Here is a 69,472-nt window from a genome sequence, read left to right on the forward strand (position 1 = left end):
GATGGCACAGCCATCGCGATTGCGCGGGCCCCTACCAGAAATTCGTTGCGCCGCCCTTGGGGGCAAAAAACGGTGAAAGCTAACGTACGAAATCAGAGGGCAGCACACGGTGCGATCGCGCGACCCTGCCCGTGAGCAATCTCCCAACTCATCTCTGATCGTGCGACCCTTCCCGTGAAAAATCTTCCAATTCATCTCTGTTCCCAATAGCTGTCATGGAAGGCATTTCCAAATGCATCCAATGCAGTCCAAAACGACTAGACCAGTAAAAGGTGATACTCGAAAAGGAGTCTTCTGATTGGCTGGCAAGCGAAAAGTAAAGCGTTTCATGAGATAGCGCCCTAAAGACCGTGGTCGATTCGCAATATGAACACACGATGTCTCATTGAATGCGCAGGTCAGCGCAGGTGCCGTTATCAACTTGTCTTGAATATTAGTGGTTGAAGTCAGCTGACAGAAGCAGTCAAGAAGCACAGTAGAATATTTCCCTATGCCGCGGAAAAGGATTTATAATTGAATATATCAGATATTTTTCTTTATAATATCATATACAGTGTCAATTTCTTAAATTATTTGCGAAATTGACTTCGCACCAGCACAATCAGGTACCTGACTACTGATTTTAATCATGTGATCAGTCTGGGCGTATCTATGTATCACTTGATGGATTTTTATTTAGCGGGAAATATTTAATAACTCTTCCAGGATAAGTTGTATGTTTTATTCAAGTAGCACTCGCTGAAGGACGGTGTAAGAAACAATATACAGGATGAAAATCTGTGGCCCTAAATATGCCCTCTGCGGATTGGTACTCTCCGTTTGGGGAATCATCCAACTTGTAAATATACTTATATATTGTTACGGTTCATTTTAGTTAACGAATATACCTGTACTTTGTTTCGTAGCATAATCTGGTATGCTTAAGTATTAATTGTGTATCGTAATCTTACAGCTCTTTATGGGAGTGTTCTTTTATGTAAGAAGCGTTGCTCTGGTAGAGGATCTACCGTTAGAAGGCAAAGTCTTCGAAACCAAAGACGAGTTTTACACGGAAGCTGACAGAGGGTACACACAAAATGCTTACAACTGTTGGATTGCTGCGTGCATATACGTTTTAACATTCCTGTTCTCTGGACACCAGTTTTACGTAAATTCTCGATCTTCGCTTAGTGTTTAATAGTATTATTTGTAGCAATGATAAGTTGGTGTTTACCTTCAATGATGTACAGTTAACATTCGAAGGTTCTAACAAGTTTCATAATTTCTTTTTACATTTCATTTTGTTGAGTATTTAAAAATTGTATACAACAGATCTTGTAACGGTACTCAATAAAATATTAATTGGTTTACTTCGGTTCAAATAGTGATGAAATAGTGGTAACGGGAAATGTTGAATTCACTTCAGAAATCATTGCTTAAAATAGTTTTGAGGAAATCTATCTTTTTTGGTTGTATGAAATAAATTTTGAAGTTAATACAAAACTGATCTGGCATTACTCGCGACCATAACGTTAATGGAGTTAAGAATAATATAAACACATTTTGTTGTGAAATAAATTGTTTGAATCATATCCCATTACAGTATTATTCCCCGATTTACCCATGTATGAATTCGTTATAATAAATGCCACGAATCTAAGAATTCTAATTCCATTTAATTAAATTTAATCATTTTTAATTATATGGATAGGAAGGAAATAATGACTCTTACAGTTCACCATTTTTATAATAAATTACAACAGTACATAATAAGGTGCACGATACATATCTTTCCAGTTTAACTTCAAAAAATATTCTATGAAATGAGTTACGACTTCTCGAATGCTTGTAGAAAGTATTGTATAAATTACATTTATTTTGAGAATAAATACGAGCTGATTCACTATAAATATTTATGTGTACAAACACTTTGTATATAGAATACATAAACATTCTTCTATATATGTCAAATTGCATGGGAAAATGGATTAAAACTAGTGTATGTAATATGTATTAATATTTCAAAATATTACTTTTGAAGATAACCCAGGCAAACATTTCAATGAATTTTAGAAAATCAGATACTTTTATAAAAGTTCCACATGTTCAAAATACCATCTAGTAGAGAAACAAGTACTTGGCATTTGATACTTCAGATGTGTATATGTATTGTGAGTCAGATGAATGATTTCTACATATATTATAATAATCTCTCTTCATTGCAATGAAAATGGTAGGTTTCAAAATATTGAACGTGTCTTCAATTGTTTATGGTATGTAAAATAAAGGTTCCAAAGATAAATATTTTTTAAAGTATACACGCCAACTTTCTGCCAAAGTCATACTGCACACATTACATAGAAATCCGTTATTGAGAAAATAGTTATCACAGATAGTTAGATCTATAAACTTGGTTGTGAAATCGCAATAAAGAGTGAAACACAACAATTGAGGTAATTACTTGATTAGTTGAATATAAAGAGGCATTTAAGCTTCATCAATTGGATCGACCCATGTGGCTTCCTTCTTATAGTCGGAAAATATAATCCTTCGTTAGTTTTTAATTAATACTAACTGAACGACATATAAATAATTTTCATTGCAATTTCACTGTGAAATTGAATAACAAATAAAAGCAATAAAGTGTGTACGGTAACCGCCACCCAATAAAAATAAATTCCTTATTCCTTACAACAAACTAAGTTAAACTATGTGATGTGTATATGTAGTGGTACTTGAAGATGGTATAAATTACCTAACTAAGATTCCACTATCTCATCATCTGGCGGAATTTGTCCAGTTCAAATATACTTTCTGACAATCTGCAACATAAATACATACACAATGACAATATAATTTATTCAATTACTATAATTATAATATTCTATGTTGATAAAAATTATCTCACCTTCCAAAAGCGTTGATAAGGGCTACTATTTCAGTTCTCTCCAAAAAGAATTGCCTCTTTGAAAAATGATTTAGCGAAGGTACCCACTTATCGAACTTTCCTGAGAACAAGATGTTCAGTGCTGTACCTAATCCTTGAATTTGTAATTTTCCCCATAATTTGCATTTATCACACCCTACACAGTCCATGATACGGGATATATTTCTGAAGTGTTGTCTAAATTCCTCTTTCAATAATTGTGCTTGCACTCCACCATTGAACATAACACTTTCATTGAAGTGGTCAGGAAATGATCTGAAATGCACGCATTGGAATTATAAACATAAATTCATAAAATATTGAAGAACCCTGGTATACATTAATAAAACGTTAAAAATATTATAAACATAATAGCTCATAATACTTACTTAATAACTTGTAGGATATCTTTAATTGCCAGTCTTGTATCTTCATCGTCACTTTCGTTACCAGTATAATATTCCTCTCTTTCTAAATATGGAGCAGCCTTGGCAAGAGCGCGCAATTCAAGCAAGTAAACGAAGTACAAATTTTTTAACCAGTTAGGTCCTTCACCTCCAGTTGCCTCAGGTGCAAATCGTTTTTGTAATTCTTTCAAATTAGGACCCCATTGAGCACTATCGCATACTAAATCAAGGCCGTCTTTTGATGACAGTAAATATTTCGAACATAAATGTATGTTGATGCTAGCGTGTAAGCCAGATATGACTCTATAAAATACTCTCTTCTCTAAGCACATTCCTGGAAAATAACCACGTGACTTATAACATATAATAATTAATGTTTAGCATTCATTTGAAAAGAATCTTACCGTTTACTTTTGATGACTGAATAAAATTATTTGGAGAATTTTCTGGTCTAAAATTACATATTGCAATTAGAAAAAGCATGTACAAGTCATATACTGTTTCAGATAGAACAAAGCAGAATTACCTGAAACAGTTTTCCATATATATACTTCTCCATATCCTATGGGCACTATGTCCTTTATAGCCTGTATATCTTTCAGGGTTAAGTAATAGGTCCACATATTCTCCCTCACTTGATTCCTGTACACAAAAATTATCCTGAGCATTGTCGTGCTGTTGCCAGAGTTCAAATCCTTTGTAATTCTCAGAACTGAAAATAACAATTACTTTATATTTAATGACAGGAACACATGGTAGGAATTGTACATAACGTCATATTGTTAATGTCAACTAATGATCTAACTTCCATCAAAGCCATAGATGATCACCTAATTGTGGTATTCAAGTAACCGAGCTCTATATTATGATCGTGAGCCGTTTGCTCGCAGGATGTTAATTGCGCTGCCATGTTGTATTTATCCGCAGGGCTTTCGTTAAAGTGGCTGTGCCCTGAAACATCTCCTTTCAGTCCTGGAGGAATGTCATCCTGTAAATAATAACAATCGATATTAATATTTAATATTATCGTTCAAGTACATCCATGAAACATTGAAGTTTATCTTAATATACTATTATCAATCCTTATTTGAGCTATTCTATATTTAAAAAGTGATATTAATTTACATCGTCACAAGGTTGTATATGGCAATATCTGATTGCGCATTTACTGTCATCTGCCCAAAACGGACACTCTTGCTTAAGATTAACCTTGTAAAATCTGAAGTAATCTTTGACTAGGAGGCTCTGAAGCCTAGGATAGATCCTCATGTTATTGAAATAGTCCACTGTGTCGACATTACAACTGCAATCGTCGATAGATCCTTTGAGCTGTAATCAAACAATTTACAAAGCGTTATAAAATGATTTTTCCTAGGCAAGACACGTTGACATGATACAGCTGTGACTTTGAAACAATATGTCGAGGGTGACTAATTTTACAATCTAGATATAGATCTAAAATAAAGTACTTTATCTAATTTATTGTTTTTGTAATACATACCTTACAAAAGCACTGGTCATTTCCTTCGGTATTTACATTAAAGTAGTTACCATTTACTAGGGAAGAAAAGAGCAACATCGGCAGGACCATGCTGCATGACATTATACCACAGTGTTTCATTATTGACATGAGGAAACCACTGACACTGTCCCTTCTGCATTAATTGGTCGCTGATAAGACTGTCAGGCAACGATTCTCGAACTGTCAACTGTCAGCCTCATTGGGAAGCACTACGTGCTACACGCAGTCATTAAAAAATAATCGCAATAACCGAACGGTACCATCACGACTTTATCGCAGACGATAATAGCAGATAAGCCGTCACTGCCCACGTAAACCAGGGGCCTCTGTTAATCGAAAACTCCAATTTGACGATAACGTCATTAATCCGCCCAACATACGGAAAACGCGTGGCTCGTTTCAGCTCGTTGTTAGTAGAATGTAGTAAAGAGTGCCCATGCTCTATGTTTCGCAGCTAACGACAAATTCCTAATGTCTGTTATCGCCTAACGGCTTTCTATCAAAACTATTCCACAATTATTATAGACATGCTCCTTGTGGCATAACAGGTTCCGACATTACCCACTGACGAATCACTCATGATACAATGTCGTGTTTAAAATTCTCTTTCAAATGCATTTGGCTCGAAACTCTACCAAGTTTTTTTATCGAAGTTATCTATTCATCCATTTATTTCTTACCGGTATTTACCGATTCAAGAAATGCGACAAAAGATATAGGACAAACATATAGGAAATGAAAAGGGTGATTTTATATATCCGAAAGTATACGTGATAAACATTTTCTTGTAATACTTAACTAGATAAGATCTAATACACTCGTATTGTGTCTGTCGATTTCATTACAGTCTTTATTATAGTCCTAAAATTTAAAGATAGAACTACAGTTATCGTAGAGACCGTAAAACACTAATAAATTGAATTCATTTAACAATGTAGAAATACGATGAAGGAACTGTATGTACATACATGTCAGTGACGTCACATTCTTGAGATGCCGCATAAGTAATTGGGTTTAATCAGAGATGGCACTTCATCCTTTGTCCCGCTGCTGAAATGAATCGGGTATGTATATATGTATGAGCTACCTATAAATTCCACGTGAATACTTTGTGCCGAGTATGTCCTTCTATGGATATCCATATCCTTGGGTCCGGCAAATAACAAGATAACCTCAAATACATAAAAAGTTCGAAAGTTCCAATCCTATAATAAAGATAATTGATGAAGGTTGAGACAAAGTTAAGTTTATAGCATAAAACTTGAAACAAGAAATATGAGACTTTACGCAACATTGCTCTCCCGTATGGGTGAACTTTCCAAAAAGTATTCTAATTTACCGGATAGTTACATAAAACGCGTCACTGAACAGGTACGTTGATGTTTTACCAAAATTGTTATTCCAATTAAAAGTCAACATAACATCCGCGAAGTTGTAACTTATACAATTGTGATGCAGGTCTATTGGAGAACTCCAAAAGGGCCACAGTATCTTCCCCGTACGATAGAAAAGACAGACTTCCGTTTTACAACAAACCGTCCATGGACCCAAGAATTCCGTCAACAAAACAAACAGCATGAGCGACGCAAGTTTGTTCACGTCGAACCTTTGAAGGATTGGAACTTTTTCCGTGGTGATCGGGTAACCTTATCATATTGATGCATAATACTGAGTCATGCAACTATTTTATTAAATACCGCTTCAAATTATAGGTTGAGGTATTAGTAGGACATGACAAAGGAAAGCAGGGAATTGTCAAAATGATCTTTCAGGAGAGGAACTGGGTAATAGTGGAAGGTCTTAATACAGTTCTGAAACGTGTAGGGAAAATCAAAGAATTTCCAGGAATGCTAGTTAAATTTGAAACGCCATTATTAGTTACAACTGGGGTTAAACTGGTGGATCCAAGTGACCTGTAAGTATTAAAGCTTTTTGTAAATTTGAATACTTTAGAAAGATTGTATAATTTTATTTAACCTTGAATGATTTTAGGCAAGCAACTGACATCGAATGGAAATATGATAATGCAGGAGTACGAGTACGAGTATCTACTCGAACTGGTAGAATAATACCAATACCAATAATGAATCAAGAAACGATAGATTACAAGACTCCTCGGCTTTACAAACTCAATGATAAGGATACACACCCCAAAGAAATTACAAAAATTACATTTAAGGTATATGGCCCAAAAACTAAATGTTACTTATAAATTATTTGCGATAATAATTCATATACTTAAATAATCTGGTCAATTATGTAATGTTCTCTTAATTTATCATAATCATAGTAATCACTTGTTTGACACATTTCAGCCCAGTTTAAAAACTTTTGAAATGGACTTAATGGACAAGATGGGAATAAAAGAAGAGCGTCACAGGAAACCAACTTATTGGTATTAGAATTTTTTAATACAAATTAGTTATAGTTAAAAAGAATACTTTCTGGTCACGCATTCATGGATAATTTTATAATTTAAGTACTTACATGAAGAAATAAAAATTGACAATGCACATACAATATCTTTATGGTAGTTTTCATTTAATCAATTAATTGTTTATATAGATGAATGAAAGTTAGGATACTTCTAATTTATTTAGATAGAAATGAAGGAATAAAATCAGCATAATTTTGAAAGTATAACATTTGTTTGTCCAGTATATAATGATTATGAGCATTCAATAGATACAGATAGCAATGAACGATTAACCGGAAAGGAATGTCCTATAAATAAAATGATAGCACATACGATCCTTCGAGATTATAATTACGCATTCTACTCAGCATTTCGATACTCGATGTTTGGATTGGGTAATATTTCCAACTTGCATGGGTGTCGGTTATCTGAAACGGTCGTCCGATTTGCGATGTGATGACCACCCTAGCGATCAATTATTCAATACAACTTAATGGGACACTAAATAATAAATTACAGCAGAAAATAGCATACACCGTATTAGTTTGCTCAAGTACTAATAAATTACTTAAAGAATGATTTAATCCGTATACTGTAAACAAGTCGACGATAAAAAATAACTCAGTAAATTATTTTCCTATTATTCTTCTAGCTGCGTTTGAACAAAATCTAAGGAACATCTTTCATGGTAGCAGTCGAGTATCGCTAATTCAATTTCGCCGAAGTGTCGGCAGTGTCCTGAAGATATAAATTTTATTCTTGTAACTCTATCCATTCCTTTCGCAAATACACGCGTCTACTCCTTTCAACCACACTCGAATGACAATAGCCGTGGTGGAGAAAAAAGGCGCTGCTAATGCAACCACTGAAGCTATTTAAGGTAGCCGCTGCTTCCTTAACATCGATTCGCACGCTCAACATTAATATTTATCGTACACGATAGTCCTTACTTAACAACGTATTAAACATTGCTCGTACAATCTCCATATCGAAAATTATTAGTTCCTACTAGGCACTTTTATCGCGCAATTTTTATTTCTTATCGGCGCGAGTGTTGATATGCCACAGTTTGGTAGAAATGCTGATCAAAAGACCTTATCATAGATCCTGCTGGTAAGTGAATTGTTTGACTGACTTTGTTTAATTTGTTAAGAAATCTTTTCACTAAGTAGTTATTCAGATCGCGGCAGTGCCACTCGTTAAGCTAGGTCGAAAATATTAAACCGAGTGCAGGAGAGATACAGCGGCAGCGATTACGTTAGCCTTACCCTTTATCTCTCCTGTGGTCTATATTATGTCTAAAGAACGGACTTGATCTGTAAATAAATATTCGGTATCTTATAGTTTACACAACAGACTCCGTCCGGTCACTGCGAGAGGTGCAAATCAGTAGTTTGACTCGCGTCGGCTCGTCCACGTTGAAATTCCGATGCTCTCTGCAGTCGTTTACCTGGGCTGCAAGTGATTAATCAGAGTTGCGTTAACGTGTTTTATCGTGTCTATCATACTGCATTAACGGGAAACAATACCAAGGGGAATTTATTCCAAGACAAAACAGGGAAAGGGCGGAGGAGCTAATATCGCTTGAACTAAGTTTTCAGATTTCCGCGATTAAAATCCGCAAGGCCTTATCCGCGTGTCACGCTATCGGTAAGCAGAGTATAAGACTTTTGTAAAAATTCCGAAAAAGTACTATGCTCAGTTTATCGCTTACGTGTCACGAAATAACCATCAAGGATGTACTACAGTTCGCCGGGGTCTTCTCCTTAGAGTTTGACGATCCCCATATTCTAGCATAACAGCCGTGTTATGTACCGGGCATTATGCTAGAAATATGCGAAGTCGTCAATGCATCTTACAGCGATTAGTGTAACTTTCGCCTCGCTCCTAGATAACTTTCTAAAAAGTAACTCCCCATGGTGTCATGGTCAGTTTTTCTTTAAAAAGAACGTGCATTTCTGCAGATCGACGCGAGAAAGACGACATCGTTGAGACACGCCGTGGCCGCCATTACTCCGAATATTAAGTAATTTATCCTGCATGTGTTGAAGCGATAAAATTGCTTTTATTTTCAACAGCTTTACAACTTTGAATCCGGTAAGGACCTTAGGCGGTAGTTCGACGTTTCTAGAGCAATCTGCTCCGTTCGATACTATTCTCTGTTATGTTCTATTCTCTACGTGAAAATCTACTCTTTTTGTTAACGCAAGAACACAATTCTCTCCAGTGATTCGTCGAGGGTTTTGGGTAGGAAATAATCAGTTTTCTAGGAAAATGCATGAATTAATCTGGCTTTCTTAGTTAATTGGGGAAATCATGAGATGTTTTCTGATCGAAGGTTTCGGGGCAGTTCGTGGATTCATTGTGGATAAAGATAAGGATAAGTAAGGGCAGGGAGCTAGTTTTGGGGCGAGTTTCTTAGGAATATGCTTAGGCTCTAGATATGTAGACTTATCTAAGTATTAATATTATAATAATGATCTAATAGTCGAGTTTAGACGCGTCATCCAACACATGTCTACAGATCTTTCGTCTGAGCAGTCGATAGTCATAGAGCGAGGTCGTTGATTCCCAATTTAAAAGGGTCTCCAGTGATAAGGTGGAGCATTCGAGCGCGTTATCAGCTGCGCGGGAGCCTATCGCGTGACCCAGCACTTCGCATGTAACACGGCTACAATTCCGCAGCAAGTCTGCAAAATGTGAATTGCGAGTTGACGAGTCTTTGCGACGATTCGAAAGAGTCTAATAATCGTTTTGAAAATGGAGGTGGCGGTGGTGGGTGCTGGAATTATAGGAGTGACGACGGCTCTCGCGGTTAAGGAAGCTTTTCCGCAAATTGACGTAACAATTTTTGCGGACGTTTTTACCCCAGGTACAACGGGCGACGGCAGTGCAGGACTTTGGGGTCCTTACATCCTTAAGGACACGTCGGAAGAGGACATTTTGTAAGAGTTAATATTTTGGTTTATCTAGGATTACGCTACGACCGATTAGACTAGATCAGACCAGACCACATCTTGACTGAAAGAAACATATTATTAGACGTGAAAATGATCGAAGTGACGACAGTTTCCACGGTGAAGAATTTTTCCCTGATCCGACGCGGAGTAAATTTTTATTTTAAATAATAGACGTTGGTCAGGGAGGACCCATGAGTGGCTGCAGACATTTTGGACATCGAAGTTCGCGTCGGAAGCTGGAGTCTGTCTAATCCCTGTGACAAGACTCACCAGCAGTGTCAAGAAATATCCAGAGCCAAAATGGGCCTCGAACGTTTACGGCATTCAAGAACTGACTTCTGAACAACTGCGGGAATTAAATGAGGAGCATAAAGCACGTTACACGTGAGAATACCTTTGCTTCAAAGGTTGATAAGTACTAGCTCTATAAAAATCGCTTTCTTTATCTACTCCCATATTAGCGGCGGTTGGCAGTTCCTAACATTCACTTGCGAGCCGGCAAAGATGCTGCCCTGGCTATTAAAAAAGTTCAAATCATTGGGAGGTAAGGTGGTGAAAAGGAAAGTAGAACACTTGGATGAACTATTCCTTGAAGGATATCGGATAGTAATAAATTGCAGCGGCCTTGGGGCTCAAAAACTCGCAAATGATTCCAGCGTCGTTCCTGTCAGAGGACAGATCATTAAAGTAAATTACCAGCTCGTTCATGACATCTAAGTTACCTACTAAAGCGAGATTTCCATAGAAAATGTATTCACTTTGTATGAACCTTTTCTTAGGTCGATGCTCCATGGATGTTTCACACTTACATCGTCGACGACGACGATGGAAATTACATAATTCCAAAGTATGACTTATTCTTACATTTCGATGCAATTTTTGTTCCAAGTGTCTGTAAAGCGTTATACTTTGTATGGTTTTATGGTACTCATAAAACATGTTCCTTTTTTAACATAGCATCGACTTCGTAATTCTGGGTGGCACTCATCAGGAAGGAGATTACGACACGAAAGTTCGTGAAACCGATTCGCGGTTTATCTACGAAGGGTGCTGCCGAATGGAACGCTCATTACGGGTGATTATGGCAAATTGTACCGATTAGACTTTTACTTAAACATAGTTCTTTATTAATTATAGAAAAGCAAAGTTCTGACGCAATGGGTAGGTCTCAGGCCTGGAAGACAGCAAGTACGTTTAGAAGTTGAAAACCCACGGATTGTGAATGGCCTAAAATGTGTGGTAATGAGACATAAATTTCGAGACATGAATCATAAGAGAAGTTTTTATCGTTTAAATGTAATTCCGTTTCCTGACTTTAATCGGCAGATTGTACACAATTACGGGCACGGGGGAAGTGGAGTGACTTTGAGTTGGGGATGCGCCTTGGACGTCGTCGAGATCGTAAGGAAAATACAGAATAATGTATTCAACTCGAAGTTGTAATCAATCGGTCGGTAATAAATCCTTATGTCAATTGCATTTCCAATATAATCGGGTACTGTATCTTTAAAGAGGCTATTTTGCGAACCGGGACTTACTCTGCGCTTCCATTTGCCACATTATTTATCAGACCATTATCCGTTTTCTAAGTAACTAACCCTAAGACAGTGCACGTCGGAAAAGTGGCATTGTCCGCTGCCCCGCGTAATAACTTTCAAGGACCGTAATGGATTCGTGCATATAATTAGTCGTAACGAGGCAAGAGTCGGAGATCAAAATGTCCCCCTGTACTAGGCACCTGGGTCTATTCTAATGCTTGCTCCTTGACCCTCCGCATTCCGTGTAATTACTTAACACGGTCGATAAAATCTAATTATAAACCGCACATTTCCGAATTGCATCCCGAAGAGTTAGTAGTACTTAGACAAGGGTCGCCGGAGTTGAAACCCTGGAGGGTGGCACATTTTCGGACCTGCGAGAGACCCGGAAGAAGAAGAACGCGTCATACTTAGAACCCCAATCAAGCCTACGAAAACAATCATCTCCCAGGTAATTAAGGTATATCCTGAAAATGTTCATTCGCATCGCGTAATATCGAGGTGCCAAATTCAAAGCCTTCCTTTTCCAGCACCTGATCAGAGACGTCGATGCCGAAATGACAATTGAAGCGAGGCCCGCGCTCGGACCGAAAACCGGATAAATTATTTCTGAAGTAAGGAACCGCAAGACATTAATGACCCGCAATTTCGCAGGAGTTTTCGGGTGTTGTGACAAATTAAAGTCATCGATGACCGATTCGCCGGGCCTCGTTCGAGGACTCCATCCGAGTTGATCTCCGAGAGGAGGAGATGCGCCGACGAGGTTGACAACGACGAAAAGCAGGTCCCTTTTCCGGCAAGTGTCGAAAACCCCAAGGATAATGCCAAGCGATCATGAACGTCACCGGAGGTAACAAACGTCCTCTGATAGTCCTGCGCAAACTCTACAAGGACGATCGGCCGAGGGAGGAACTTTTAGGCAGCGGAGACAGCAGTGAGTCGGACATCGCGATCGAGCAACGATCGACCAAGCCCGTCATTCCCGAGTATAGAAACCAGGTCGTGTCCGAAACCCCCTCGGACGTGGTTCGAGAGGCCGAGAAAAGTCAAGGCGATCCTGGAAAAAATGATCCCCCCATCGCGGACCCAGCGACGACAATCTGCGCCGGCGAGGATAAAGGTAGTTCCTTAATTCTTTTGGAGCGGCAGATTTTTTTACGGATCTCCGATCGTACCGATCGAAATTTTTCAGTCCTCCAGATTTACGGCTCCCAAGTGTTCTTAAAATTTTCAGGTGTTCCACAGGTGGAGGCGGATTCGAATTTCGGCGGGCCAAGGAGGAAGAAGCGAAGGTAGAGCTCTTTGCGCGAAGAAGTTGCCAACTGGTTGGGAACGGTGACCGACCATGACCGCAAATAAGAAATCTCGTCGCTCCTCTCTCGTTCCTCTACTAAAGTCGGTTCAATTCGTTTACAGTCGGTTGTTTCTTGACAGACTTTTAACAATCTGTACGATCAACTGTAAGTACGAGGTGGTTAGAAGAGTGGCCGCGCGTTACGGCATGAGGGAGGTCACCGAAGACAGTAGCTGGAACCTCTATTGGACCGACCTGAGCATCAGCGTCGAGAGGGCGAAGGAGATGAAGAGGTTCCAGAAGATCAACCACTTCCCCGGGATGACCGAAATATGCAGGAAGGACTTGCTCGCGAGGAACTTGAATCGTATGCTCAAGATGTTCCCAAAGGATTACAATTTCTTCCCGAAAACCTGGTGTCTTCCCGCGGAGTAAGTCTTTGGCGGAAACTCTTTCCAGCTTCTGAAGTGGATGTGAAAATAACGTCTGAAGAATCAATCGTTTACGACATTTTTCTGCAAATTGGGTGTACCAAATAGTGTCAAACTTTATGGATACAAGTATAGAGGCTATAAAGAAGATCCTGTTCCCTATGAAATTTCAATTTTTTTTAATTTCTTTAGACTTTTTAATATTTTTTACGAAAATCGAAATTTCATGGGTGTCATGACCTACCTTATAGCCTCCATATTCACGTCGTAAAACGTTTCGTAAACGAAAAGTTGCACAAACGAGATCTCTTTGAAACCACTTTCGCGTCACGTTATTACCGAAATTTCAATTTTTTCCCCCAGCCATGGAGACGCGATTGCTTATGCAAAATTGAAACGCTCGAAAACGTTCATCATTAAACCAGACACGGGCTGCCAAGGTCGAGGGATATACTTGACAAAGCATTTGAAAGATGTCAAACCCTACGACCGCATGATCTGTCAAGTTTACGTCTCCAGAGTGCGTGTCGATTCCAAATACAGCGATAATTAATAGAATTAAGCCTCAGCTTTTGATTTCATTGTCCACAGCCTTACTTAATCGACGGCTTCAAGTTCGATCTTCGGGTATATACCCTGATAACGTCATGCGACCCCCTAAGGATCTTCGTGTACAACGATGGCCTCGCAAGGTAATCATTCCGCGTTTATACCGTAACCGTATCGTTACTTTCCGAAGATAGCCCTCGATAAATCAATTCTCTTCAGATTCGCGACCAGTAGATACAAGGAACCCACGGGGCACAATACATCGAACGTGTTCATGCACTTGACCAATTACGCCGTGAACAAGCACAGTCGAATGTACGTGGTGGACGACGAAGCGGGGAGCAAACGGTAGGTTTACAATTTATTTACAATAAATTAAATTAAATCCGAGTAGAAAGATAACGCTATGGTAATTCACTGTCCAGGAAAATATCCACCCTGAACAAGTGGCTGAAAATGAAGGACGTGAACGTGGAGGCCCTATGGACGAGGATCGACGAGATCATCATAAAGACGATCCTGGCGGCTTATCCGATCCTGAAGCACAGTTATCACACATGTTTTGCGACACACGACATGACATACGCATGTTTCGAGCTCCTGGGGTTCGACATTCTCCTCGACTGGAAGTTAAAGCCGTACCTTTTGGAGGTGCATTCTGTACTAATTATCGGGGAAAAAAGCGCATTATCGGATAGACAATCGGCGACCGGGCGAGTACTTGGCGCGTATTAATTAGCATATTCGACGAATACCAGGTTAACCACTCGCCGAGTTTTCACACGGACGCGCAGATAGACAAGGACGTGAAGGAAGCTCTCCTGATGGATACCTTCGAGATATTGAACTTGCAACAGTGCGACAAGAAGAAGATTATAGAGGAGGACAGAAAACGGGTCAGAGAGAGACTGCTGCAGGGAATCGCTCCGAAGGACCCCGGGTAAGGAAAATGGTTTGCCGATACCCGTTCTTAAATCGACCGCTCGATAACGATCCTCCTAAGGGGACCTCCGATTCGATGGTCGAGTTCAATGTTGCAATGATTCCGGACAGCTCCAATGAAAGCAACGGCGAGAGGCCGGAGTCGGACCCGATACAGATGCAGCACAAGTGGGAGGACGAGCACATGGGTAACTTCAGGAAAGTCTACCCGGGACCGAACAGTTACAAGTTCAATGTCTTCTTCAAGCAGAACTGCACCTCCATGTTCCAAGAGACGGCCGCGTCGAGGGCTCGGGAAGAAGCGGCGAAAATCCAGCGAGAAGGGGCCGAGGTGAGAATTGTCACCTCACCTGGGAGCCACCCGGCTCTAAGTTGACTTTAAAAAGGTCGCTGTCGCCCTAAAGAAGAAATTTAAAGGATTCATTTTAAAAATTTCTAAAAATTCTACGTTAACTTTACTTCACTTTACTTAATGGTTGGTGGCTAATGGTTGAAATAACCACTTTTTGTTATTTATTTATGTAGAACCCTATTCTTCCCTCTTGAAATAGTGTTAATTGTTTAATCTTGTAGCACGCGAGTTAAGTACAGTTTGGCCGGCCACGAGTAATGGATTGTTGTGACACTTGTAGAGACGATGCCGTTTTCACAGAGTGGAGACCTAACTCCGGGTGAAAATTTTCAGGATACGAAAAGATCCAGTCAGGAATTCATGTTTCAGTCGAAGCAGCGGGAGCAGGAGGCCAAGAAGATCCTGGGGAAGTGGAGCGATCAGAGGGCGCGTCCTGAGAGTCCTGGTCCCGCGAAGAAGCAGAACTCCGCCGTTTCCAGCCACTCGGGGAACAAGGTTGCGACAGCCCCGAGGAGGAGCTTGCAGTCGGCTCCTGTTGCCTTCACCCCCGTGGTCCCGAAGTCCTCGAAGGTTCACCGACCTCGCTGATCAGTTCGACCTTAGCTTAAGACCGGGAAACTCGATCGGCCCTGCCGATTGGCTCGACTTTTACTTAAGACCGCGAAGCTCCATCGACCTCGTCCAGAAATTCGCCACAAATCACGTCAGGTCGACGAGAGCTTCCCTTTCCGTTGTCTATCTCTCGCTGCTTCCAGCTACACGCGCCAAGGTCCCATCTCTGGGGCCAAATAGTCACTCGGAATTGACGTTTATTGGCAGATGAAAATGGACCCGGTGAGCGTGGACAACCTTCCTCGCTCTTTCTCCCCCGAGATGATATGCGAGGCCGAAGAGAGGGAACGCATTGCCGCGCTGGCCCAGAGAGACCTGCTGGTCAGAAGTTACGGCCTTCTCGAGCAGGTCTACCTGGCCATGAAGAGGAACGGCACCCTAAGGTCCGCCGACGAGAAGAAGTACGGACTCTACGGTAAAGTCGGCTACGTCGACGAGCTTTCACGAGCGGTGATCGGTGCGAATCGAAACCTGGCCGCTCTCTCTGAGAACCAGCGGACTCTTCGGCAAGGTTTTCGGCAAGGTCTTCAGCAAGGTCTTCAGCAAGGTCTTCGGCAATCCGCGGCCACCCACGTCACGGCCAAGTACGACTCCCTGGTAAATGGTCACTCCACCCTGAAGACGAACACTCTCCAGCTGAACGAGGTCCTAGGAAAACCGTTTTAGTCCCGGTATCCAGATCTGGTGGAACGTCGATGATCCCTTTACCTCACTTTGCCTCTCTTCATGGATTCGCGACCCTCTGCGAGTTTCTCGGACTGGTGCGAAACGTGAGTCCTACGGGTGTCCCCGGTCTTCGATCGATGCGCGATTTTTTGGAGATGGAAGAAAACCTCAGACCGCATCGGTCGAAGCTTGGACCCGAGTGGTTACTTGCAGAGATATGTCGAATTAATCAAGATATCTAAACTAAGGGTCTAATTGCTTTCGAGGTTTTAGGTTTGGCTCGCAGGTGTTTGCAGGCTGGTCCAGATAGGGCCGAAAATTCGCGGCAAATTTTGGATCGATGGCAGAACGTGAACGACCAAGACGGTATTCGGGAGGAATTGCCTGATTTTGAAAATTAGTCAAGAGAGCTGATCAAGCTTCGCCCTGTTTCGAACCTGATACGCCGCCTAGGACATTAATTAAAGTAGGTGGTAGCTGAGGAAAAGTCGATCGACTTCAACGGATGAAGAGTAAGAATCGGTGGAGGATAAAAGGCACTTCAACGTCGGCTTAGAATGGAAAAAATATCTATTATATTACACCCGCAAATAAACCGTGCACTCGATCGGTCGTTGCACCGTCGCCTCGGCGGTATATATCCAAATAAGATTTATACATATTTAACAGAAGCGATCGTTCCTTTTATATAGATGCCTTTGTGTACAATAGATGCTTAAAATATACATAAACGTAAGGTCCTCCTCCTCGACTCGAGCGTCGAGTATCGTTCGCGTGCCGACCAATACTTGCATCGTTGTACGGTATGAAAAACGCTAAGAAAACGGAGATACGGCTAAGAGAGAGAGACGGTAGTAGAAAAAGTTACACCAAGAAGCAAACGAACGAGCTTTCTCCGACCTGCCGCACCGTGTAAAAAATCTCTCCTGGTTATTCCACTGCGCGCGGTTCCCTACGTATCGCGCTCGGAATATTCTCCCAGAGAATCTGGAGAATTATCTCGAATAAAAGCGTCGCCATTGTCCACGTGAATACCAACTATGCTTTCCTCTACGAATTGCGAGAGCCTCGTCGAACGACACGTAACACAGGAGCGCGTCCGAATTTTTGCCTGTCCACCTTTATGTACATAAAGTAAATGCATACATGACGATCTATAATGGTATAACAACGTTTTATTGCTGATATATATTTATATATATATAGACTTTTGTATTCACATGATAAAAAATAAACTATTAACAATTTGTCGTGAGTCGAGCTTTATAGGTCTCGCTGTAATCGCAGAGATTAGGGCGTGTAACAGTGCTTTACATGCGTAAAATGCCTCGATGCAAGTACTCGTCGCGAGCGTCGCGTTCCGGCCGGTGCATTATTTATGTTTTTGTTTCTTTTTAATTATTTCTTCCCCTCTTAGAATTCTGTACAAGATCCAGGATTAATCCGACAGGTCACCCCTTTGATCCAGGCCGCCGGCGAACGGGATTGAAAAGGTGCACGCCGTTGGAAGTTGCGATTAAAAATGATGTACCTCGAGGACCCGATTATCCTGCATCGCAAAATCGACCCACCAATTCCGGCTACGTGTCGCGACCTCGTGTCGTTAATGAAAATATAAGAGGCGTAAATGTATGCATGCGAAATTTACAAATGTGAATTTCAAAAGGTTACACGTTTCCTTCCGTCTAGATGAAAATCATTACCTAAGGGAGACGTACCGCGATGGCTAATATGACTCGGTACCGTGTTTTAGGATTTCGGGGCTGCGCATCCTCGATATCGTCGCCAGGATTACAAATTGCATTGCTATGAGGAGTATGATTATCGCCGTGTAAACCTATCCGAAATGTAATCAACGAGTGGACGCGCGATGGACCTCCGTGCTATTTACAAGTCCCCTCGAGATGAAGCTTTGGTATTTTTCTCATTATTTTCCTTCCTCGTATTCCTTACGCCAGAATTATGCGTTTTATTCCAGCCCAGCCCCCGAATCCGTGTAATCCAATGTTCGTTATTTAATATGTACACGAAGGTATGGTTATGAATGTTACGATAGCTGGCTCCTCCTCCATCAAAGTCCTTACGAGATACGGGGAACTTAACTATAATAATGTAAATGTCCTTCCCAGAATATTCTTATTCAGGTCTTTAAAATCCAAGGTACAGGTTTTGCTTCATATCTCCTCGCGGATTACTTATCAAAGTGCGAATCTATTAAACGTACGGGGATCAAAATGTCTTCTTGTACACAACATCCATTACGCAGGTACCAATGATTTGTCAGGAGAGACTGCGTGTACGCGTTACCGTATCTTCAACGCCTGTGATAAAAGAAATCACTTGAAAATTAACTTAACATTCAACGTATACGATTCGTCCATGCCGTTGACGCAGTGTACAGGGAGTGAAACGAATTCGATATAATTGTAAACATAAATATTTATTTGTATAAATACTTGTAGTCATTGAATTTTCGAAGTGTAGTCGGGAGAATTTTGACATATAACATTACTCTTTGAATTCAGGTCAATTTGTATTAACTGTACATACCCTAGCATGTAATCGTTACAAAGCTACGTATCTGCTAAACTTTAGCATTAAGTTATCGCAATATCTACATACGTAGAGAGCCTTTCTTTTTTTTATTTCTTTATATCCATAATGTAAAAACGAAGGCGATTGGTACGTCGAAGACATAGCAATTTTACGCAAATATAATTCGTTTGTAATGGATATTGTGTAGAGCGACGATACACGACATTAACGCGAATGCATCAAATTTACATTTTCACAAAAAGTACACATCGTCGTGGTCCACAGGAGCCACGTTAATCCTCCCACTAAGAGGCATTTCTTTCCTCTGGCAGAATTACTAAATCCCTTTCGACAGATTCTTATTAATGTTGCTTCGTGTTTCTTTTTCTTTTTACAGGAAGGGACATCATGATTGCCTAAGAATTAAGACCTGAGAACGCTCGCTTGCTTACTCCATCGACTACTGAAAGTGTCGTTTCGAGCAGCAAGCGACATTCTACAAATCAGAAACCTTTTTAGATTCTCCGTGCTTCCCCATCTGATGGTGGGACGGATGAACTCGATGAAGAAAAAAAAAAAACAAAAAAAAGAGAAGAGCAAATAAGAGATGTTACATCACAGAGTTGCAGGCTCATCTTTTTCTACACGCATCTTTGGGTGTATCTCTGCCGCGTCTTCGACGTTCAGTTCTGTGTTTGAAAGAACGTTAACAAGCTGACCACGGCTTGCCGTGAACAATAAGAAATGGAAAGAGGACAATGTACGTGCGTATGTGCGTGGTGGCAATGATAATCTATTCGTTGTAATACTAATATGAGCATTATGCAGTATAGGATCCAGGGTTAATCGCGCGTAATGTTCGCTAAAAGTGTACGAGTAAAGTAAAATGCGGTAACGTCCTAAACGTTAAACGATAAATGGCTATGCCTCACGTGTATATAAACAAGAAGGACTATACACAATCTCCGCGGACCCGTTAATTTGATATTAGCTGCCGACGGAATTTAAAGCAAAAACAAAAAAGAAGGGTATTAATTCCACCCCTATAGTAGCCATTTTCCTTTCTATTTTTCTTCCCCTTCTGTAATACTCGGTCATCCGTCCTGTATATCAATCTAGCGTCCATCGGTATAAAAAGTCTGGGCTATTTGCGATCGTCATAGCAATTTTCCTTAAAGAATTTAAAAAAAGAAAAGACGTAAACATCCTGCTGCGCGCTCTCTCTCTCTCTCTTTCTCTCGTCGACTTTGTACACTTTCACGCTCGTATTTCTTTCCATCGCTCTCTTAAATATAATTTTGCTTCCATTATCATTATAGTTAATGTACAAAGGTTTGCCGTTGTTCAATGCCTCGCGTGTGATCGACTAATGATTCGGCTGGTTTCGGGTCGGCGTACCGTAAAACGCCAGTAGATTACAAGTAATTACAAGTACTGTTAAAATCACGTGAAAAGAGATATAAAAAAAAACCAGGATCAATTCGCGCGTGCACTATCTGCCTGACATTCTCCGAACGACAAAACGCAATGCCAACCAATTGTACAACGTATCAAGCTATCAGTCGTTGAGAATGTGTTGATTGTTCCGAGAAATCCCGGGGAAGCTGCTTCTTCGACACAAAGCAGAAGTTAGATTACAGGCGGCGTCGGTGCGGTAATACCGGATCTTATCAGCGCCCCACGCATATTCGAAATCTCTGCCGTTAATGTGCGTATCTTTAGACATCGAAAGATCTGAATTAAGTGCACCGGCGACACCGCTGTACTTTGATCTTGAATTTCTAAAATTCAATTTAGACCACTCGTTTTCTAAAAAATGTCATCTCCCCTGAAGTTCCGATCGGCCTCTTCTTCCCCCTTTTCTCTTTTATATATATACATATATGTATATATAAAATGTATTTCACAATACGTCGGCCTTAGTGTCGAATAAATTTCGTTTCGTTCAATGGTTGAATCGCGCGACCAAGCCGAGTAGTTCGGCTCGGCTCAACTCCAAATACGTTTTTGTACGAGCCTATTTCGTTCCTATTTAGACACTTTCGACATCCCCTGTGCGCTGCTCGTAACGATATCCTAATTTCTCAACAAGTTAAAGCTAGAAAGTTATTAACAAACAGTGTATCCGTAGGTATGCACAAGGAGCGTATGCACGCACGTTTTCCCTTGGTTTCCTTTCCTCGCACTTTTTACATCCTCTGTAACCGCGAGCGCGCGATATGTGCGTGTCGGGGGGGCGGTATGGAAAAACATTAACAAAGTGTGACTCGTACGCCGTAACGACGACGAACCGTGAGGTGTTATGGCTTGAATTTAACCAGGGGTATGTTTTTCGACTGTAAGCACTTATCGCACACCCACTCCGCGTATACTTCTTGCGTTAACAATTGATAAGCCGCCTCCGATAATCCTGTACAGCCTCTGAAACATGACGCGAGAATTACGGTTCCTTCGCGTTCACGTACGAATTCATTGAATCAATGATCGATTGACTTGTCGAAAGCAGTTCATAAGATTATACGATTAATCCCACAGCTACGTTAACACTCTCATGGGTGAGAGTGCAAAGGTCTGTTTACGAATTCGGAATAATAATCTCAAGAGACGTCCGAACAAAATTCAAAAATGATACTGCCCACTTACCGATGAAACCAAAAGTTACAACCCGATTCGCAGAGGATGGCTTGATCGTTATCGTGCACCTCTTTGTGACAAACACCACAGGGGTAAATAGGAGGAGCATTCGGGTTTTGGGGATTGAAAACCATTGGCTGATCAGGCGGATAAATCTGAAAATATACGGTAACAGAAAATTATTCACTCACGGTTTAAATAAGTGCGATACGGGGGAAATTGGATGCAGATACCTTTCCTGCGGAGACTGGCATGGGTTTAGGCCCCATTCCTGGTGGGCCTTGAAATCCATGTGGCGGCATCGATCCTCCTATATTAATTGGATGACCCATTGGAGGGCCACCTCCGATATTACTTGCCATCGACACCATAGGTCCACCGATATGTCCCATCTGATTGTGATGACCCATGTTCATATTGGACATCGTATTCATAGGTGGGCCTCCCATGGACATGTTGTTAATTTGATTGGGCCCGGTAATATTCATGTTATTCGATACCATTGAGCTCATAGTCGTCATTGGTCCATTGATAGGCCTTCCCAAGTTATTCATACTGTTTCCCATGTGGTTTGGATGAGGTTGAGGCCCGTTATGACCAAGTGGACTGTTCACGTTGTTCATCGATGGGCCATTTAATGGACTATTAGGCGGTATGTGACTGTTCATGTTGTTCATGTTCAGAGGTCCATTACTCATGTGATTCGATCCACCCATGCTGTTCATAGGAGAGCCCAATGGTCCACCCATAGGACTACCCATGCTGTGCCCCATGTTATTCATTGGACTTCCCATGGGCCCACTGTTCATATTGTTCATTGGACTGCCCATGGGTGGACCACTCATTTGGGAATTACCCATGTGACTTATGTTCATATGATTATTCATAGAATTCATTGGTCCCGGAGGCATGTTTGGACCCATGTTGTTCATGGGACTCATGCCACCAATCGGTGCATGGTTCATAGGGGACATACCACCCATATGGTTCATGTGATTTCCCATTGGAGAATTTCCCATGGGACTCATGCTACCCATATTGTGAGGCATCATTGGGCTCATACCTCCGATCGATGCCAGAGGACTCATGCCTCGCATAGGTGGTCCTCCCATATGATGGGGGTGATGAGGGTGCATGTGCGGTGGACCTCCGTGCATCATTGGACTCTGCGGGGTTTGCGGAGGGGTATCATCAAAAGGATTACTCGCAACTATCGTGTCTCCATATCCTGTTAATGGTGGGGGAAGTAAATCCTGGAAAAAATTTAGATCATTATCGTTTCACATTTTCATTTTTTTATGCTGCTTAATTAAATGTATAATAATAAAGAAACCTTACCTGTACAGAGGGAGGCTGCTGAGGAGGTGGTTGAGCAACGTTGGCATTGGTGCGCCTTTTCTTCTTAGGATTGGCACCGGCAAGAGGTGGCGGAGGTGGGTGCGGGTGGGCAGAGGATTCAGGATGAGGGGCATTGGATCCCATGCCTACCCCCATTCCCATACCCCCTAGCGGCATCCTTGCAAAGGGTGGCATGCCTGCAATATTGTGGCTCATCTCCCTCGTTCTCTTCCTTTATTTTATCATGCCTTGGATGTCCCACTACAGACGCCTATTAAATTTCTGGATACCACTATAACCAAACATTAAATGGTGGTTAAGATTGAATCGTTAGAAACACGTATAACACCAATAGTACTATGTTTACGCTGCTCGCATATCTACAATCTCACAAATGATGTTTTTTGTGATTTTGTGGGTAAACGCGATTCGTGCACTTCATACGGGGCTGATCACCATGTGGAGGTGTACGTGGGGGGTGAGGTGAGTGTATTTATATACACGCATATAAATAAATAACTCCAACCTGGACTTATCCCGCCGTCGAACAACGGCAGCAGATAAGTTCCCGCGTCGGGGGGTCTAAAAGCCTCAATCGGTAGTGAATTTCGACTCGAAATGCGTGGGTCCGTTCTTCGAAAAGAGAAGCAAAACAAACACCGGACCGATGCCAGTTGATCGAGATCAACCTAACCTACACGCTTTTCCGCGGCTCGGGCGCAGGGAGTCGCGCACTTCGCAGTTAAGGTTAAGGAAAGGTTAAGGACGCCCAGGGGCAGGAATCTCGTTCGGTTACTCACCGAGGCATTATAATGAGCGAAATACGCCCGTGCGCATCGCTCCTCCAGTTGCCTTTTTGTGCTTTTTTCTGTTTTTTCTTTTTTTTTTTCGGCAGCAACCAACACAGTAGGTTGTGTCGTGCGCCTGGTCACTTCCTCGGCGATAAATCCGCTCGACCGGCGACTGTACTTTCCCGTGTCGGTTCACATATTTCTCGGTGGCGAGCTCGAGCTCCACGCGCACTCGCGAGCCTTAGAAATCCGGTTGAAGCTCGCGGATTACCCGAAATATCTTTCCTCGAGAAAACGCACGCCAGTCTCCCTTCAGGTCGCCATTGTCGCGTTACGCGTGTCCCTGTAGGTGTATTGTTCCGCGTGTAGTTAGTTCGCCACAACCCCTGACAGATGGCGCCACGTGGCGCTGCCGCATCGGCCGGAGATTCTATCGCCTCCAGCGGGATCACTGCGAACCACGCCGGAACAGAAGGGCGCCACTTTGATTGTCCTACCCCGACGACAAAACAGTCGGACAAATGTATCTCGTAGCGCAATTAGGACAGAGTTATAGCGAAGCATGTATCAAATGGCATTATTCTTTTCCTGAAATGGCCTAATACGTGAGATGCCATTTTTTCAAAAGATCACCGAATCGTAGTTCGGAGCATCCACCCCAGAGGGCCGCCTGGGATCTGGGCGAGCGCCGCGCGATACCGTAAGTAGTAGCCATTGAATTCGGTTTTATTACTTACCATTTACTATTATTGAATATTTTATACGAGGTTCCATCATCACAAATATTATGCCACACTTTAGGAGTAAGCACGTTGCCGGGGCCAACGATGCGTAAATGTAAATCGGAAAATGGATAATGGCGCCGTATCCATAAGCCTGTAGGCGCCACTCATATTCCGGATATCGGAGTTGAAGCTATGTCATATAATAAATTCAACTCTGCCGATATTAACAAGTTTCATTTGTCATTTGGAACTGCATCGGCTTTTTGGATGTATGTAGGTGATAGTCCTCGCAATTCACGCAGTCGTACGCGCGGCATAATGCGAATTGTTAAAATTGATTGTACCATTTTAATGCCCAGCCGTGCTCGTAGAGGTAATTCGCGTGAACGAGTAATCAACTTCCCTTCGAAAGAGATTTAAAATAAAAATGAAAGCGGGAGAGGGAGACTTATCTTCTTGATTGAATTAATTTTTCTCGGCGTTGTTTTATCGTGTCCTCTAAGGGATGAGCAAACCGAGGGGTGCGTGAGGAAACCTTTCGGCGTTATAAATAATTTCCCGCCCGATAACCCTTGATGAAGCGATTTTCGTAAGACGTCCTTCGCGGAGTCACGTCTCGGGCCATGATCCATCGCTCGTGCTCCCTAGATGGCTCGTAATTTGTGCAAATCGGTTGCTTCTTATTCAGCGCACGCGTGTGCAGCCGCGATTGATTTGCGCCTCGTTTTTGTTTGGGGAACGTCGCTGTTTGAGGAATCCATTTGCGTTGTTGCGGCCTGCCACATCCTTGCATTTTACTGGACCTCTCCTTAGGCGTTCCAGTTTTCGGTGGCCGGTACTCCGAGGAGCGCCGTCATTTGTCGGGTATTTCCGAAAACCACGTAGACCTCCCATTGTCGACGGGGCTATAACAAATTCTGCTTGATTTCAGAAGATTAATGCGAAGCGACGTAAAAATCGAAATTCCCGGAGATCAGGAGGAGAGAGAGACCGTTTCCGAGCGATTATTCACGAGATACGCGGCCGTCAAAGGAAGCGCAAAAAGCACGAAACGTTTCGTTTATTTTGCCGAGTTTAACCGTCGCCGTTGTGCGGGGCTGCAATTGATGCATCTCGGGGAATATTTTTCACCCCTTGGACAGTTCATCGCGATAGCGGTGCGCATATTTAGCGCAATAATTATGGAGAAGAGGGAGTTTTTACGGAGGGCAGACCGGCCGGGCGCATATATCCATGGGTGAGCTTTTGTTTTAAAGCGTTCTACGTAGAATCTGATTTTGCGGCCGGTTTATAGAAGCGCCGCGGAAAACAAGCGGAAAACGCGGCCGTGACATCGCCGGCACCGAAGTTGACGTTGACGGCTAAATCGTATTCGTCTCGAGCACGCACTGCGTGAAGTAGGTCGCTCGAAATTGTGCAATTATGCAACTGCGAAAAACCGGATGTCTGTCGGTGAAGGCAATAACCCGATGCGTCGTGTCCCGCGGAACTTCCTCCGGGGATAGATGGCTTCGGAATTGCCGAGCATCCGGTCCCTGTAGCATTCCCCAATCACCATATTTTATATATTTCCAGGGAGCCTGAACTACGAAGGACGTATTCACAAATCGACCGCCATCTACGTCTTCTAAGCCCTGGACTGAAATTCCTACTTCTCGGAATTACTCCCCATTACTCGATATCTCGAGTTATTATATGGGCTCGGTATCGGTTCCGAGAGGATAACGAAACTCGACGAGCTTCGGGTTCGGGGAATACGGGAAGTGAATCTACTCCTTCGGTCCGTGGCCCGATGACGTAGAATCGGATGCTTTCCTTGCTTTCACTTAGGCCGGAACAGCTCCGTCTACTCGATGGAGCGTGTCGCGTTCTCGTGAACTTTCACCTCCGCGGTTCCCATTCAAGAGAATTCTAATTTTAAATCCCATCACGCACGAAAGTGCCGAGGGAGGTGCAAGATGCCTCCAGGTGTCGCGGCCGAACGGCAGGAAAGTTAAGAGCCGGCTGCGACGTCGTAATCGTCGCTCGCTTTCTTCGATCGAACTTGGCCAGACCAGATACGAGTGCTCGAATAAATGCCGGAGAGAAGAATCGAATATCCGACGAGTTGTATATTCCTGCGAAAGGGGTCGCACCGGATATCCGAAGTTTATGTTAGAATCCATAAATACGCCGACCTCGCGACGGATGCTCCGTTATTTAGCGCATCTCCCTGTTTTTATTTACGTGTAAATGCTTCAGCTCTCGCCCGGAGATGAAATTAATTTAGGAATGTGAGAGTGCACGGCTGGCGGCTCGCTAATTTAAAGGAATTTCCTCCTCTCGGCACACGAGAGAAATTCTGACCGACGATAAGTGTCGTAAACGCTTTGTCAGAGATGTTAGCTCAAAGAATATGACGCACGGTGAGAGTGAACCGCATCAGCCCGGGTCGAAGTGGTACAAGGCTAATCGGCATCATTTTTTACAGGCTCTTCTATGCGGCGAAAGGATATCACAAGTGTAGCTTAAATAGGCATAAACCGGGCCGTAAAGCGCTTTTTACGGTGGAGTTTCGTAAGGCGTTCCTGGAAATAATTTCCGTGCCTCGGATGGACGGCGCGCTTCCTTCGAGTTTTGTCTTCCCGGAATGAGCGGTGCAGCGAACTCGGCGACAGGTATTAGATGCAATTTGCCGGATTGCCGTCGAAAATCGTTGGGTTTTCTCGTTTACCAGCGCGCCGGCGAGCCTGCTACCGGAGGCTGCATCCGGCGCGACATTGCGAATTCCGTAAGGCCGAATAATAAAGTTCGCGCGTGGGATTCGGGGAATAAATTCGCCGGCGACGAGAGGTGGTTCTTGGCGTCGCGCAAACACGCCGGTGATTTTATCACGGGCCGTACGTGTAATCTTTTCGGGACACGAGGGAATTTTTCCCTGGCGGAAAAGCTGGTCTTCCCGAGCTCGCCCCCGCCGATTCGCCCCCACGACATCGGCCTGCACTTTTAATTGCATTTCGTAACACGGCCTTTCCTTTTCGTGTTATCGTCGTGGACACGCGAGAGGGTAGATTCGATTCAATGTTCTGCACCGGCCAAATCCGCGTTTCACCCCGTTTCCCCGAGTAGCTAATTTCATTGGTCCGAGGCTCGGCGATAGTCCTGAAACGAGAGATACGGCCCGTCTGCCCTGTCAGAAACTTCCCAATACCGTCGACGCTATTTACGATACGGTGACACGGATGTTCCGAGGTAAATTGGATCCAAATATCGCGAGCAATGAGTACCTCCTGTTTCGCTTCCGAAGCCATTATTTGGTTGGTCTGTTCGGGCCACTATACTTCGTGATTCTTCTCGGTCCTCGCTCCTACTTGTTCCCCGTGTACACCCGTGTACTCCTCCCGGCCCCTTTTCAGGGATCTGTCGTCTTTTTTTTACTCTTACTAAAGGCTTTTAACTCTTCCTTAAATGGTGCCCTTCGCCATCCATTTTACTTTTCCTCTTAAAGAAGCCCGATATATACCTGGTGTGCGATTTCCTTTCCTTTTTTCCTCCCTTAATTCAGCCGTTCGCGTCAGCCATTTTTCTTCGCCGGTTCACCTCTTTCTGCATATCGTGCTTCGTCCTTTATCCGCTGTTCTCGTGTGTTTTGCATTTTCGGATGGTCTTCTCTTCCTTAGATAATACTGATCGGTTCAGATCGTTAGAAGAAGGGAGGAAAGAGAGGCATGAGGGACATTCACCTATGACGTCACTGGTCGCACTTATCTCGTGTTCTCTTTGAGTTATTACTTACTTCCTCGATTTCTTCTTTTGGAAGAATTCCTTTTTCTTCCCTCTTTCGCTCTCGAACTTTTTATTCTCATTTCCCACTTTTCTTGCCGCCACTTTCACTTTCTCCCGGTTTTTCCTCCGTCATCTATCTAGAATCTAATGTGGAATGAAAAAGAACGTGAGATAAGGTTGCCTATGGAGCCAAACGCTGTTCTCATTTGCATAGCAAATCTGGTGGAGAAGTTAACACGAGAAGGGATGAAGGAGAGTTAATAAAAAAAGAGAACGTGTGGGTGATATCGCATCGTCGGTGGAGACTGCACAAGATTTTCGAGTATTAGGGATCCGGGTGTAAAATAGAGGTATCGCGAGGAATATGAACGAATTTAAATATCCGTGATGCGTTCCGATTATCGGCAAGTAGATCAGAGATGAAATTAATCGGTAGAAAATCGGGTGGCTTTTGACGCGACGAAGTAAGAAAGCAAGAGGACGGAAAGCGAACGACAAAATCGGGCAAAAGGAGGGATAGGAAATAAAAACGAATGAATTTAAATACCCGGGATGTGTATCAATTTCCGACGAATGCAGAGGGAAGAGATATGCAGATGAAGCCATGAAAAACGCGGGAACGGCGATTGCGCCGATACGGGAAATTGGACAAAAGTGATTTAGGAACGAAGTTTGTAAGACAATCATAAACCCAACGATGTCGAGGAGACCCTCTAATAAGTATGAAGTAAAGTAAATAATTAGATTCAAGTGAGCTGAAAGATAGCACTTAAAAGTGGAAATGGGGACCATCGCAATCACTTGACCACTGGTCGATGGTTAAACCAGGAAATCATAAATTGCCATTTTACATGCCGGTTTACTGTTTACCGTCGAGTGCGCCTCAATAAATCCCTATTTACGTTATCGTCGTGGACACGCACAAGATTTGGTAGTACGTGTCCGGCATCGATAAAATCCGCGTCCTATCCCATTTCATTGGGTGGATCATTCCATCAATCCCCTGCCCACCCGCCACATTACTTGGCACTTTTCCCAGAAAATTGTTACGCGAAAGAAAAATGGTTATGGCCGTGAATAATGCCAAGCTCCGTTTTCAGTGGCCGAAGCTCGAAGAGGAATCAAAAGCTCAGCGAGTGATTCCCGATTCGCTGCTTCGCTTCGGGACCCTGAAGAGGACGTCCAGGACTCGTGGGATCTTCGGAGCGGCGACATTTTCATCGTTTCCTCGGGCATTTTAATAACCCGAATTGCGGCGAAGACGCCACGCCACGCATACGCAAGTGAGTCGGAGTACTCTGCCCGCAACATCGGAATATGTAATGACGGCCGTGCGTATACTCGCATTTACCGAGGGACCGAATTACCGGCCTGCATACAGATAGAAATTTTCAGGAGCGACGCGATAAAAGGAAGGAACATCGAGACGCTCGTCAAATGCCAAGTGCCTCCTAATCACCGGAGGAAGATTTTTAATTAGGAGTCCAGCCCCGGCGGAACTATTTCCAGCCGGCTGGGACGGAGGGATTAATTACCTCGGTGTCCGTTAAACGCAAGTATCTTCCGCTGCGACTTATGAGAGCATAGTTTCGCGTTGAATTTCCCGTGGAAGGTGTTCGAACGGCCAATTAAGCGTGGAGACAGAGAGAAAAGGCATTACAGTGCGCATACGCACGGTCGGCACGTAACCGGCGTGCTCGACGCGGGCCGGCGGGATATATTATGTCGACTGTACATACACTTTCGTATTTATCGGGAAGGGGAGGAAAGCCGGAGGACTCGGGCCAGTGCGTTCCCAGATTTCGCGGCGAGAGGAGCGCGCGACACACCATTCGGCGTCCCCATCTTCCAAGACACCGCTCGACCAACACCAGATAAACGAAATCGCCCAACAATCCGAAAACCGTATCGCTTCCACTGCATTCTGAACACATCAGCTTTCGCCATGGCTTTGCTAATCAAGGTGAGTGCAGCAGGTGCAAAGAGCGCGCGCCTGCGCGGTGTGGCCTGCGGGTCCTTTCGTCAACCTGGACTTTGTCACATGAGGAAAATGATTTCCTGGCAAATTAGATCTGTAAAACGTCTAAATGACTACCGGCGTACTTCAGATTTATCGAGTGTATTTGGATTTTTAATTTATAAGTCTGAAGATGATCTATGAAATTCTCGGATTTGGAAGAGCGCCGCTGGTCGGGACGTCTTCGCGCGGTTGCTCTCTCGAAATTCCCGAAAAGGCTTGAAATTTGTAACGTGCTCGTTTCTTGCTCGCTTCCTTGGCCAAGGTGAGGTTTCTTGTCCGGGTCCTTTGTTTCCATTCCTTCTCGGTACGAGGGTGAACGCCTTTCTGTTTACTTCTGGAATTACCTTGGCAGGTACGCTCGGACGCAAACGCCTCGGCGGGAGCCGCGCTCGCTACTTAAATGGACACTTGAGAATGAATGTAATAAATGGAAATAAAAATGTTTCACGTATTTTCAGCTTTACGAGTCCATGGGGTTGCGCCGTAAAGACGTACTGCTGCAGTCGCCGTATACGAGCAGTTTTCAATCCAGTTAACGGAGTATATAACTTCCCGTAATTCTCCCATACGATGTTTTCGGCTATGCTGGCCGAAATTTTATGACGGACACGCGTTGCGTCGTTAAACATTTTTTTTTTTGGTTTACTTTTAGTATTTTACTTTATTTGGGGGATATTTCGGGAATGGAGAGAGATGTAATCGCCGTTGTGTATCGAGGACGTATTAAGTGAGCGCGGACTCGGCGCGCGACATTCGCGACATTTCCAATAAATTTCCACGGTATCTAGGAAATGTAATGGAAATCCATTAAACTTCCAACCGGTCCCCGATGTCTTGGAGGACATAAACATCTAATGGATGTCCTAAACCTACACACGGACTTCGGGGAGAATTTTTACATACTTTCGTATTCGGGATAAATGTTTACTCAGGGTCAATTGGATTCTTTTGAGTATTCGTCACGATTTTTATGTAACGCTAGGTTTACCTGTCACGGCCTACTTTCTACTTGAAATAGCCCGGAGACTTGCAATTGGCGACGGTGAAACGATTATTGACGCTGCAGTTAAAAATAATTAGACTAGGAACGGCAGGAATTCTCCTCCGATCGAGATAGTCGAATTCAAAGTCTCTTTGTGTAAGTCGAATCGAAATTTCAGTCACAAATTGAAGCAGTTACTGGCCTTCCGGGTGTTTATGGCTTAATCCCGATATCAGCTTGTCAGCCATATGTAAACATGTTATCGTGATTTTGTCCTTTCGGTCCGATGGGAAGCGACTCTATTTTTTTAACTTAATCTTAATCGCAACTTATGAATTTTGATGTTGGTCGTTTCGTTGGGGTGAGCAATTCGAAGTAGATAATAGTATTCCAAGTCAGTCTTGTAAATTACTCCGAACAGCGCTTAACTCGTAGTCGACCCTGCCATTTGAAATTCCACTTAAAGTACGCGCATGTACTCGAGGGTTCTCGGAATTCACGAATGCAAATTTCCATAGAAGGTCCGCAAATCACGGTATGGCTTTGTTACTTAATGGCTCGGTCCGGGAGTTGCTTAAACTGGCGCGTATATACATATAGTTAAAATAAAAGTTGCTAATTAAAGGCCCGTTTACGTGCCGAGTCGCGCGTATAAAAATCGAGGGAAAGGAAAGAGAAAGAGAAACTGGAAAGACATTCAGGCTTCAAAGATCGGCCAACTCGAGGCTCGTTATTGCGGCGATTGTGCTCAATTAAATAATTCAACAAATTGGACCTTGTTTGGCCCTGAAATCAGATAATGCTAATTAAATTCTCTTGACGGCGTTACATTAATTCAATAGGCAATTGCATTTAACGATCCTCGCGTTAATTGAAAACTCGTAATCCGGTTATAACAGACCCTTCGTTGTTGCGATAAAAAGCTCGAGTTGGATGGATCCGTGAAAGCACTTCGGAAATATTCGGTCGCGAGAACTCCGCACGGTAATAATGGCAATAAATTGACAACAAATGAATCCGCCCGCGGTAGGCGACAAATTCGACAAATCGCTTCTGTGCCGCACAGAGGCCGCATATTTACCGCCGTCCTCGGCCTGATGTTGTGATCGATGAGCCCGCAAATTACGTGATTTGTCATGCAGAAATGAAGAAGTACACGATCAAACTTCTCAACGGGTGACTGGGATGTGAAATCACTGGAAAATTGAACTGTCTCTTATTCGGAGGCGTACTTATCATCCCGGTCTAAATGAACGCCACTTTCCCAGCGGCTGGTCGAGTTATTTTGCACTCTCGATCCCCTCTTTTTCTTTTTTATTTTGTCACCGCTCCCAATTACTGTTAACGACTAGTGCTATGTACGGAATTATTGAAAATCAATGCCATTAATTTCCATGCCCAGCCTGGGCGAGTTTGGTTAGCTCTGATTTTTCTTTTTCACTTGTGGATGGGACAATTGTTGCAAATGTTGATCTTGTTTCAGGTTCTTCTTTGTTGTGCGGTCGTCTACTCGGCTCTGGCGCAGGACGCTGGCGACCAATCACCGAAATCCCGCATCTCCGACCAACAGTTGAACATGGCTTTGAGCGACGAGCGCTACTTGAGGAGGCAGCTTAAGTGCGCCCTGGGCGAAGCTCCCTGCGATCCCGTGGGACGCCGTTTAAAGAGTAATGCATATGCTCAACTTGTTTCCGCGCAGATGTGCTTGTTTTAAATTGGGTTGCCCATCTCCTCGGGAAAATTGCCCGAAAAGGAAATTCGGCCGGCTTTGAGGAAGTTAACTCAACCACCGACAATTGATTGGCGCTCTTAAAGGAGAAGCCAACTTTTCTGGTGAAACTCGGGGAGAAAGAGAGAGAGAGGCATTTCCATCAAATTGGACTCGTAAAGGAGATTACTCTCTCCTTTAATTGTATGGCAAAAATCCGGATGTTCGACTTGTCCTGCAGTGTCGCGGGGAAACGTCGATACGAGTAGCGCCCTGAGATTTCACGTCCGTTTAGAGAAGGGAAAAAGAAAACGGAACTAGGCTCCTCGTGTTCCAAAAAGAAACGCCGCCGTAAACAATTTCGTCCGCGGCAACGATGCAGCTGCAGGCCGTCAAATCATAAACTACACACTTTTTTCCAGGTCTGGCACCTCTGGTCCTGAGAGGCACTTGCCCCCAATGCACGGCCGAGGAAACACGACAGATCAAAAAAGTTCTATCCCACGTCCAGAGAGCCTTCCCGAAGGAGTGGTCCAAAATCGTCCAGCAATACGCAGGATTTTAGACGGGAACGGCCAGCCCGAAAGGACGCCGATCACTTGGATATCGTCTCTTTTAAGTGAATACAAATGCAAAAAGGAAACGTCCGAAATTGGCGCACAATCGCGTCGTGATAAGGGGATGTGGAAGTGACATCCGAAGGGTCAATCGTTCATAAAACATTTCTCCAAACTGAGTGTACCGAAACGTTTCAAACATCACAACGTGAATACAGAGACTATAAGGAAGGTCCTGAAACACTCGTGAAACTTCATTTTTTCTAAAAAATGTTAAGAATACCTTGGAACAAATTTTTAAGAAATTGGAATTTCATGGGAGTCAGGACCTTCCTTAGAGCCTCCATATTCGCGTTATAAAGTTTGAAACGATTCGGAACTCCCAGTTTGGAGAAAAGTTTCATAAACGAGACCTTTTCGACGCCACTTACATATCACCATAAGCCTCGGTCAATGAATCATGCCGACGTCGTTGATGAAACCTTGGACCAATCATAACTAAAGATACCGACCAATTTGGAGTAATAGACTCGAAACGACGAGCAACGGCTATAGAATCATGACGAAGCATGACCTACCGTATTATTTATTGTTAAGTCGTATTTTGTACCTAGGAGAATTGTAACGTAATAAAATACAGTCGAGTTTTGGTAAGCTTAGGAATCCAGGAATTACACATACGTAGGAATTATTCGGAAACGCGTAAAGCGTCATGCCCCGACTCGATGGCAATCAAATGGATCGCCTGTACCAATTTCAAGGCAGGAAAGGAAACTCGGGGAATTTTGAGTCACTGTGAAAATCGTTCCTTGATCCCGGTAGCGGTCCGTAACAAAAACTCGTCAGACTCGACAAGGTAACCCTGGGGCCCTCCAATTTGGTAAGTGGGGGTCTTCCGTCAGCAGCCAGCTGAGTCATCCCGAAATTTTGCGTAATCAGGTTAATAGAAGCTCGAGTGATCGGGATTCCCTCGCAGGTCGTTCGGGAATATTGAAACCCCCGGCCTTGCCTCCTCCTCTTCCTCCGCCTGCGGCCCTGAAAATGCGTACATTAATTACTTTCGCAGGCAGCTCGTTACCCGGGTGCCGGCGGCCTTCGTTACAAAGACGATTCGAAATCGCCTTTTTTAAGCCCCGGCGCGGCCGGCAATTATTTTATAATAACGGCCCTGTAAAGGAGCCACGGTTAAAGTGGCTTAGCGCGCGGATTAAGGGAAACGTTTACGAGGACCATTCGTATCCTTCGCCAGGCGGGCTGCGCCCTTTTCGCGGATAGGCTTTTGAAAAAGTCGCGTTAACGCGAGAAATCCCACGGCCGAGACGACGGAGTGAATGGAATAATACCATTACGTTAATTACAACGCGGTTTTTCGCCCGACAGTCTGGCGGCGCGGATTCTATTGCGATGTCCACGTAGAGTTTCCATTCTTTCCGCCACGCTCGGCGCCCGGGGTCTCTTTAAAGGGTAATTCCTAAAGTGATCGTTAACATTTCTGGCACTTCGGCCGGAACGCCGAGGCCGATCGCGGACTCGGTCGCTGCGAGACTCATTGTTACGGGGAGCCGGATGCAGGAAGTGGAGGGTGGACGTTTAAATATTTGCATCCCGGCTCTACCTCTACCGGAGGGGGATATCAACTGGCGTGGATTGCCTTATCTCTCGTCTTTCGATTAAAACCAATGCCCGCGAGATCGGATCGCGGTGCGCGAGCGAGAGTTATGTCCCCGCAAAAGGGAATCCGCGGCGGAATGAACCCGCGGGGCTTATCTGGGGTAACAAAAAGGAAAAAGGAAAGGTCCTGATGCAGGATACCGACGCTTTTACTCGCCGCGTCCTGGAAGTTCTAAGCCTAAGAACGCGTACTCGGACTTTGGGTGACCTGGCTTTCTCGAAATGACGGAAAAGGAAAAAGGAAAATATTCTTCGGGTATAGATTCGAGAAGAGACGATCGCACGGCTGAATCGTGATTTATAGGAAAGATTTTGGTTCGGCACGGACCCGGGGAAAGGGTTATAGCATGTCGCCTCGTTAGAGATAAAAGCTGAATAAGGAACGTACACCTCTGCGTGTAATTGCGTACCGATAGGGACGTAAATCTTCGCGGCTGCGTCCGTGTTCAACCGAACTGGAACGGAAAGTTCATTTTACTCGGAAGACGGCCTTTCCGACCAACTTTCGGCTAAACAAAGCGAAGCCCCATAGCCCGGATGTAAATTGAAACGCAACTTTTTGCCCCTCGACAGAGGTCGAAACATTTTGCGGCCGGTCGCCGGTAAGTGAAAATAGTTGGCTGTTATTCCGGCCCTTTTGAAATTAGTCTTTGACGGCAGCGACTCGGGGGGCAGGAGGCACTTTTAACGATTTGCTATAAACGCGTTTTTAATTATAAACTCTCCCCCGTAGAGTGGCTTAGGATCGCGTAAAGTACCGTAATTATTCGTCCGTATTATTCGACGTAACGCCGTGCGCGCACCGGCAAAGTGAAATTCCCTGAAGTGAAAATCAAAAGTGAAGATCAAAGCGAAAACGGATTACCGAGGGCCCGCAGTTCCCAATAAACGAACAGTTCTCAAACATGATAGAACGGATCGTACGATATTCAATATTCACCTGTAGCTTCATTTTTGACATCCGATTTTTACCTGGAGGATATTCAATATTGCGCGAAACACAAAACTTTCCGCGGGGGGAGGGGGAAGGGGGAAAATAAAAATCAAAAACCTTCCCCCATTGTGGCCCGCTAAGCGGGTTTTCGGGATTTTTTGGGACTTTTTTTTTAAGGTCGCCGCGCCCCGACGCTGAAACCGCTGAATAGATCGTAAGAGCGTCATTAACATACGAATCGACGAATGTTAAAAGCATTCGTGAGTGTCATTTTATCTTCTCGGATGGCCATGAAAGAACCGGGACGATAAGCGAGTGATTATAGTCCTTTTGGAGGGGCTTCTGCGTGACTCATTGTGTCGCGTTTTTGAGGCCGTATTCCCCGAGTAGAATTAAAATTACTTAAATATACAACCGTCGACAATTGACGACATCACGACACGGTACAATCGGCCGACGAAGTTACTCGCAATCAGTGGCAATTAACAAGTTTCTAATTTCCGCGAAGCTTCCAATATAAGTTCCGAACTTAATTAAACAATTAAGTCATTACTTGTGACAGGTTCTTTCTCGAGAAGGGGTAACGAAACGTAATTACTACCGACCGGTAAACTGGCGAAACATCTGAGCTTAACGACACTTCCGAGATGTCGCAAATAAAAAAAATTCGCAAAATCGGGATTCGAATTTTTGCCCTTTCGTTCGGTTTTTCATTTCGTTCGGGCAGCACGAAAATCAGAAAAAAAAAAGAGGAAATACCCCGAGGGAGAGAGGACTAATTAAAAGTAATACCCTTCTCATAGACTACTCATTAGGGGGAGCCATCGAAAAAGTCCGCATTCAGTTAACCGGAACATGGGGAAAATGTTGAAAAACGCAGCGGCCTGGAGATGCCCATAAGTTGGCATAAATCTGTATAACTGCCCGGCATGAAATCTGTATTATTAATCGCACCACTCGGTGCGTTCATTTACACGGCAAATATCCCGGCGGCGTTGAAATTGTACATATAGATTTAACTGTTTAATCCACTTATTGTAACGTATTACGCGGAGCGAAGTTTATTAACGAATATAAATAATATCTCGGGCGAGGTGTACCCCGAAAAGGCAAAACCGGCCGGGCGGGATGAAACATTTAACTTCCGGGGCATAAATGTCAGATACCCGCGCACTTGACAAAACGCGTACTCCGCATCCGCGCTGACGACTGGTGACAAAAACGAGGAGGGTATCGAAGTTCGAAAAAGTTACTAGAAAGGGTAGGGAAGACAGTTGCAAAAATGGCTGCCCCGGCAGCATTTCACCGGTCACGAGAGTGGTATCCGCGCGGCCGTCGAAACCCTGTGGGAAAAATCGAAATTTGGCCAAAATCGAGGAGAGCCTCGTTCCCGACGTCGAGTGCGCCCGGCCGGTCTTTAACGTCCCGTTTCTACTTAGAATTTATTCCCGAGTCGCCGTTGCGCCCCGGAACAAAGCTGGCCGCTCCTCGGCCGGGGAAATCGATAGAAAAAGGAAGAGCGCCCCTCGAAACTTCCGGCGGGCCTTTATAGTACAAGAGGACGGAAGTGATTTCTTTAGTCGTTCAAAGTTCGCATTTCACACGGCGCCGAGACGTACGTATGTACGTATGTACGCGTCGTTGCTCCGGCGCGCTCGGCCATGGCGCAGTAAATAGGTGGAGGCGAAACAAAATCAAACCCCCCGAAGAAGCGACCCCGGGGGACTTATCGCGTCCAGAGAGCGAAAATACCTACCGGTGGCTCTGACTCTCTAACTGGAACTGAGAACACTTACGAACGGTGCCTCTTCTTTCCTGCACGACTTCCCTTGAGCGGTAATTGCGTTGTCTATGGCCTCTCTTCTCTCGCGTTGTCCGCGGGGTCACTTCTCCTCTCGAGACGTGTCTCGATGAATTTATCCACGGGAATAATTTACGGGCTGGACGTGCCGATACGTAAACTCTGTCGATTACAATTTTAAGGCGATACGAATGTGGCATCCTAAATTTCTCGTTCATGGGATTTTTCTCCTGGGTGTACCGATTTTTCTTTTTTTTTTCATTTTACCGCGCGAGGACGGACGCCTTAAGAAAGGTTCCGACCCTCGTGAAGTTTCATTCTTTTAATCCGTTTTATAAATCATTTTTTATATATTTATGAAAATGGTGTTTCGTGGGTGTCAAGACATCCCTTAGGGCCTATGCATAGTCAAGAAATGAGATTTCAAACGATTTGGTAGACCCAACACGGGGAAAAATATTATAAACAATTGATGCGACGGGTGTCACTTTCGTGTCGCCATAAGTGCGATGCATTGTCTAAGGCTTTTTTTAAATATTCCACGTGATTCACGGCCTCTTAAGCGTATTTTCCTGGTATTCCTACGTGGCTCCTTGATGTGGCTCCTTGATGTGGCTGCGCCGGTGGAAGACGAATTTCCTCGAGTATGCATGCAACGTGTGTACCCCAGTCGCGTAACACGTGTACTTGTCATAACCAGGTAATACGTGGCAGCGCGTTCGAGCTTACAAGACCCTGTAACTTGGAGATCCGCCGTAAGGCGGAGCCGTGTTCTGTACATTCTACGATCGGATTAATACCCAATAATTAATAGCGTTTTTAACCATTTCGCCTTCCGTCTAATTCCGGCCGCGCGGCGTTTTACGCCGGCCTGTCAGATCATTCGAAATCATCCGCTTCATTACCTAATTGCGTGTACTAGACGATTATCGGTCGGGTTGCACGATCCGACTTAACGCCCTATGGTCTCATCCCTTAATGGGCCGGACATATATTCAAAACGCGATACTCACTAGGATGGATCTGATTCTAACTTAGCGTGAAATCTCCACAACGGCCGACCTTATTTAGATCGTTTAATCCGCTGGAGAAGCTCTAGTTGCGTCGAAACGCGGAATTTAGCGCGAAAGCTCGAAGGAGTTCCGGGCGGTTTCGAAAAATGCGGAGCGTCCGAGACACCCGTCGGTGACCCCGGCCGGGAGAAAAAGGCGCCGACGAGTGCCCTTAATGAAAGTTGCCTGTTGCTCGCGAACAAATCGCCCGGGCCCGGAGGTAAAATCTCGGTGTAATAGTTGGCCGCTGGAACGCGGGCCGCTTAAAGCCCGCCATTGTCTTATCGCAGAGAGCGCGACGATTCTCGGCGGAAACGGGGACACGAGCCCTCGTGCGAAGCTGCCAGATAACGGGGAGGGGTGCTTTTCGGAAATATCAATGGGGGTCGAAGGTCGGTTAAGGTGCGAGGAGAGACCCTGCGAGGTAAAGAGTCACCTGCAGGGAGGTGAAATCGGTCTGGGACGCCGTGAACGCAGACGGGCGCCACGTGCGAATGGCGCCTCTAGACGCTGCGGAAACGCCCGGCAAGGCGGGGGACTAAAATACGATAAAATTTTGGAAAAATCCATCTTTTGTCTCCTTTGCGGAAGAGTCGTTGCATGATATAGGGATCGTAGGTTAATTAAAATGCTTTAATATTGGTCTATGTATCTCTCGAGAGTGAAGAAATAATTTTAAATCCATCCTTCTCGAAACGGGTTTCTTTAAAGGTATGAAGAGAAACCGATTTTCTGAAACACTTTTCTTAAACATGCATTACGAATCGCCAGATTCTGGTTCCTTTTGCATTAACACATTCGCGATCGCTGACGTGAATTCACGTCTTTTCAAGTTCTATTCCTGGTTGCCGCTGACGTGAATCACGTCCATGACGATACAAGATACAAGTTTGCGACAACCAGTTTCAGAATTTCATTATTTTCGCCAGTACTCAGTATTTGGAACGGAAACAATTTGCCGGTAGCGAATGTGTTAAGAATAAATAGGGCGATGACCATTCGCATACATTTTGAGAAAATTCCTTTTCATTTCAGACGATCATGTGACGAGTTCCGATGGCGCTCGTCAGGTGATATGTCATTTCTGCAGCGACATGGATGTTATATATTTCAAGGCAGAATGTATTAAATCACTCTGGACTAAATTTTCCTTATCGCTTAACCGTGTATCTACTCCGTATTAGGTATTTTGCCTGATATCGTTAAGCTCTTATTCATTCATTGACGAAAATTGAAAATTTTTTTCGAGCGTTTCTACGAAGAAGTCTTCATAAAAGTTATCCGTATCGCGGGAAAGAGTCGTTTTAAGCCCGTCGCTTCGAACCGGGGCCTAAATCTCCCGACGCACCGGGAGCGCAGAGAGAGCCGTGAGTACAGACAAGCGCCGTGAATGTAGACGGACGCCACGTGCGACTAGCGCCTCCAGACGCCACGCATTCATGCCGCGGGAACGGGGCTGGAAAAGGCTTAATGAAAGTTGCCTGTTGCGTGGGAACGAGTGATTCCGGGTCCGAGATTTAAAATTAGGGCCCGAACCTCCGGGTGCGCAGACTGCGCACTGCACCCCCGGCGGGGGATTTCTTAAACTTTCGGCGGGGCGACGAGGATTCGACGAACTCTTAGTTGGGTTATACTCCTCAATAACGTGGTAAACACAAAGACGTCACGTGCCGGGAGTACATGGTGCCCGAGTCGATGTGCACATAAGACACATACGCGGCTGATCTAGGTACATCCGTATATCTATGCAGAGAACTCGCCGCTGCGAGGTGGGGTCCCGGCTGGCTGCGCGCGGGGCGAGAGGGAGCGAGAGGAGCCGAGGCCGGCGAGGCGGGAGCGAGCGAGACGCACCGACTCCGGGGTAGAACCTGGTATATGTATACGCCGGATACATAGCACGGCTTGCGGAGGGCACAAGTTTAGTGTCTATATACGCGAGATCGATAGAGGACAGAATCCCGGGACATCCCCAGCGATCCTGTTCTCTTATTCTTGCAAGAAGCGTCCTCGCATAACCCTCGTGCCTCCTGCATGCTACCGTTCTGCATTAATGTCGGTGCACTGCATTATCCTCCACGTATCGCCTCGCCTAACGCTTTAAGTGTTAATTATCGGAGGGGCTTCGCGTCGCCACGGGGGAGAGAGAGAGAGAGAGAGAGAGAGACCGATCCAGGACCGTCTCCGGGATGTCGCGCCGCCGCCGTACTGGGTGCACCCGAAGTGCATCCGAAATGCATCCCCCAAGTTTTCGCGACTTTGCTCTTGCCCCGAGAGAAAATAAGAACCGCGGCGGACGAGATATGTTTACGTCTTCGGGTGGACCTTAGGAATCGCGGCTGGTGGTCTTCCGAGACCTAGATGACCGTTTGCATTTTATGGGACGACTCGTTTCCGGTGCACCCCGTGGGTGATGGCGATGCCTTGTCGCTCCGCACGTCGCACCAATTTTCGAGAGCCGATTACGCCGGCCATGCGTGCCGTTCTCGAGAATTGGAGGTGTCTGGGGATCGGTGGATATCCACGGGGATGATTTGCCGCGGCCATTCGCGACCCTGGTTGATTTCTCTCACGCGTCTCTCCCTCGAAATGTCTCGTTGCGGTGATAAGTCACGACGGACATGGGCTTCTCTCACGTGATTTCACGCCTCGGGTCGTTAAGTCCCGCGCGCCGCCAGAAATGGACCTCGGACCTCTGCCGAGGGGAGTTTCTGCATTTTGCTCCGATATTTATTATTTTCCTTCTTTTTGTTTTTTACGTCATGTTCCCACCCCTACCTACACCCCTCGCTGTAGTATGACAGGTTCGATTCTCTTTTGACGTCCTCGCGACTGAAATTTAATAACGGAATTCCTTGATTATTTTTCGATACATCTATATTGATCTAGCCTTGAAAAGAGTAGAGTGGGAGACGTATATTATTATATTATTGTAAATAAATGTAGGGTGATTTTTAATTCGATTTTTATTTTACATTTCTATACTTTGTAGGAGGTGAGTGCACACATTAAGGCAAAATCCGGCATTGATGAGCCTACAAGTTAAGTAATTATGTTATTATATTTAGGTTAAGTTAGGTTAGGTTGTTATTATGTTTAAAGGTATTTTTTAATCCGCTGTTTATTTTCCGTTTTTATACTTTATAGGTGAGAGCCGACAGAAGGGAATAATCCGGCATTGATGAGTCTACAAGTTAAGTAATTATGTTCTTATGTATAAATAAAAGGCGTTTTTTAATCCGCTGTTTATTTTACGTTTTTATACCTTGTAGATGAGTACAGACAGAAAGGCATAATCCGGCATTGATGAGTCTACAAGATAAGTAATTATGTTCCTATATATAAATAAAATGCATTTTTTAATCCGCTGTTTATTTTACGTTTCTATACTTTGTAGATGAGAGCAGACGGTAGAGCATAATCAGGCATTGATGAGTCTACAAGTCAGTTACCCAAGAGAGAGCAAGAGAGCGATTCGACGGCCGGAAAACCGATGACGGGGAGGGAGCGTGACTCCTGACTCCTGACAGAACCCGGAGCTAATGGGATCACACTGAGCCGGACTGGTAAGGGGCGACCTTTCGCGTGTAACGAGCCGTTTACATGGCTTATCGACATAATTTAGTTACCCGCGGACGTTGTCTCCGAGAGTACATTCTCCCATGTGGAAAAATTGCATGGCAGTCTTGGATCTATTCAGGGACTGGCAAGACATTGTCAAGTATGTTTAAAACCAGGGACACGCGAGTGTAAAAAACGTACGTTACGACGGACGTTGAATTTGAAAAAAGGCGACGCACGTGTATCCACCAGAATAAGTCTTAATATACTACGATGAAAAGACACTCGTAAGTCATCGACACCTATGTCGATGAAAAGACCCCTCTGCTAATCTAAACAATCCGACAGAGTTCCGAATGAGATCCGATCAGCCCCTCTAGGTTTACCATTTCTTTAATAATGTTCATTAATGGATTAATAACAACTCGAGTAGATTATTGACAGATCTAGTTGCACATAAATGGGGCAGGCTAGAACCAGATTAGCCTAGACCTAAATGGCTAGATTAAAAGCGATATATATTGGAACCTCTTATAATACGGTGAATTTTAAGCGTCTTGTATTCAAATCCTGTAAAGCGGATATTAAAAGGGTTAGCAAATTTATTAAGTCGTGGTATATGGAAACCATGTTATACAATATAGGGTTAGGGAAGGCTGTAGTCATTTTTCGGATCGTCCTTCCAGAGTCCGATTTGAGCTCAGGCGATCTTATCGTCATCTAGCCAGTTCCCCAAAATGTCTCGAAAAGTCTTCCGATTTCACGACCAGCCTCAACGAAGAATTATCTCAGAACTCGAAGTAACAGCCTCCGAGAGCAGCCTCTAAGTTATAAAACATCATTGAGCCAATACCCGTGACTCGAATCCGCGATAAAGCACCGCCTCGTTCATGAATAAATTAAAAAGGGGCCATGGCGCCTTCCTAAACGCGAAAGTTACCGCACATTAGGAAAGCGTTACTCCGCTCGTTACTCCGGCGTTTTGAATAAAATATCAGCCTAGGTGTAGGCCTCTTCCGATTAGACTCCATTTGATAATTGCGACCGGGAGAGAACGAGGGAAGAAGGGCCGGCGCGTACCTTCCGCAGAAATGGCCATGAAAAACTTATCAAAATCCCCAGGCCAGGGAAAAATCTCACCCCCGCGTAAACAATTTTGGAATTAGCCGCAGCCAATTTGCGATTCACGGTCTCATAATCGGCTTAACGCGATTTTTTACGGGTCGGCGGTTTCTTCTTCGTTAGCGCGCTCGCTCCCCCACTTTAACGGCGGGGGGAGGATATTACCGAAAGGCGTAGTGGGAAACGCAAGCTCCGGGGAGGACAAAGCGGATTTTGAAGAATGCGGAATCGCGGGAAAATCCGCCGATTCGTTCCGCAGAAACGTCGGCCTCCTCTTGGATGGCGCCAAATAAGCTTGGGAAGTCTCCGCGCGAACTAAGTACGTCCGACATGGTTTCCTCGGCAATTCGCAGGTACGTTTGCGAGGATCGCCGAGGCGGAGCAGCGCGCGGAAACGGTGCGCAACAACGGGTAAGAATTCCGCCTGGATTCCCGCAGCCCGGCCCGGGATGATCTTTCGAGCGAGCTTTCATTTCCGGAAGAATTTCCCTATCCAGAATCAATCATGGCGGGCGTATCGAGGGAATTTCGTAGGGAAACAGGCCGCGGCCTGGCTCGCCTCGGACAATAACGCGCTCTTCTTTCTTCCGTCTTTATCGCCGATTTCTTTCTCTCCTTCTTTCCCTCCCCGCGAGTCTCCTCCGCGGATCTTCAGAGCACGACTGTGCCGTCTCATAGACGAGAAAACTGGTCTCGAAGTTGAGAAAGGGCACCTATACCCTGAAATCAATTCATTTTCTTCGTCATCTTTGTAATGATTTTTTTCGATACCTTAACTAATGAGAGGACGAACGAGGGAACGAGGAGTCGCGAGTTAGTCCGATTGGGCTCGAGTGGAAATTTTAGACCCGCGTAAAGATGCCCCTCTTTTGGTAATATATCACTTTTTAAGGCTTACTTCCGATGTTCTACGTCTTGCTTAACCCCTTGCCGCATAAATTAACTCGGCAAAATCTGGGCCAAACCGATAGAGGACGACGCTCGACGAAAAGGCCAAAGTGATCCGCCGAGATTTTCCGACGAGCCGAAATAGTGAGGAAAGATTCGAGTAGACCAGGGAAATTGTTTCCTCCGAAGTTGTGATCCTATGTCTGACTCAGATGTACGGGTTTAGTCATATATTGTTATTACGTGTTAGATTCGGCAAGGTATGGCAAGGGGTTAATAGGAAATAGATCTTAGTTTAGAAGTATTAATGGAAAAGATCGAAACACCTGCCACTTTTAACGTCTGAAGGAGGCCATCGGTTGTATAAAAGTTATCCTTCTGGGCATTATCTTAAAACCTATTTAAGGCTTGCAATTAGAGGTTCTAAGTAGGATAAAAATTTCGACTCGAGTAGATAACGTTTCAAGCTGCTCCTTTTTTCCCTCATTTTCCCGACTTTCGCTCGATGTTTCGCCCCCTCTTTAATGGTAAAAGTACGTGCAGTGACTGTTTTACTTATTTCGTTGTTTTATCTGCAGTGTACCTACCGTCGACGAAACGCGCTTAAGCCTGAGGAGAGGGAGAGCCCTCTTTGATATTTAGTTTTCTCGGTTTTCCTTTTTGTCCCGTGTACTTCCAGAGGTCCATGATTTCCCGGTAAATAAGTGGGGGGGCCCCCTCGCTCTCCTGCGTTCTCTCGATGCACTTAACGATAATTCAGAGCCGGAATTAAGATCGTCCTTGGCCGCGACTCGTTCTATCCTTTGAGGGGTATCAAATGGGAATTAATAAACGGAATAATAAATAAGCACCGCGCTACGGAATAACGAGGTGGAAAAAAGTGTTCCCGCGACGCGCGAGGCGACTTCTCTTTTTTTTTCTTCTCCAGGCCTTCATTTCCGAAAGAATTTCCCTGGCCGGTATCAATTACCGACGAGCTCGCAGGAAATTTCGCCGGAAACGTTCCCGGTAAATGCTCCAGGCCCTTCCTCGTGTAATAACGCGGTAACATCGAAAGTCAGGCTCGTGTGATGTACATAAGTGTTTATGTGCGCCCTATGTATCTTCGATATTTCGTATGTTTTATTTCCTGCCCTTTCTTTTTTTTCGTTCCCCTTTTTACTTTTAATAGACACGGCTGCCAGAGGTTTACTCGGGAGCTATCATGCGGAGAGACATTTTCCTGATTAAAAACATCGATCCCCCCAGAATTACAGATATGTATTTGCGCGAGCAAATGCCCGTTCTCACGTAGGAGCACTCCGGGCACTCCACACGGATTTCTGTTTGTACGTGCATTGCGTGCACCTGTGAGTATATTTTCTTGGTGTGTCTGGCTCCGTAGCATAATTCACTCGATTGCTCGAAGGCTTCGAAGCTCGGACCCTTTTTGAGGCCACTTTACCTAATCCATTAAATTTTACGCCGGAGCAATCAGAGCTCGCCGATCCGTTTATCCATTAGGTAATTTCGAGGTAATTACATTTGACATTTCCTCGATACCCCCCGAACTCGGCCTCGGACCCGGAAATTATTCCTCTGATTTATTTACGGTGAAACGTTACAACCGAACAATTGTTTCGAGTGGCCCGCCGAAAACGAAGGGGAAATATCAAACAAATGTCGAGAGACTGCCCGACTGCAGGTTTTCGCGATCCTTTGCAACGAGGCCTTTCTCTCTTTTTTTCTTTTTTTTTTTTCCTTTTCGCTTTCTTACTCCGTCTCTTTTTCTTCTCCCTTTTTTATCATTTCCAGAGAATGCGACATCACGATCGAAAATAATAAGAGGGATTTCTCTGTGCCCGCGGATCTACGAACTGAAAGAGGTTACCTCTATTGTGCACTCCCCCCGTGTCGCATTTCTCCGAGCAAAAGTCCCGTCGACGCGGGGAACACAATGCAAAACTAGGTACCGCGTGTAACAATGATACAATACTTGTTTAACCGTTCGCTTGGCACTTAGCACAGATGGAATTGAGACACTTGCGAAGAGAACGCCGAGCTGGCATTTTCCGCGAGCCATCTTAATCAGGGAGCTCGGAAGCTTCCTGCGTCGTTAATACTTTAAACGGTGATAACGATAAATGATCGATCGATTGGCAATTTATTCCCGGGAATTTCGGACGCCCCGAGGTGCACGTTTTCGCGGCGGTGCGGCTGCAACGAGTCCGCACTGATAAAAAGAATTCCATGATAAATATTACCACCCGTTGAAAATGATTGGAAAATTATATTTTATAAAATTACGATTCGTAACGTCATTCTTTCTTAATGTGGTTATGGATCACATCCCTTTTTGGTGACGGGCGCCTATTTGGCCGCCACTTTTTTCTCTATGCACCGGGAAAGGAGCTTTCATTTATATCAAAGCTGTTTATCGTGCATCTTCCGTCCGTAATGCTCGAGGGTAATTATCCCTTAAACATGTCGAGCAACGACAATTCGAACGACTCGGGTGAAGTGGACCGCACGGGAGCCAAGTGCTCGAATCGCGGAGTTCTCGGCAAGTCACATCGGTATCTCCATTAAATTTTCTACTGACGAGACATCCCGGCTTCCAATTTGCTCCCAGTAAATACCGGCTGTGACATCGAGCGGCTTGGGCTTTGAGCGAGCCTCGTCCTCTGTTTCCGGAATCACGAGGAACGGCCTTTTAGTTCGTACTATCCGGAGATTAAAAAGAAGAAACAGGCTGAAGGAACTCCGGGGGGAGATGCCGAATAATTTCAAGTCTCTTATATTATAGTTTAGTATTTAGTACTCGATGCGGCCCGCCAAGATCGCGGTACTTGAAGTCCAAACATTCCGACCCCACGCGGCTTGTTAATGATTTATAATATTCTTATTGTTTTACAGGTCGGCCGGGTGATGTCGTATCGCGGTAATTCCTTCGGGAACTCGTCGTCTTTGCCCGCGGAGCGCGATATGTGAAACACGCAACAGAGAGTTACAAAGGAAGTTAAATTATCTGACGGTACAGGCAAAGAGCCAAGGAAGGCCCCCGGATCAAATATAGACTCCCATCTCGGAGTTGCCTGAAGTTTATGCTTTGTTATATCCCGCGGTGACTACTGAGGGTATATACTGCTTATGTAGTCAGGTGACACCACGCTGTAATGAAGTATGCATCGTCTATCACGCGTGACCACCGCCGGTGCATAAACTTCTTCCACCACTCCGTTATGCTCGCAAACAAGCTGCATAAAGTAACGCTTCCCGTTGCATTAGCTTCACCCCCCTCTAAGGGATTACGCGGTTTACGTGGAATAAAATTCCACCCTGGCCGATGTCGCTCGAACAGTTCCGAGGTGGAAGGAAATTATTCCCCCGTTTATTGCTGCCGGCTATTGATTTTGCTTTTATTTCTCACGTATATTTTTCGAAGGGCTTTTATTAACCGAGACATTTTTATATGACAATTTTTCGGGGATCGATCGCTTGTTTTGTCCGCCCACGTGCTTGGGGCGTTTCGAGTAAATGCGGCGGTCTGGTAGGCGGCTCGAATTAGAGACAATTACGGGAACTAGGCACTGGATCGGCGACACAATTTGGATTAGGCGATCAGTCATCCGGATTATTGAGCAGTCAACTGCCGAAACATCTCCCTACTTGCGTGGGGGATCGCTCGATTGCAGTAATCACCTTTTATTATAATGCCGCCGCGGCGCGCGCGCGCTTGGGGAAAGAAAGCGCGCCGGGTCTTTAGCCCAAGATTTATCGGGCCTGCAATTAAATCTGCACAGATTACCATTCTGATTTCCATTCCCGGCGAATCAATAATGTAGATTCTAATCCCGCGACACTTTTTTGCGAGGCCGCTCCCAGTACCGTAAATCGGAATTAAAGTCACGAGCGATCGATAAGCCGAATTGACGTCGCATTTCGACATGATCAGAGCGAGGAAGGAGATTTTTTAAGAAATGTTCAAACGAGCATCTTAAGCGCCTAAATGGTGAATCCTGTATTGGAATAAAATCATTTATATCAGTTCGGAATACTTGCCAAGTCCCATCCGCGAGCAGGTTAATAACTAAAAACTGCACGTCGATTTTTGACGTTCGCTGTAATAAAATCTGCATAAATTGGAATTAGAATCACGAGCAATTGATAATTTACGTCGAGTTTCGACCAAATCTCGCGGAGAAAATTCTATAAGAAGTGTTGGAAGGTAAACCTAAAGTCCCTAGACGGTGCATCTTGAATTATCGTATAAATTCGTAATATCTGTCAAATTCTAATCCGGGCCGGTTAAAAACTGAAAACTGCATGACGAGCTTTAACCTTCGCCGCAATAAAATCTGCATAAATGGGAATTAAAATCACGAGCGAGCGATGGTCTGAATTTACGTCGAATTTCAAGCCGACCTCACGAGGAGGGAATTTTTTTTGAGAAGCGTTGAAACAAGTACCCAAAGTTCCTACACGGGGCGTCCTGAATTGTTTTATGAATTCGTAATATCTCGTACCGAGCCGCGTGTAGGTTAAAAACCGAAAAGTGCATATCGATCTTCGACCTTCGCTGCGCGGTCTGGACCCGGGTAACCCGGTCCACGGTAAATTGTGGCCCACTTGTTTGTATTATACATTCTGTCCGACATATTGCTATGTTCGAGCCGAATGAGCCCGACATAGATGATGCGGTCGCAGAACTATAGATAAGCCCGCGATGATACGCGCAGTCACGTATTTTATGAAAAATATATGTGCGTACGCTCTCGTGGCGGGCTTAAAAAATATCGACGGCATTTGCTTAGGGCGGCTCAGGAGTTATGACCAGAGTACACCAGACGGATCGGCGTGGAATTTTTCGGCAAACGGGAAGTCGATTATGGACGCCCTTGAAATATCGGTCCATCCGGCCTGCGAGGAAAAATCCGAAAGTCGGGTCTCCACGCTTAACTCTTCCTTAAGGTGGCGCGAAAGTGGCGTCAGAGATCCCATTTATGAAACTTTCCTCCGAACTGGGTGTACCGAATCGATTCAGACGCTGCAATGTGAATATAAAGACTATAGGGAAGATCCGACACCCGTGAAATTTCAATTTCTTTAAGATTTGTTTATAGATATTTTTCAAATGTCTTACAAAAAATGAAATTCTATGGGTGGAGGGACCTTTGTTATAGCCTCCACATTCACATTGTAAGGTTTGAAACGAATCGGTATGTTCAGGTCGGAGGAAAGTGTCATAAATGAGACCTCTGACGCCACTTTCACATCCCCTTAAGAGGAGCAAAAATTAGAGGTAAAGAGAATCGGCAAACCCCAGGTGTTCCATCGCGACGCAACGAGCGAAGCTCATTTTTGGAAGAAATAATGGCCGCCGAATCAACGATTCTTCCCGGGAATATCGTTCCTGAGCGGGAACCATTGTCGAAAAAGTTCCAACTCGAGGACTCCCGAGGGAAGGCCCGGATCTTATCGACTTTAATGCATGCTTTCAAAGACGCCGCCCGGAGAGAGGAGGAAACGTTGGTAGCTGCACTTTATGAGCTTTCGGGATCTCGAATGCCTCTCGCCCTGCTCCGGCGGGCGCTCGCAAGTGCAGCTTTCTCGATTAATACTTCTGCCAACATCGGCTCCATCGGCGAATCATGCGGAGTGATTAACGGAATTACTAATTGGACCATACTCGGGAAAGCAAATGGGATTGTAAACCGGGTAACAGCTTTTTTGTGGCTCGTTCGGCCGCACTGCGCATCAACCAATCTGACGGCCATTTTGAAATGGCAGCTGAATTGACTGCGGGCACTAATATTGAAAGCTGCCTGTTACAATATTTGTTTGAGCACCATAAAGGCTCCGCTCGAAACGTAATATGTCGGCTGAAATGATACAATTTGCACCAGGTCATCGGTTCCTGGATTTTCAAAACGACGACTGTGCAAGCTTCCTCGAGAAGCGCGGCCATGTCGTTCGTTCCCTCGGACTTCCTTTTTCTAAAATTACGAATTGCCGGGATTTATAAAGCTCCGCCTCGCGTGCTAAGACAACCACGTACTCCGGAATATAGAGACACCCCCGGAAGAGGTGTCTCTTAAGTGAAAACTTCCTCCAACGAAATAAGAACAATGGGGACTTGTACAGATGTTGCTTCTAGTTTTAAAGAAATTCTTTCTTCGTCATTCCGAGAGAGTTGCCAGGTAGGAAGTTGGAATCATTTTTCGTCTCGGTACGTGCGAGCCGATAATCGAAATTTGACGTTATTTTAGATCATTTGGAGATTTACCGTCAGCTGGGTAAGAGAGTTTCGTGCGACGTTAGGGTGTCTCTTCGAAACGGACACATTTATTGTGTACATGGATTTTAATCCCGACTCGGTACAATGTTTGTTTTACGTCATAAAGGGCCGGTCGGACGTAATATGTTCCCGATTGAAACGATTTTCACAATTTACCCGGAATTTTCGGGAATCTACTTCGGATGTGACAGCTCGCGGGAGCTTCGGTTAAATATCACCACGTGGGGGCGATTCCGCAATTGCTGGTCGGCCGTTTATGCAATCGCAGTGATTTCAGAAATTCGAGGGGCGAGTCCACCGTGCCGGAGGATTTTATGCACATACCACGTCATACGTGCAGTCATTTGATAATGGTTTCATTTATTTCGCGACATTGCGCTCCTCCGGAGCTGACTTTACTTTGCCAAACTGGTGGTCTCGTGCAAACCGATTGTTGATGAACCCGCGACCGGTGCCAGAATTTCGAGCTTTCCGTTTATTGTCCAAATACAAAAGGGGAGATTTAGTCATATATCGGGGTCTGCGAGGGAGAGAAAAAAGATATCTAAGAAAACGTTCCAAGACAGGTCGCGGTCCAACTGGGACAATTCTCCGGTGTCTTGAGAAATTGCATCCCTGTTGCACTCTTCTTGCCCTAACCCTTGCCTTCTAACCCGGGGAAAATTATCCTCAAGTTGGGGAATCGATAGTTCCTTGCTCGGTGCTCGAAGAAAGGTGATAAAAATGCCGGGTTCCTGCCGATTTTCGAAGTTTTAATTAAACCCCGGACATTGAGGGGCCCCCCCGATCCATGCAAGGGACGAAAAAGAAGTATCGGGAATTGCTGCAAGTTGTACGTGCCGAGACATTAATACGCGGCTCCGAGGAATAAAAAGTGCAGGACAAAACCGCGAGTGCTCGATGACTGTAAACTTCCGGTTGCGATAATTCCTTTCATTGTAACCTATAACATTCGCGTTATTGACTTCCCTCGTCTCGCCTGTCCGTCGCGATTTCCACACAGAATCGCATAAATCGGCAAGCGTCGTAACTGACCCTTTCAAGAATAATCCACAGTCATCGAGAAAGCGGGTCTCAGGGGTTTTTTATGGCCTTAAAATATCAGGCTCGAATTTTTTCGAGCCAACTAACGAGGCACGTATCTCGTACTACTATGGACGAACCAATTATTCCGCACCGATTTCCGCATATAAGATCATGTTTGCCGGAAGGGGTACAACTCCGTCCTACATTACGCGTTTTACAACGTTGCATATACGCGACCCGTTAGCGTTAATGAGTTAGTAATTTGTTGGCAAAGATTAGAATCGCAGGCGTAACAGCCTTACCGTGAAATCCCGCAACGCAGGGGGACCAGGAACGGTGGGTGAATAAAGGAAGAAGAAAAAAAGAGAACGATAACGGAAGGAGTCGGAAAAGGGGGTGAAAAAAAAATGCCGCGATGGGGAAAAAGTCAATAACGCATTATTTCGGCGGGTTTTCAATACATATTGAACCTCCCATTGAGATTCAATTATTGCCTGGCGAAAAAGGACGTCGCGTTAAATAAGAGGTTTGATTAAGGCACGAGGAATAAAAGGAATTTGCGCCTTCGGGGACGATGATTGCCGGGTAAAGAGATTTCGCGAGTAACTTGTCACCGGCAGACCGCAGGGAAGCTCTTCCCGGGAACCTGATCAACCTTGGAAAACATGAAGGTGCTCCCCTCGAAAAGACCTCCATTTCGTCCATTCTGGGGAAGAACGTGATCCATTCCACCTATTCCGGAAGAGAGCGTGATCGAGACCACCACGTTTTCCGCAGGAGAGGACGCTGTTACGAGGGCTGTTCAGGGATTACCAAGTACTGTACATTACATCCCCAGGGCACTTTTTATCTCCCATCAGGTCAAGGAGGCTAGAACCGTAAATCTTTACCTCTTTGCGAAGCGACGTATCTGCATGATTAATTGGAAGCCCTCGCGAGGCAATCGACCTCGCGTCGAAAAAATGTATTTGGGGGGAAACTCTATCGAATCTATTCGTAGGTACTCTTCGAAGCGCGAGCCTCGTCTGCTTCGTATCGAAATACTCGATAACGAAAAGAAGGTCCTCTCAATGAAAGGGAGCGATATTTCGTCAGGTATTCTCAGCGAAGTAACGAATAATAATATATTCAGCTTCTCGGGTGGGGGGTCCAAAAACGAAAAAATGGCGACTCGTCGCTTACAGGCGTGCGAATAATGAATAAAAGCTCAGCCGCCGTTCGGGGATGTGCCGGGTAACGAATGGAAATTTATTCTTTATTTATTCAATATTAAAATAGATCATGCCAATAACGCCCGTCCGTGGGAATCTCCGAACGTGTCCATTAATTAGCATACATGGCAGTACGGACGGTACAACCAATCGTACTCGTCGGAAATCGTCACTCTGCAATTAATCGCATCAACGTGTCTACGATGTTCAAAAAGTCTCTCGTGAACCCGTCCTTTGCTTGTCCTCGTGTTAAAAGGTAAATGAGAAATGATGGAAAAAATGGGAGAGGGGGCGAATCGGTGTAAAATATTAAAGGTAAACAAAGTGACGGTATCATTGTAAAAGAAGCAACTATTCAGGATAGATGGCTGTAGGTAACTATCGAGCTTACGCTTTTCTTTTCTCCTATGCTAGGAGGCAAAAACGGCATAACAAAAAAGAATGTGGAAGGGATGAATCGGTGTAAAATATCGAAAGTAAACAAATTGAAGGTAACACGTTAAGGGAAGCAGCGATTCGGTGTAGATGACCATAAGTAACCTCGAGTCTGCGTTTTTCTTTTCCCTTGCATTAAAAGACAAAAGCGAAATAATAAAAGAAATGTGGAAGGGGACGAGTCGGTGTTCAATGTCGAAGGTAAACAAATTGAAGGTAGCACGTTAAGGGAAGCAGCGATTCGGGATAGGTGGCCGTAGGTAACCATCGAGCCTGCGCCGTCCGGATTTCGGCGGAGCAGCGTCCCGACGCCTTCCGTTGCGACGAGCTGACACGTCAGTACACGCGCCTCGACGCCCGGGGACGCGTCCGACGTTCCAGGGGAACGTGTCGCTTTTATTTCACGGGATCGACATCTCTCGGGCAAGAAAAGGCCAGCGCGCATTACAGTACGCGTTTGTGGAGCACGACTATAATGCTACACTATTCTCACGAGGTAATGGACACTTCGCGCCGCCCCGCGAGCACCGCTCGATCTCGATTGCCACTTTTTGCCCTAACCTTAGGCGCGAAATAGGGGATTTTTCTAACCCAGAGTGGACCTCGTCGAGGTAGAAGAGATACCAGAGTGCACGAGTGCCTTTATCCGTGCGCGATTTGTACGTCGTTAAGGTCTGGAATCTCGCAATGTAGTGCTCTCGATGAAATATCGCTTTTACTCGGGCGGCGGGAATTTTCGGTAGCGGGAAGACAAGAAAGTTACCCCGGGTTTATGGAAAGTGAGTATAATGCTGCACTAATCTCGCGGGTAATGACATTCCACCGGGTCGCGCGTTGCTTCATCCATCACGGTGATTTTCAATTATTACACGTTACTTCCCACTATTCAAATTCGGTGCCTCGTAGTTGTCTCTGTATCTCTTCGCCGCTGATTGCGAGGCTCCTCGGGGTATCTTGACAGACGGCGCTAGCAAAACGTGAATTTCTTCAAAGCTAATAAATATCCCGCGATTATAACGGCGCACGGTTTTATCGGGGTGACCGGTTGCACCCCGTAAATTCTCATTTCCCGGGAAATTATATTTTCTCTCTAACGAGAGCCACTTTCGTTAAATTACGACTTTCGAGGATGACGAGCATCTCATCGAAGAGAGAGGCGAAAGAGACGAGTATCTCGTCTACGCACTCGTCACTTGGTTAATCCGTAATTGAAGTTAAAGACACTTCGACGGGACCCGGAAACCGCAGCACCTGTGACCGATCGAAAATCCGCAAATAATTGACCAAAGGGTGTGTTTTGGCCGCAGGATATCTAAAATTGTACAGTAGAAAGCCATTTCCGGTGGGATAATGGTGTTCCGCCATTCGCTTCCCAATTGCATCGCATTTCTTCAGATATTTCACGTTATGCCTATTTTTCTTTCTCTTATCGAAAGTATATGTAATTCGAGGCTTCGAGGGGGTATTTTTTTATGCTAAAGTGAACGATCAATTTTCTACCGTTCCTGGCTAATTCCATTTTGGGTTAAATATGCTAATGTCAAACTAGCCGTCCTTCCATTGCCAATGAACGTAAAATCTGCTAATTACTCGACAAGCGTCATTACCCAAGGACCGTCTTAAAGGAGCAGTATCAGTAAAATGATATTCTCTTTTCTGATAGCAGATTGTAAAGCTGCAGTAAACCGAGAAGAACTCGGCCCGCCCCGCCCCCCTCGTCGGCGCTTTGTCGATTCTCTCGGATATTTCAAGTTACTTCCTGTAATTAAAACTGCTGATTTCTGAGTAGGTCTTTACTTTATTAAATTTCTTTCCCGGGACTTTTTTATTTTTTAGACGGCCATTTTCCGCAATTTATGACTTCGACCGATCGCGAGCGCTCCTCGGACTCCAACAAGGAGTTCCCCTCGAATTGCTTCGTTACGAGTGTGATGTAAAAAAAGGGAGGACAAGACAATGGCAAGAATTTCCGGGGCATTTCCTCTTCCGACGACAGATAACGTTTTGTCCGACTTAGTTTCACTTCTTCCCTCCGAGAAATTTCCTCGGCAGGGTGGTGATTATCCCTCTGGGTCGCTACATTCGAGACTTTGTAGTTTTATCGAGGCTCCGAACTCGAAGGGAAACGATTCCCTCCCGGAAGTATAACTGGGGAGCGGAAGTTTATTCCTTCCTCGAAGTCACCTGTACATCTTTCTGGAAATCACTAAGGGGGACCGTAAGAAGCCCACCGAAACGAATGGATATTGGAATGGAATGGAATCCGTTCAACAGGTTGCACCCTAAAAGCCAAAATTAATGCTTGACTGCAAATGCACTCTTTTTGTCAGCTGCAGTTTGGGTCGAAACATCGAGAATTCCGCCTTGTTTCGCGTACTTTTTCATGATTATTTAACACCTTCTTTATGGAGTAACGAGGGGGTTGTCGCTTTAGTCATCCCATGACGATAAGGTGAAGGGCGTCATAATATATTGTCCTCCACTAATCCACGTCCAGATTTCGAAGACTCCCTCGAACTCGTAATGTTCATCAAACTTAATCAAACTTTATCGTTTTCCGATACTCTGCTCCGGCTGATCGGCAAGGATTCACCTACTTGCGTCTCGAGTACCCAACCTTGAAAGTCGTCTCCAAATAACAGGATTATTATTTCGATATGGACTCGCGAAGGAAAGTTCACGGCGAGTTTAGATTTGGGGACCTTCGAAAATGCGACTACGCAAGCGGCCCATAAATCGCGCCGCATTTTGCAATCGGACTCGGGATGCACCGGCTTTCAGAATAATTACCCATGCACGGACGTCGACCTTCATTTTTTTTTTTCTTCCCTTCCACCTCGTGAATAATGTTTTCTCCTCCGCGATTATCCCGTCCGACTGTTACCTCGCATGCTCGCCATTTTTACAAGGGAATCGTCCGACTGCTTTTTTTTTCCTCTCGCATGCTAAAGCGATTTCCTTACTTTTATTCTGGCGCGCAAATCCACGAGCATCCGGCACCTCGCCCCCCTTTGGGGATGCATTAAAGGCAGGGATTATTATTTATAACGTAATATCATTTTCACTTGTACTATTATATTTCACTTATAATATTAAGTCGTTCTCCAATGCTGCCTTTGACAACTCCATGGGCGAGGTGCTACAGGTCGGGCCGGGGGATCGATCGAACAAGTGAACCCGATTTAAGGAGTAATGTCCATCCATTGCGTTCCTCTTGTTCTTCCACCGACGCGACGGGGTGCATTCCGCAGCCCGAATCCAAGTATATTGCATTTCCTACGTCAGGCTATTATCAAGCCAGGAGCGAAACAGTTTTCATTCAGAGGACAGACAGAGATACGTCGAATCAAAGGGACCGCGCCGCGCCTTTTTCACCCCCAAGATATCCTCGGAATCGGATATTCAATCTCGCCATTCCTTTTGTCGCGCAGTGATATTAATTCACCGGGGCGCGAAATGAAGGAAGCGGCAATTATACCCGGGGCCATTAAAAACTCGTCCACTCGGAATCGCGCACGTCAAATCCTCCCTCCCTTGTTTTATCACCGCCAGGGCGCGATGATTAGCTGGGTAATATTTCGGAGAATACTTTTATTTATTTTTTATAAGTGACATCGCGGGATGAATTGCCTCGCTGAAAAGGCCCCCTGAGGGTGAAAACATCTTGGATGATTTAATAACTCTGATCGTATTGCCGATAGCTTTGCAGCTTTGCCTGGTGCTGATATTCTTTTAAACGAGTTGCCATCTATCACGGTTTAATATGTTTAACGGATTAGATTGCATCGACGGAGGTCGAGAGATGCCGCACCTTTTTCGCTCCAAGAAATCCATGAAATTCAATCTCGCGATTCCTTTTATCGCGCTGTGATATTCATTTACTGATGTGCGAAATGAAACGGCAGTTATGCCCGGCTACATTAAGAATTTACCTCCTCTGAGTCGAGCACGTCAAATTCTCTTTTCCTAAGTTTGTCATCGTATAAATAATAGCCATATGATATCTAATATTGTTTTCATTAATTTTTGATAACGCGACGCAATTTTAACTTCCGCGATGCATCGATCCTGATATTGGCTTCTTCCTTAAACGGCGCCACATTGGCTAAATTGTGATATATTACAGTTTAATATGTTTAACGGATTTGACCGCATCGACGGAGATCAAAAGAAACCGCATCTTTTTCGTTCCAAGAAATCCACGAAATCAGATATTCAGTTTCGCGATTCCTTTTATCGCGCTGTGATATTCATTTACTAATGTGCGAAATAAAACCGCAGTTATGCCCGGCAACATTAAGAATTTGCCTGCTCGGACTCGCGCACGTCAAAATCTCTCTTCCTAGGTTTGTCGTGACATGGAGATTAGCCATGTGATATCTAGGATTATTTTTATTTGCTTTTATAACGCGGCATGCGTTCACCGTAGAGGCCTCCAAAGAGTAGAAGCACACGGGATGATTTAATGTCCCTGATCATATTTACGCGAGCCGACATCATTGCAGCTTTGCCTGCATCTAGCACGATGCATCAGTCCCGGTGTTGGCTTTTCCCTTAAACAGCGCCACTTCGGCCGAATTGTGATCTATCACGGTTTAATATGTTTAACGGGTTTGATCGCATCAACGGAGGTCGAAAGGCAATTCCGCGCATGCGTCGGCACACCCGGTGGTAATGTGGAGATTGATATTTGCGTTTCAATTAAACAGTACCGAAGGCTCTTTTAACATCGCCGATCCCAAGAGGCCGCTCGGCAGATTTCGAGGTCAAGTGTCATCGAACGCGATCAGCGATCGGACGGGTGGACTGCAAATTCCCCCGAATTTCCGAGATCCTCCCATCTTGCCCCGCCGGTTCTTCCGGGGGTTCGATTTTTGCGAAAAATCTCCGCGGACGTGGAAAATTTAACGAGCGGGGCTAATAAACGAAGCGGACTTGGAAGTGTAGGGGGAACCAACGCGCGGATTTATTTTTCAAAAAAGGATGGAGATCTCTCGAGCGGTCCGCAGATCGGCACGCCAAGTACTCGCGAGATGCAAAATCGAGGCAAAAGTAGGGACGAGATAAAAGCGCCGTCTCCTTTTCCCTCTTGTTTTCGAAAAGATCCTTTGCGCGCGGGTAGGAAAAATAAAGATCTCCCTCGGTATATTTTTGCCGATAGCACGTATTTCGACAGATCGGCCGCCGGGACGCTAAAGTTTGCGTCGCATGTTTCGACTTTTTGTTCTCGATTCCTTCCGCTGATAAGTAGGGTAGATTTATCCCGCGCACTTTCCCGGCGCATCCGGCCCGGTCTACAGCCGTGAATCGCTTGTCTTTTGCAGAATGAGGGTGGAATGGTTATTGCTATGCTGCGCCACACTTATCGAAGAAAGCAGCACCAATCTCGGCACGGCAATTACCACTGACGTACTACGGTACGACATCTCCTCCGCATCGAAGACGACACTCTCCGACAACGGTACGTCACTGTGCTCGTCAACTTTGTACATTCTTATCAACTTTATATGCTAATCGAAACCGCGACTCGCGAATCGATGTCGACTTTCCGGCAACAATCATCCCTCTTCCGTTACTAAACTCCTCGACTTTGTACATTCTTATCAACTTTACGTGCTAATCGTAATCGCGACTCGCGAATCGATGTCGACTTTCTAGCAACAATCATCCCTCTTCCCTTACTCAACTCCTCGATTTTGTAAATTCTTATCAACTTTACGTGCTAATCGTAACCGCGACTCGCGAATCGATGTCGACTTTCCAGCAACAATCATTCCTCCTCTGTTACTAAACTACCGACTTTATACATTCTTATCAACTTTATGTGCTAATCGTAACCTCGACTTGCAATTCGATGTCGACTTTCCGGCATCAATCATCCCTCTTCCGTTACTAAACTCCTCGACTTTGTACATTCTTATCAACTTTATATGCTAATCATAACCGTGACTCGCGATTCGATGTCGACTTTCCGGCAACGATATGTCTCTCTTCCGTTAGTGAACTCCTCAATTTTCTGCACTGTTATCAATTTTCTGCACTTCTATCAACTTTTCGCGTTAATCTAATCCGCGACTCGCGAATCGATGGAAAAACGTAACATTTCATGGGAATCAGGACCTTTCTCAAATCCCTCCGACTCCACTTTCACATCACCTTAACTCCTTCACGATGAGCGGTCCATACATCCAAAAAGATCGTATCAACCATGTATATCACCATATACGCACATCTTTCAAAAAGGGAGTTACACCATTCAGAATTCATTTTGAATTTTGAATTTGTTTATATAAAACTCGGATTCGCCGACCTGAGAAAGCAGAATAATAAATTCATGAAGTGAACTCGAGAATTAATTCTTCCTACAGGTACAGAAAGTTCATTTTTGCCACACCACGAAGGAGTTAAACAGACCTTTAACGTCAAGTTCAATTATACATGCACTTTTATCCTGAAATTATTAAACAGACTCCGTCTAGCACTGCGATCCATTACACGCACTTTTATCAACTTTATCTCAAATAAAATGCTGCGACCTCGCTCGAGTCCGTGGTTCCCTTTGAACAGTCGCAACTCCTCGGTCGCTGTCATCGTTACTCCGTCGAGAGAGTTATTCGCAGTTAGTAGCTAAACGGACTCATATAAACGCCTCTTCTGTACAGGTTTATGAACTTTGAGCGCAAATATAAATCTCGAAACTCCCGATGCAGTTGCTACTCAAGCGTCCCTTTGAATCGCCACGATTCCTCGACGGGGTCGTCATTACCGTGGGGTAGTTCGTAGTTGGTCGACCAAACTGAATCGCATTAACGCCATCGCCCCTTTCTTTGCACATCTCGTAATAAAACCCCTCTCTTTGCTCTTTCTCGGCGCTCGGAAATTAATTTTCTTCGGAAGAGAAAGATGATCTTAAAAAAATCGATCTCGGCGGGTGAAATTTTCATGGCTCGCCGTTGAGAGACGATGGCCCTGTAAGTGCCGACTCGTCCATCGTGTGCAAATTTCCGACCAGGAAGTGGAAAGAAGGGGCGAGGCAGCTTCCGGTCGACCTTTTCCGGGAGAAGTTCGCCATCGGAATGTTTAATTAATCCTTAATCGAAGCGCACTTTTGGCGCAGGGATATTCCTAGGAGGGTCGCGAGCGGGCTTAGCCATGCATTTCAATGCCGTGTTATTGAAACACCCTGTATAGTCGATCTTATGGTGTTTGACGTACGGAAAAGCGTCACCGAGGTCCGGAAGCGGTGTCGCGGTTTACGAGAGCGATTACCGCGGCGTCTTGATTTATCATAGGACCGTCTCTTCCGAAGGAAAAATGAAATTCCGCCTGATCTTATGGAGAACTCGGTGCAGGTCGGAGCACCGGCTCTCATAAAACGCAATGACCCGTATTCTCATCGCACTCATAAAATCGCTTTTAACAGAAGGCTCTTTAACGACCAATCGTAAGCAACAGTTTCATCTTCACCAAAGCGCGATCCCCCTGACAACAGCTTTCTCGGCCCCGTGAACGAAATCGCTCGCGGGATCTTTAAGGTGAAGGGACGCCCGCCACCAACTAGTCGATACGAAACAAAGCCTGATATATCAGTCATAAGATTTGTTTTTATAGAAAACAATTGAATTTCTCGGCGGGCTTCACTCCACCTTAAAATTACCTCACAACCTAATTGCTAACTCCACCGATTATTCGACAATCGTCGCGTCGTGTCCCTAAAGTTTCCCAAGGTATTGCAAACGCGATTGGGAATAATTGCGAACCGATTTGATCCCAGATCCTATTTTGCCGGACGCGATGCGAAACACGCGGATCATAAGCAAATCCCCGATCGGCGGCTTCAGAAAGGAGCGCAATTGGACTGAGAAAACAAGTTCCGTCAATATACCGCGGTATTGGGATTACATACGCACCGCGGAACAGGGTGGTTTTATTAAAGTCGATCCACGCGTATGCTTTGAGTATATTTTGGGCGTAGTGTATTGCATTGGACACGGGTTCGTGGTTGGCGGGAAGTGTTTTACTATTTCGTTATTTTTTTAATTTATTGTAATCAACGCGGTGCACGGCTGTTTCTGGGCTCTGGGAATAATCGATTCTTTGGACTTGGCCACGCGGGTGGAGTTCGGGGTTAATAAGTATGCTCGGTAAATGTTTTTCGTGCAGGCTTGAGAGGTGATCCCTTTTCGACGACGGTCCTCGAAACGCGGGGCGGTCATTAAGCGTTTAGCCAAAGCGAAAGATAGCCGGTTGTTCCGGGGCGAAGGAAAGGAGCCCCGCGACCCAGAAGTTGAAGTGCCTCGCTGGTGGGGGCTTACCAAGTTTTTCCTTTGAAGATGAAAGATATTAATTAAACTGTCACAGGCACGGGCGGGCCAACTTTATTTTGCCACTTACAAGTTTACCACTTAACTCCCGCGGACGTACACAATTTGGCCGGCGTACTCTCGGCCGACGTTTCGGACAAGTCGCGAAACGAATCCGAGCTGCGACCCACTAGACGAGCCGCGAGTTTGACTACGAGTATTCACGGCCCGGGAAATCGAATTTCAACTGCCGGGATTCCATTAATTACATCTCGAGAGATCCCCTACGCCCAGCGAAAATCGAATCGACGCGAGTCCGCCCGGCGGTCTTACCTCGCTCTGGTTATTTTTTAAATTCGATGCCTGAAGTCCCTGGAAATTAGCGGGACTATTTTACGAGTTTTTAGAAATTCTAGCTATGCTCCTTACATGTCTTTAAAATGAATTACTTTATATGAAATTTCTAGGACGAGCGAAAATTGAATCGGCGTGAGTCCGCCCGGCGGTTTTACCTCGCTCTGGTTATTTTTTAAATTCGATGCCTGAAGTCCCTAGAAATTAGCGGGACTATTTTACGATTTTTGAGAAATTCTAGCTATGCTCCTTACATGTCTTTAAAATGAATTACTTTATATGAGATCTCTAGGACTAGCGAAAATTGAATCAGCGCGAGTCCGCCCGGCGGTCTTACGTTGCTTTGGTTATTTTTCAAATTTGATGCCTAAATCCCTTCAAATTAACAGGAACATCTTACGATTTTAGAAAAATGTTCAGCTATGCTTCTGACGCGTCTTTAAAATGAATTACTTCATATGAGATCTCTAGAACCAGCGAAAATTGAATTGGCGCGAGTCCGCCCGGCGGTCTTACTTTGCCCTGGTTATTTTTCAAATTCGGTGCCTAAAGTCCCCTAAAATTTGAAGGAATATCTAACGATTTTTAAAAATTGTCGAGCGATGCTTATTGAACGTTTGATACGAGTCCACCCCAACGATTTTGCCTCACCTTGAATATTTTAAAAACTCCATGCTTGGATTTCTTTGAAATTAGCGACAATATCTTACAATTTTTCGCAAATCTCGAACGATACTTCTTGCACGTTTCTCAAATCCGGTCTTCCATGGCCTCGTAAACGCGTGGCCGCAGCTTCCGCGAAGATGATCTTCTTGAAGCCAGATCGAAAAGAGAGATTTCCACTTCCCTCAATACTACATCCACTTGAATTGAAAATAGAAGTTCTAGCCTGATCCAAGCGGGACCCGTTTACTTCAAATGAGCTTTTACGTTAGAGTACCAGTTCCTCCTTTCTATAACGCTTTTCACCTTCTAAAAACCACCCTTCAAAAGCGCCGGACTGTCTCCTCTCGGAAGGTGTAGATAAATACGGTCGGGAGTACTTCCTTCACGCCTTGTAATACTCGAAATGTCTTCCAAAGGCAGGAAAATGAAATTTTTCGAATACTCGAGCATGCTACAATCCTGCCGTATAAATGTCGCCGCGTTTTTTGGAATTTCCCTCAACTGCACTCGGTACGCAAGACACGATCCAGGCTTTTCCCGAAATTCGGTATCGAATTTACGTCGCTTACGGGTTTCGATTAATTAAGGTTCGAATTCGCCCGTTCACAGGAATGGAATTATTACCGCAGGTGGGTAACAGCTTGCAACTTAGCCCGAGATTTATTTGCGTTTTGCGAAGGAAACTTTTCGACCGGAAGGGAGATAAATCGAAGGTGGGAATTTCGGGCGTTAATTGAGCAATGCTTGCAAGACGCGATAATTTACCTTGCCCTGTCTCGTCGTCGAAAAGGAAAGATCATGCGAAATGTAAAAGGGGCTGTAAAAGAAATAATGATTTTTCGAGAGAACCCACCGGAACGTCACCAATACTCCCTGTAATCTTTGGCGCAATTATTTGGGATTAAAGTACGTCAGCAATTATTACCCGAATTTCTGCCGAAGACTAATTTCCATCTCAAGGAGAAAAGCCTCCCCGGTACCTGGAAGGAGGGCAAAACTAAAGCGCAGATTTCGAGCTTTAATTGCTCGGTGCGCTGGGAATTATGGTAATTCCTTCATTGCTAGCTCTCAGGTGCACGGGGCCAAGATTACCGAATGCAATGCATATAATTACGCCGCCATTAACGCATTCTCCGCGAAGCCTCCCGCATTCTCCTGCAAATAGAAAGTTATGGATTTGGGAGAACCTTTAAGTCGTAGAGCTCGACAGAGCTTCGCGCCAAATACATACTAGTCCTTATTCGAGGCTACCGAGTTCCTTATCGTCAACGAGCCCTACCCACGATGTGCAAATATTTCTCCTTTCCCTGTTTTCGAGTCGTCATTTTTTATGCCCTTGTTAGCCTAGCATAAAATGCGAATGTTTTCGGTATAACAAGGAGTTAGCGATTTTCCCGGGAAATTTTCATCGCGAATCGTTCCGCCCACTAAACGGGGTTCGATAAATAAATCGGGATCGCCGATTTCGAGGTTTAATCGTCCGGGCTTGGAACAACCCCTCTCACTGACCACTCTCTGGTATTAGCAGGAATGACGACTCCGCTCATCGTGCTGTCATCGACACATCCACCGCGGTGGAGGGACGCAACCCCGAGTTTTTCACCCCGCCATTCAGCCCTCCCTATCGCGCGCGGCACGTGGAAACACGTAACGTTACACGTCGGGATTTGTCATTAAAATGTCGGTGCTCATGGAAAATTTATGAAAAATTCAACATGCCCCGAAAACGCCCGATTGCGATCGCGAATAATGTAAAGAAATCCTGTTCGTTGAACTCCCACGGGGTATCCAGTTAACGCGGACGGAAAGTTTTCATCGTTTTAGGAGCGCTCCCTGGACACGCGTTTTTTTTTCCTCTCTTTTCCTGAGTGCGGCTGAAAATCCTGCGCGCGAGGTCGCATTTAGAAAACGGATGCGTGAAAATGTCCGCGCAAGCAGGCCACGGATACATCTCTCCGCTCTTTAAATTGCCGTGACAACTTTGAGACGCGAGAGGCCTTCGTATGCAAATGTGACCCGCGAGTGTGGACGTTTTCACGTATTTGCTGCGTGCAGCCATGACACGAGGTGTTTCAGATTCACGCCGCTATCGTCCTCGTTACGATTTGTGGGTGACCTGAAGTTAATAGTCCTCTTATCGCCCTGATTGATTCAGACCCGATCCATCTTCCCATTTGGAAATTACTCATTCGACGAGTTATTTAGGAAGAGACGTTTGCAGAAATTCCTGGCAAATATTCCCAGCCAGGGAAGCCTTTCGAAAGTCTTATTTTACTTTTGGTACGATTTCTGAGTGATTTGAAGTTAATAGTTCCCTTTCGTCCTCATTGATTCAAACTCGACCCATCTTTTCGTTTGGATTGGGAAATAATTTATTCCACGAATTTCGGAAACTTTGTTTTCATAAATTCGTGGCAAATCTTAGCGGCCGGGGAAGCTTTTCTAAAGTTCTATTTTACTTTTGGTACGATTTCTGGGTCATTTGAAGTTAATAGTTCCCCTTCGTCCTCATTGACTCAAACTCAACCTGTCTTCCCGTTTGGATTGGAAAATAATTTATTCGACAAATTTAGATAGCATTGTTTCCAAAAGTTCGTCGTAAATCTTCGCGGCCAGGAAAGCTTTTTGGAAGTCTTATTTTACTTCCGTTACGATTTCTGGGTGAGTTGAAGTTAATAGTCCCCTTATCGCCCTGATTGATTCAAATTCGACCTATCTTCCCGTTTCGGTTGGGAAATAATTTATTCGACAAATTTAGATACCCTTGTTTGTAAAAATTCGTGACAAATCATTGCAGCCAAAGAAACGTTTCGGAAGTTTTATTTTACCCTTGTTGCGATTTGTGGGTGACTTGAAGTTAATAGTCTTCTTATCGCCCTAATCGACTCATATTCGACCTATCTCCCGTTTGGAAAATAATTCATACGACATGATATTTAGGAAACCGTGTTGGCAAAAATTCGTTGCAACTGTTCGCGTCCGAGGAAACGTTTGGGGAAGTTTTGTTTTACTTCCGGAGGTGCGCGGATATAGAAGGCGGGTCTGCTCGATGCCGAGGAAGTCGGTCCTTTTTTTGCGAACGAGCACATATGAGATCTCGCGTGTTTGCCGAGAACCACCGAGCGATATTTTGCCAACGACCGGCCAGCTAAATAGTCAAAGTGCCGCTCAAATGGCCAACCCGTTAAATTCAAGTTAGTCCTGCGAGAAGTGTAAAAAATCGCACATCGGAGGGTGCAAAAAAGAGGGTCGGAAAATTAGGAAAGGGTAGACGCGAATTTTGCCGGATAACGTTGCGCGCCTCGATCGATGATACTTTGAGTAGTCGTCGACACTCTGCACAATATATCGACGTCCGATAATTATCGAAACCTCCATAATTACCGAACCATCTTGCTAATTACCGAATATCGGGCCTCGCAGTAGTTGTCGATATTTCGGGAGTTTAGAGTCCCGATAGTTTCGGAGCCCTCAACGGTCGCCGAAATATCGATTCCGAGCGAGATTCTATATTTATCCCGTCTTCGATGTTCAAGTTCGAGTCTAACTCGGGACACTTCGACTCGCAGCGAATTAAATTGCATTGCGCCTCGCCTTTTAAATCATACTTACATCGTTCGGCCGAGCTTGCTCGAAAAGGCGAAGCGAGGCAGGGACTGGTGCGAGGAACTTGTAAAAGGAATCCCTGAACTCACAGAATGTTTACCACCCCTTGTGCTCCAAAAAGCATGGATTTCTATGGATGGAAGCACCATCTCGACTGATTGGTCCCCTCTGTACGCATCCGAACGTCCTCCTTTTAAAGCACGGAATTATTGCCCCAAAGGCGATCTGAATCTCAAAATAAAATAGTTCCTCGGAGCTTTAAGGTGGTATGAAAGTAACATCCGAAGTATGAAATCGATTATGAAACTCTTCTCCGAACTGAATTTACCGAATCGTTTGGAATTTCATCGCGTAATTATGGAAGCCCTGAGGAAAATCTTGACACCGATAAGATTTCATTTATTACGCATCATTTATTAATTTATCGTGGACTGAGACTAACGCGACGTCGTCATAATATATTGCAACGATTTAGAGTTCTATAGTAGTCGACTATTTCAAAGATAGGCAAGAAAATATGGAAGGAAGTTTCATAAGCGGTTGCAAGAGAATGCTGGCTTGTTTCGTGAGTAGCGCGTGTTCTTAGAGACAATTTACCGCTTTAAATAGAACAAATGGCGCAGTAGATAATTAGAGATTCAAAAATCTCGAATCCAGGAAATTTCTGGAGTTTCTTCTTCGATCTCTTTACGATCATTCTACTAAAACGACACATAGGGTATGCCATTCCGTGCGATACTCGATGTAGTACCACATATCTGTCGATATAAATGTAATTTAAACAAATGTCTGTTACATCAGTCACTGTTCCAGGTGATATGTCGGCTACAGGAATCCTTTATCACCGACGTCGATTAAATTTCCCCACGTCTTCCATATAGGTTTAATAAAAAATTTTAATAATCCACGGCGACAACTTGCGTCCCTATAGGAGTATCCTTTGCAAGATGGCGGCACTTTTCGAGAGCAAATGAAAACCACTGGTCCTGAGCAAAGGCGGACTGTGTATTCGAGGGTACTCGTGACACTCGGCATTGAGTCTCACCGCAGTGAACGTGTTATTACGCCACGTGAGATGATCGGGGGGGTTTGGATTTAAGCTTTTACTACTCCCCGCGCCCCGTGACTATCGCCTCTGCTATTTTAACGCCGCCTTTTCAACTTTAATGTCAATAAAAAAGTTACCGCCACCGAGAAATGGGAACGGCTCGTAAACAATCCGCCGCGATTCGCGCAATTAACTTACCGAGGTATAAAGGCCTCGCGCGAATACTAAGTTTCAACATTTTTTACCACTGGCTGCTCTCTATACCAGATACATTTTTTTACGGGGACGATTCTTATTTATTCATTTTTTTTTATAAAGAACATGGGATAGATTTGGCACGGTGTAGTCATTTCTTTAGGGAGTATATAGTTCGAGTATGCGAATTTCTAGGGGTAATTTGTTAGGCAAATTGACGGAGTGGTTTGCATTCGATGTTAGAAGACGTTTTATGAAAATTTCATCAATATCGAGGATTTTCAACGCAAGTGACAAGTGGTTCATAAAATTAACGCAAAGAAAAGCTGACCAATTGTCGTCGATTCGATGTTTCTGGCGGTAGAATAATGTTTACTGCCGTATTTTGTGCATTTTCTCGGAGGAGAAACTGCTCGAGCCAAACGGATTTTACCCGGTTCGTATAAATTTCAAGTAGATGCATTACGGAGACCGAAAGTACCTGATCCTGGCTGAGCGTACATATGTACATACGCTAAAAACTGTCTGAACATGCCCGAAAAAAAAGGACAAGGGATCGATGGCACGTTGCGGTCGAAAGAAATCGAATACCAATTTTTTTAATTAGCCCCGGAAATGCGGAATTTTTTCCGCGTAGCTCGAAAACAGGTATTTCGGTCGGCAGACAACTATTAGCCCCGGCAAAGTTTGCACAATGGGGTGTAAAACTCATTGTCGGGAATAATACGCGTGAGTAGACAATGGGGCCGTAATTATACAAGGATAACAAGGGGGCATCGATGGGAAAAGTTGACTCTTAAAAAGAGTTTCTTTTACTCCAGGCCAGTGTTTCTGTATTTTTAATCCAGGAAGCAGAAAGGCAAGACTATCAGAACTCGATATAAAGAATCGAATGTCGGCGAGCTGACCAACTTCGTATTATCGGAAAAATCGGACAGCGGTATTGAGACATCATCGGTATCCGAGGTCGCGCTTTTTTTTTCGCGCATTTCCTTGTACCGCCATAAATCCCATCGACGACACACAGACTCCCATAATTTCCCCAATCATCTTGAGAGGCCGGGATTGGTGATAAAAGTCTCTTCGTGGCTGCATAATATCATAATAACTATGTAAATCGAGCCGCGAGCACAAAGCCACAAATAGAGAATCTAGCATTCATATGCTAACACCGCCTACGCTTCGGTTAGGCTAACAATAAGTCCGAAATCGGAATCGAATCGAACGGGCTTTGGAAATATTTAATCCGACCTAATATAGCCGCCATGCAAATCGCGCCGAATTCCGGATAGGAATGACTTTTGGAAAAATTATGATTAAATGTCAATTTGCAAAGCCGTTAATTGAAGAGGCACCCTCTTCTTTCACCAGTGAATCAAGTCCCGGGCCGCTCGCTTATGACGTATCAACAATTTTTATTATACATATTTATGATACAATTGAATTTTGTCGCGAGATGCAAATTAGCATAGCCTACACGATTCCGCTTATCGCTATGCAGAAGTAACGATTCGCCTCTAGTTGGAGGCAACGCTTCGTTGCTCAAGTCTCGCATTTCGTCGTCTATATCCCCCGAGAGAGGAATCTCGAAACCCGCGAGTACGGCACCGAAAGCGACACGCCAAAAATTGTGCGCAATTTAGGGGGTATTTTGCAGTTGCATTTACTCTAGGCAC

The 69,472-nt window shown here is 44.7% G+C and overlaps 7 protein-coding genes across 12 annotated transcripts; 5 read left to right on the forward strand and 2 right to left on the reverse strand.

Annotated features, from left to right (window-relative positions):
- Window positions 1–378: 378 nt before the first annotated feature.
- LOC105698180 (ribonuclease kappa-B) lies at window positions 379–1,571 on the forward strand. 3 transcript variants are annotated; one of them, XM_012422206.2, is made up of 3 exons: window positions 379–605; window positions 730–838; window positions 953–1,571. In XM_012422206.2, exons 2-3 carry the CDS (start codon window positions 770–772, stop codon window positions 1,175–1,177), a joined length of 294 nt encoding a protein of 97 aa, XP_012277629.1. In that variant the 5' UTR covers window positions 379–605; window positions 730–769; the 3' UTR covers window positions 1,178–1,571. The 3 variants fall into 3 exon arrangements, with proteins under 3 accessions (XP_012277629.1, XP_012277630.1, XP_012277628.1); XM_012422207.2 differs by having other exon boundaries at window positions 733–838; XM_012422205.2 differs by having other exon boundaries at window positions 380–605; window positions 706–838.
- A 136-nt stretch (window positions 1,572–1,707) lies between these two features.
- Window positions 1,708–5,242, reverse strand: LOC105698179 (ero1-like protein). The gene is made up of 8 exons (XM_012422204.2): window positions 4,814–5,242; window positions 4,438–4,641; window positions 4,143–4,300; window positions 3,839–4,024; window positions 3,717–3,763; window positions 3,295–3,646; window positions 2,888–3,181; window positions 1,708–2,801 (listed from the first exon to the last, which is right to left on the reverse strand). Exons 1-8 carry the CDS (start codon window positions 4,940–4,942, stop codon window positions 2,750–2,752), a joined length of 1,422 nt encoding a protein of 473 aa, XP_012277627.1. The 5' UTR covers window positions 4,943–5,242; the 3' UTR covers window positions 1,708–2,749.
- A 729-nt stretch (window positions 5,243–5,971) lies between these two features.
- On the forward strand, window positions 5,972–7,356 carry LOC105697928 (probable 39S ribosomal protein L24, mitochondrial). Its single transcript, XM_012421670.1, has 5 exons — window positions 5,972–6,205; window positions 6,293–6,475; window positions 6,547–6,749; window positions 6,827–7,013; window positions 7,150–7,356. The coding sequence occupies exons 1-5, from the start codon at window positions 6,110–6,112 to the stop codon at window positions 7,234–7,236; spliced, it is 756 nt and encodes a 251-aa protein (XP_012277093.1). The 5' UTR covers window positions 5,972–6,109; the 3' UTR covers window positions 7,237–7,356.
- A 2,541-nt stretch (window positions 7,357–9,897) lies between these two features.
- On the forward strand, window positions 9,898–11,696 carry LOC105698094 (D-aspartate oxidase). Its single transcript, XM_012422034.1, has 7 exons — window positions 9,898–10,195; window positions 10,382–10,594; window positions 10,672–10,897; window positions 10,990–11,057; window positions 11,168–11,285; window positions 11,348–11,449; window positions 11,537–11,696. Exons 1-7 carry the CDS (start codon window positions 10,011–10,013, stop codon window positions 11,651–11,653), a joined length of 1,029 nt encoding a protein of 342 aa, XP_012277457.1. The 5' UTR covers window positions 9,898–10,010; the 3' UTR covers window positions 11,654–11,696.
- A 39-nt stretch (window positions 11,697–11,735) lies between these two features.
- On the forward strand, window positions 11,736–18,863 carry LOC105698092 (tubulin polyglutamylase TTLL13). 4 transcript variants are annotated; one of them, XM_012422030.1, is made up of 12 exons: window positions 11,736–12,208; window positions 12,279–12,868; window positions 12,983–13,040; window positions 13,165–13,473; window positions 13,837–13,993; window positions 14,065–14,165; window positions 14,242–14,370; window positions 14,448–14,673; window positions 14,781–14,962; window positions 15,076–15,295; window positions 15,686–15,886; window positions 16,136–18,863. In XM_012422030.1, the coding sequence occupies exons 2-12, from the start codon at window positions 12,583–12,585 to the stop codon at window positions 16,592–16,594; spliced, it is 2,328 nt and encodes a 775-aa protein (XP_012277453.1). In that variant the 5' UTR covers window positions 11,736–12,208; window positions 12,279–12,582; the 3' UTR covers window positions 16,595–18,863. The 4 variants fall into 4 exon arrangements, with proteins under 4 accessions (XP_012277453.1, XP_012277451.1, XP_012277455.1 ...); XM_012422028.1 differs by having other exon boundaries at window positions 11,736–12,199; XM_012422032.1 differs by having other exon boundaries at window positions 11,736–12,199; window positions 15,686–16,258.
- A 152-nt stretch (window positions 18,864–19,015) lies between these two features.
- LOC105698093 (protein pygopus) lies at window positions 19,016–24,224 on the reverse strand. The gene is made up of 5 exons (XM_012422033.1): window positions 23,902–24,224; window positions 23,102–23,393; window positions 21,997–23,016; window positions 21,773–21,918; window positions 19,016–21,550 (listed from the first exon to the last, which is right to left on the reverse strand). Exons 2-5 carry the CDS (start codon window positions 23,315–23,317, stop codon window positions 21,430–21,432), a joined length of 1,503 nt encoding a protein of 500 aa, XP_012277456.1. The 5' UTR covers window positions 23,318–23,393; window positions 23,902–24,224; the 3' UTR covers window positions 19,016–21,429.
- A 3,007-nt stretch (window positions 24,225–27,231) lies between these two features.
- Window positions 27,232–33,863, forward strand: LOC105698214. Its single transcript, XM_012422264.1, has 5 exons — window positions 27,232–27,274; window positions 29,483–29,665; window positions 30,143–30,345; window positions 32,868–33,051; window positions 33,515–33,863. The coding sequence occupies exons 1-5, from the start codon at window positions 27,247–27,249 to the stop codon at window positions 33,655–33,657; spliced, it is 741 nt and encodes a 246-aa protein (XP_012277687.1). The 5' UTR covers window positions 27,232–27,246; the 3' UTR covers window positions 33,658–33,863.
- Window positions 33,864–69,472: the final 35,609 nt, after the last annotated feature.

Source organism: Orussus abietinus, unplaced genomic scaffold (genome assembly GCF_000612105.2).
Source record: "Orussus abietinus isolate OABI.00-Male unplaced genomic scaffold, Oabi_2.0 scaffold1, whole genome shotgun sequence".
In the NCBI taxonomy this organism is placed as follows: domain Eukaryota; kingdom Metazoa; phylum Arthropoda; class Insecta; order Hymenoptera; family Orussidae; genus Orussus; species Orussus abietinus.

Coding starts and splice junctions, on each gene's coding strand:
- LOC105698094 (XM_012422034.1), top strand. CDS start 10,011: ATGGAGGTGGCGGTGGTGGGTGCTGGAATTATAGGAGTGACGACGGCT. Junction 10,196..10,381: donor ACGTCGGAAGAGGACATTTT/GTAAGAGTTAAT, acceptor TTTAAATAATAG/ACGTTGGTCAGGGAGGACCC. Junction 10,595..10,671: donor GAGCATAAAGCACGTTACAC/GTGAGAATACCT, acceptor CTCCCATATTAG/CGGCGGTTGGCAGTTCCTAA.
- LOC105697928 (XM_012421670.1), top strand. CDS start 6,110: ATGAGACTTTACGCAACATTGCTCTCCCGTATGGGTGAACTTTCCAAA. Junction 6,206..6,292: donor TAAAACGCGTCACTGAACAG/GTACGTTGATGT, acceptor ATTGTGATGCAG/GTCTATTGGAGAACTCCAAA. Junction 6,476..6,546: donor ACTTTTTCCGTGGTGATCGG/GTAACCTTATCA, acceptor TTCAAATTATAG/GTTGAGGTATTAGTAGGACA.
- LOC105698093 (XM_012422033.1), bottom strand. CDS start 23,317: ATGAGCCACAATATTGCAGGCATGCCACCCTTTGCAAGGATGCCGCTA. Junction 23,017..23,101: donor AGCAGCCTCCCTCTGTACAG/GTAAGGTTTCTT, acceptor AATTTTTTCCAG/GATTTACTTCCCCCACCATT. Junction 21,919..21,996: donor TGCCAGTCTCCGCAGGAAAG/GTATCTGCATCC, acceptor GTATATTTTCAG/ATTTATCCGCCTGATCAGCC.
- LOC105698092 (XM_012422030.1), top strand. CDS start 12,583: ATGAACGTCACCGGAGGTAACAAACGTCCTCTGATAGTCCTGCGCAAA. Junction 12,869..12,982: donor CTGCGCCGGCGAGGATAAAG/GTAGTTCCTTAA, acceptor TAAAATTTTCAG/GTGTTCCACAGGTGGAGGCG. Junction 15,887..16,135: donor TGGTCCCGAAGTCCTCGAAG/GTTCACCGACCT, acceptor GTTTATTGGCAG/ATGAAAATGGACCCGGTGAG.
- LOC105698214 (XM_012422264.1), top strand. CDS start 27,247: ATGAGCGGTGCAGCGAACTCGGCGACAG. Junction 27,275..29,482: donor TGCAGCGAACTCGGCGACAG/GTATTAGATGCA, acceptor CTCCGTTTTCAG/TGGCCGAAGCTCGAAGAGGA. Junction 33,052..33,514: donor CGTGGGACGCCGTTTAAAGA/GTAATGCATATG, acceptor ACTTTTTTCCAG/GTCTGGCACCTCTGGTCCTG.
- LOC105698179 (XM_012422204.2), bottom strand. CDS start 4,942: ATGTCAATAATGAAACACTGTGGTATAATGTCATGCAGCATGGTCCTG. Junction 3,182..3,294: donor GATATCCTACAAGTTATTAA/GTAAGTATTATG, acceptor CGTGCATTTCAG/ATCATTTCCTGACCACTTCA. Junction 2,802..2,887: donor CTTATCAACGCTTTTGGAAG/GTGAGATAATTT, acceptor TTTATGTTGCAG/ATTGTCAGAAAGTATATTTG.
- LOC105698180 (XM_012422206.2), top strand. CDS start 770: ATGAAAATCTGTGGCCCTAAATATGCCCTCTGCGGATTGGTACTCTCC. Junction 839..952: donor TTTGGGGAATCATCCAACTT/GTAAATATACTT, acceptor GTAATCTTACAG/CTCTTTATGGGAGTGTTCTT.